This window comes from Triturus cristatus, chromosome 3_1 (assembly GCF_964204655.1).
Source record: "Triturus cristatus chromosome 3_1, aTriCri1.1, whole genome shotgun sequence".
Lineage (NCBI taxonomy): Eukaryota > Metazoa > Chordata > Amphibia > Caudata > Salamandridae > Triturus > Triturus cristatus.
In genome coordinates, this window is record NC_140583.1 from 101,938,364 (window position 1) to 102,010,452 (window position 72,089).

Consider the following 72,089-nt stretch of genomic DNA (forward strand, 5'->3'; position numbering starts at 1 on the left):
GCAGCATGTTAGGTATGGGCAGCCCCTAAACATTGCTGGAGTTGCGTCGTGCTTGCGACACAACTCCAGCAATGCGCCGCCCTTACGCCATCAGATGCGTCACGGATCTGTTTATCCTTGCGCCACGATGCGCTGCATTGTAAATGCAGCGCATCTGTGGTGGCGCAAGGGTAAACTTGCGTGACGCATCTTTCCTTGCGCATCCCTGCTGATTTGCAGGGATGTGCCAGGAAACATAAATCTGCCCCATAATCTGCTGCATAATCTGACGACTTTAACTAATAAATTGTTTATAGCTCAAATGGATCAAAAGTTACGAAAAAATGTGACTTGTGCTGCTGTGAAATGGAGGGCTCTTTACAAAGGTTGACTAGTCACCTTTCTCACTGCTGAGGCTGTATGTTCCACTGATACTAATAAGAAAAAATATTTGCAGAGACTGTTAGCATGTGTAAAAATGTCACAATAATAAAGCATCAGAAAATGTACAACACCACTAATACCAATGTAGGGTGTCACAGCACTTTACATCACACATATTACAGAGAGGCAATCAATCATACGTGTGTTAATGACAGTATAGGACATGCTACATATGACAAAGGACTACAAGGTGTAGGTGTCACATGACAACCATATTAGTAGGCAGCATAGTTTAATAGTAATTGGTCTGGAGAAACACAAACTGAAAATGTATAACATAATACCATGGTTGGGGGTTCTCTTTAAAATAATCAAAATTGATTTCTACCCAAATGAACCCTTTTTTGCAACATTAGGATAATCAAAGACTGGGGAATAACCATAACGGTCTAATCTATACCTTGCAGTTTGCATGCAGCTCTTACATGACAGTTAATAGCTCACTGTTCTATGTTAGGATTTTAACTTATTAACTGCAAATAACAATAGGGTCTCTCTGACAAAAGCAGTAATCCACTGACCTATTTACATTATGTGCACTTTGTGATCTGTATGGTACATGTTCTTAGCAGCAGACACATTAACCATTTGTGCTTCCTTTCCATGAGTCAAAATTTCCACTAGACAAAACTCCATCTCTCTCTACTAAGAACATTAATCACTGGAGTTATCATGACATTTTTATTGTTGCCAAAAATTGTTGGAGGCCAGGAAGGAGGCAGCAAGTGCTTTAAAAACCATTTTATACTTGCAAACACAATGCCCCCCACCTGAAGTCAGCGCCATGGTGGCTCAATTTCTGTTTGTGTCTTCCTCTTAAGCTATTTCTCTCAAAGAAGCAGGCGTTCCCATCTCGTGCTAATTCGCTTGATTATTCTCCTCTCTTCCTCTTCTTCGTCTTTACTTTCCTCTTTCTCTCTCTTCTTTATTTGCATTATTTATTTATCTAAGCAATACAACCACTTTCATGAAATTGTTTTTTCTTCTCACTTAATTATTTGGGTATTATATGTAACTTATTTATTACATGAATTATACATCTATTTATGAATTGCTCATATTGGTATGATTTATAAGACTTGTTGGATTATATTCTATATAATCTTAATTATCTGTATTCCTTTATTAAAACAAAGAATATTGGAACATAAAAAAAGCCATTTGCTTTGCTAATGGTATTGTATAGCAAAGCAAATGGCTTTAATCTAATGAAAGGCGAGACCTATTGTATTTTTAATGCTTGTTTGCCATGTGTTTGGTGTTATTTGTATTTATACATGTATTGTGGTTTTTTGGTGTATTAGTGTTTTTTATATATGTATTTGTGTATATTTATGTGCTGTCTTGTGTCAATTGTTTCATCCCTGAAAAAGTTATTTTGTAAAGAACAAAACGCGTTGGCTGATGTCGAACTGCATGTTTTACGATAAAGGATAAAAGAAACTTAAAGGACTTCCTTATCAGCGTTTGGACTTTTTTCCTGGTGCACCTTCCATTTCCTTAAAACCCGGCTATTATCCGTCTAACCTCTGTACCTCAGCCAATCTCTTTTTCCGAAACTAGCGCTGGTGATTCTCCGTCACTGGGGAAGCCATGTGCTTTTACAAATACTCTAACATAACATAACAATACATGTGTTCTCTTTAAAGCGGCCAGCTTCTCCTTGAACCCAGAGAGGCGCTTTATCTAATAGATGAAATCATCTGCTTTGCTGACACATTGACTGGGCAGAAGAAGGGCCGTGCAGGTTCCCATGCGCCTCCACACACGTGGTTGTCTTCAAGGCTTTAAGTGGGTCTCACCAGGTCTGAGCACCAGCGTTTTTTTTAAAGGGGCCTCGAAACGGGTCGCTATCGGGCTCTCTTTTGTGCCCTAGCACAGGCGGTTCGTTTTTTCCCGGACTGCAGTGACAGAGGCACATCGACCTGCGCTACTCACACTGCTCACTTCTCACAAGTGGAGAAGCTACGGTATGACGTCATGCCAGATGAGCATTGTAGGGAAGGGAAATCCTTTAAAGAGAGTCTTTTTATCTCTGGCGGGAATCCTAACTCTAGAAGCAGCGTAGAGAGACACTTCTCCCCCCCACACCCTCAGAAGGAGGACCGGACCCTCAGTCACGGAGAGGCAGGGACAGATGCAGGAGGCCAGAGCTCCTTTCTGGCAGGGAACAAAATGGGCGCTGTGCTTATGTTGGGGGCATTACAACATACGCAATGGTTATTGTTCGCAGGGGGTTCATTATATCAATCACTTTTGCACAGAAATGCCCTGGGTTGTGTAGTAATGCGATTCTGGGGCATGTGGAATGGTCGAGGGACACAATGTGTGTGTGTGGGGGAGGTAGACAATGGACGAACCCAGTCCCAGAGGAACAAATGCGGACCGTCCTTTGAACCCTCCGAGGATTGTGCATCATCTATTACCCCTCTATCGGGCAAGTGGGGTGGGCTGAAGCGCAGGCTGTGCTACCCATGCCAATGTGGACAGTGGCAGAAGTGTGGCTGGCAGCGCTGTGTAACTCGGCACTATTAAAGCGCCGAGAGGCACGCAGCCGGACGCACAGAGCTTGGGCCTCCCTCCATTCTACTCTGCTCAGGTGGTGGCGAGGGCGTGTCGGTGTGAATGTGAGGTACTTTCCGAGCCTGTGCACACGGCATGGGTTGGTAACAAGCTCCCAGCAGCCCTGCCCCCTCCAGTGACCAGTCTGATGCCCCCAAGGCACTCTCTCTTCCCCCTATTGAAGGACAGACTTGTAATGCGAGTGCAGTGGGTGCGCTGGAAAGTGATCTGTAAATCTTGCTTCGAGTAGAGTAAACAGAGGGGGAGAGCCGAGCCAGACTCGGCCCAGTGTTCTAGCTTGGGTCGAAGAGCCTGAACACGAGCCGAGCCCAGTCAAGCCATCAACATTTTCGGCATGTAAAAAGTGCAATAAATGCCGTGTGAAACACAGGATAACGGCTTTAAAAACAAGTTCCATGTCGCGCGTTTGTAGGTAACTCCGGCAAGCTGCATACGCGAAGCGGCGGCTTAGTTGCCATGACAATAGAAAGCTTGGCACAAGATGGCGTCGGACTGTCCACTGTCCGTATGTACGCGTGCATGTTGTTAGCTTTGAATGAATGGTGAGAGCAGCCATCTTTGTTCATCCGTACGTGTGCATGTAAAACTTTGGAAGAATCGATCGCAAAAGGCACTCACATGGCGAGGGTTACGCATGCGCTGCTATCGCCAGGCGAGAACTAAAAAGCAAACACTCATAGGGAATGCAAGATTGAGTAAAGCATGTGAAACATAAGCAGGAACAACATGGTTACCTTTTTCCTTTTACACTCATTATTCAGAAGTTAATGAGTGCTTTTGCCTGAAAAGTTAAGGCAGCGCATCGGCAGGAACAGAACCGGCGGGAGAGCTTTTTCCCACATCGCGGCCAAAACCTGAAATGAGCTCCCGGTTAACATCAGACGTCCCCGACCCTACACATGTTCAGGAAGGACCTCAAGACCTGGCTCTTCGAATGATCCGGAGCTGCCCCGCCCCCCCCCCTACAGCGCCTTGAGACCCTCACGGGTGAGTAGCGCGCTATATAAATCCCTGATTGCTTGACTGATAGAAGGCCATGACTACAGGGCCCGGAGGGGACCCGTTTCAATGCCCATTGCTTATATCCTTACAAAACGTAGGCAATATGGTTTAAAAAGACCACATTCGTGAATGCACAGCCGCTGCACACATTTTGTTTTCCAATTCACCCATCAAGCAGGTATTTTAGTACCTCCAGGAATAGTGCACTTTCCCACCCGAGGAAAACAATGTTGTTCAAAGAGAACCGAGAAAACAAAAGTAGCCCTTCACTGGCAAACATTGTAAAGTGGCGCTAATGTGTTTAGATGTGAATAAACCAATCTGGCCACCTTGCAACCACTCTGTTTTGCTTTAGTTATATTTCTCTCTTATGTTTTATTTCTTTCCATCCCGAGGCTGCACTTCGAAATTGAAAAATGTCAGAAAAAGACGATGTTTCCAGCAAAAGTGTTTTTCATTTTTGGATCCATTTCACAGGGCCAGGGCCGGCTTTAGGGCAGTGCGACCGGTGCCACCGCACCGGGTGCTGGCTTCCTGGGGGCGCCGTGTTTGAAAGTTTATTATGCTTTTGAAGCACCTGCTGCAGCGTTTCTTTCCGCCTACAATTACCAGGCCTCACATAAATGTCAAGAAAACTCGAGTGATTAATTATCTTCCTGGAGAGAGATCAGCATTTTGTATAGTTAAGGTTTTGACTTATGTGAAGTTAGTGCAGAGGGTTAATGTGCCTGCTGCAAAGAACGTGTACCAAGTAGATTACAGAGTGCGAATGATGTACACAGATCAGCAGGTTACTGCTTTCAAAAGAGACATCATTTTGTTACTTGCAATTTATATCTTAAAGTCCTAATATATGATAGTGAGCTATTAACTTTCTTCCTAGAACTGCATACACACTGCAAAGTATACATTATTAGAACATCAATTAATGTTGCAAAAAGGGTTAATTTGGCTAGAAATCGATTCTTATTATTAAAGAAAACTCCCAACTATGCTGTTTCTTTTTCTACTCTGAGTTTGTGCTTCTCCACACCAAGCACTCTTAAACTATACTGTCTACCAGTATGGATGACATGCGACTCCTACACTTTCAGTCCTTTGGCTTAAGTAACATTTCCTATACACTGATTTACACTCGTATGATTGTTTGTCTCTGTGTAATGTGTGTGTGATGAAAGTGCTCGGACACCCTATACTGGTATGAGTGGCGCTATATAACTAATTCAATGCATCTGAAAGAGTGTGGTTATGGTGACTTGGTCACTGTTAAAGGGTGCTAGTGAGAGAATCCGTGGTGGAGGTGGTCATTGGGGGGGGGCGCCAACAAACATTGTCGCACAGGGCGCCACCAGCACTAAAGCCGGCCCTGCACAGGGCAGCAAATAAAAAGAAGGAGGAAAGCGAGAAGAGAACCGTTTCTTGAAGTCTCTGTTTTCACTAAATGAGGAGGAGCGAAACAGAAAGAAAGGGAAGAGAGGGAACAACGAGAGGGAGGGGGCAACTGCCAGCTGCAGAGGAACTGGACACTGTCCTTGTCTCTTCTAGGCACAAAGGAATAGACAGAGTCCTTTTCCTTCTCTGCCCGTTCCGTCCCTCCCCAAAAGCCAAGCGTTCCTTTTTCGGCGTTTGAGATTTCTGCAGTCCGGGACACATGTTTAAAAGAAGAAAGTAGGGGAATGGAATCTATAAAATTAAAAAAGTAGGGCACGCAGTGCCCTGCAGATCCCACCCACTTCGACCACTGGGCTACTCCCCAGTATCCCTGGGTGGATGGCCTCTCCCCAATTTCCATGGGTGGAGTGTCACTCCCCAGAATCCTTGGGCGCATGGCCACTACCCAGTATCCCTGGGTGGATTGCCTCTCACCAGTATCCCTGGGGGCATGGCCACTCCCCAGTTTCCCGGGGTGCATGAAAACTCCCCTGTATCCCTGGGTGCATGAAAACTGTCCTATATCCCTAGGTGCATGGCCACTCCCCAGTATCCCTGGGGGCATGGCCACTCCCCGGTATCCCTGGGTGGATGGCCTCTCCCCAGTTTCCCAGGGGGCATGGCCACTCCCCAGTATCCCTGGGAGCATGGCCACTCCCCAGTATCCCTGGGTGGATGGCCTCTCCCCAGTATCCCTGGGTGGATGGCCTCTCCCCAGTATCTCTGGGGGCATGGCCACTCCCCAGTATCCCGGGATGCATGATAACTCCCCAGTATCCCTGGGTGCATGAAAACTGCCCGGTATCTCTGGGTGCATGGTCACTCCCCGCTACCACAGGGTGGATGACCACACCACTGCATCCCTGGGGCAATGGCCACTCCCCAGTATCCCTGGGTGGCTTGCCTCTCCCCAGTATCCCTGGGGGCATGGCCACTCCCCAGTAACCCTGGATGGATGGCCTCTCCCCAGTATCTCTGGGGGCATGGCCACTCCCCAGTATCCCTGGGTGGATTGCCTCTACCCAGTATCCCAGGGGGCATGGCCACTCCCCAGTATCCCCGGATGCATGAAAACTCCCCTGTATCCCTGGGTGCATGGTCACTCCCCTGTATCTCTGGGTGCATGGTTACTCCCCGGTACTCCAGGAAGCATGGTTACTCCCCAATACCCCAGGGTGGATGACCACACCCCTGCATCCCTGGGTGCATGGCCACTCCCCAGTATCATAGGAAACATGTCCATTCGTCTGTACCCCAGGGTGCACGGGCCACGGCCACGCCTCTGTAGCCCCAGGTGCACTGCCATTCTCAGTGACCCCAGGGCTCGTGTTCCCAGGTTGTCTCCAAACTTAGGACCCAATCTTCTGTATTATGTGAAACTCGTCTGTGCCCTTCATACTTTCTTTTTGGCACCTCTCTCTCTCGCTCTCTCTGCTGCAGGGATGTTGAAAAGAACGCTGTATCGGAGAGAACATGTTTTTATTATTTATTAAAGCGTTCTTCTCTGATGCCAGTGCTGCTGCCCTCCCCCATGCTGTGGACAGGACACGCCAGCAGCGATAAGCCTGCTGCTCGGAAAGCACTCCCCACCCCCCACCCGGCAAAGCCTCTTTCCGCTGCATCCCGCACGCGCAGGCCGGATTGCAAATAAATAAATAACTAGGACGCAAACCTAATTCCCCTGCTCGTGAATAATGCAGCAGCCCTTACAAATGGCCCGCCACGCGCTCGCTGTGTCGACAGCGGGGTGCATTTAATTCCACGGCTGACAGTCCATCTCCGTGGCGCTTCAGAACAAGAGCGCCTGTCGGAGCCAGTGAAACGGATCACACGGCGCCCTCCCAGAGTCCCTTGCGCGTGGAATAATAAGAATACAGGCCTGGTCTCCTCGTGGATGGCACCGCATGTAAATAAATACAAAAAACCCTGCTGTTATCATCGATGGTGCTCATTTTAAAAGCATCAAATCAGCGCAAGGCTGAGCGGACCTGCTGGTGGATCTAAACGTTATTACTTGAAAGTTGCACCCAAACCGCACATTCCAGCCTTGTAAAAATTCGGGGAATGTATCCATCACCATATATTGAGGGTAGGGGTAGACAGCTAAAATAAAGACGTTTATAGCTTCAGAAATCGGAAGTCTCCCTCCTGAACGGGGTCCGTTTTACATGTGCGTCTAACCCTTTGCAGCAGATCACACAAGGGCACACGTGACGATAAAAGGCTGCTGGGAGGCCGGTGCCAGCCAGGCGGCTTGGGATTGTCCGCTGGCATTATTAGGACGTGTTGACGGCTTTGTCTGCCTGGCAGAGCGAGGAAGGCAGCAGAAGACGCATGCCCTGGTCCAGTGCCAGGCCTGGTGCGGGTCCAAGGCCGGGCAGCGCATGGCCCAAGAGACCCCGCCTCCAGATGCTCCCGCCTAAAGATGGCGGCTCGCGCCAAATGGAGGGGACGTGTGGTCCCAACTCGGCTGGAGCAGATGGCGTAGAGTACATTACATCCACGGCTTGAAGGGCAACAGAAGGACGTGGCATGCACAGAATAAAAGTACCTCTTTCTAAAGGCAGTCCCTTCTTCTAGATCTAGAGACTTGTTATGGGCAATGTTGACGAAAAGAGAATGAAGCTAAATTAAGTTACAAATCAAGAGGTGTCCAGTATTTAGCTATTACTCACACGAGGAAGCTTTCAGGCAGTGGCGGCTCCGTGGCTAAGGCGGTGAAGCGTTGTCCCACTGCTCGCAGAGTAGTGTAAAAAACTGATAATAACACAAGTTTTTTCTGTTTTCATTTTTATATTTTTTTTCGGCCAAGTTAGGCAGGGCTGAGACTCCCATGACGTCCGGGAGGAGGAGTGCTTAGCCTGCCCACTTGGGCCCGACAAGCATAGTCCCATTATGGCACCAGGCCCCACCCCTACCACAACAGAGTATGCATGCATAAATAAATACACAACACAACTTTTGTTTGGGAAAAATATTGCTGCAGGTTTATTCCATACAAAAGTATGCAATATGGTGGGTTATCTTACGGGCGATCCAAGGGCAGGCAGCTGTATAAACCTATGCTGCCCTGCCCGCCTGATGAGCCACGCACTGTGGAGAAACCCATCAGCGCTACCCTTATGGGGGGTGATCCCCTTACTGGATCACGGGTGATCCCCTTACTGGATCATGTGACACATTGGTCCCTTATTACTCACGCCCCTTTCAGGGCGGAGCGTAGCAAGGCAAACCCCCGGTTGTTCAGGCCCACAACCGCCCGAAGGACTAACGGGGCGCCGACGTAGTTGTTCCAGGACCCTCCACACGAGGTTCCTGTGATTTGGCTCTGGCAACCCTATTGTGCTCTTGCAGAGGTAACTTTTCTGTACCCATATGCTTCCAGATCGCCCTGTAACTCCGCCACAGCTCTTGAGGCGGCCACCGTCGCCTAAAGAGCCCCCCCCACCAAAACAGTTCCTTTCTCACTGCCACCTGCAACTTCCCGGGCCATATTCATGTCCTGTAGTAACAGATCCAAGCCCACCTGTGCCAAGTGCACCCCAACTTTGTCAAAATAAGCTTTGGGGTTCGCCCGGCATGGCGCATGCCTGATAAAGCCAAAGCCCCTTGCCCTGCGAATTTGCGCATGGAGCGGTGCATGCTTCTCTGGGAATGGACCAGTGCCTTGCATGCCCTGCAAGGATGTGATGGCCTCACCGGACACACATAAGAACACACCTTTGGCCATAAGAACTTGGTTTGCTTTGGCAGGGAACAAATTGTTGCATCTGTCATGCTCTAAATAGTGGCAATGTCCAGTTCTGTTGCATTCTACCCGAAAGGGTGGAACTACATATCCCACGGGACCACGGAATCGTGTGTATATTACCAGTGATACTCTTAGAATCTAAGGTTTCCAGAGTCAAATGATGACCGTCCCGCCATAGACTATGAGACCTAGTCACTGGGTTTGCCACTTGACACCCCTCAGGGGGTGATAAGGACCCTCCACCCAGCATAAGCTGAAAGTCTTGGGTTGCTATCATACCACCTGTGTCCCTTGAGTCACCCCCATTACCTCCCTGCAATAGTTATACTGGTAAGTGGGCAATCAATTCACCATCCCTCCTTTCCTGCCAGACTGGTGCCTGTTCAGTTGTATCTGTGGTGGCTGCACCCAGACTTCCCAAGCAGCCTTACTGCTAAAATTGTGAGCGGTTGCTAACATTGAGGGAAACTCACGCTCGCAACTACAGTGAGTATTCAAATTATCATGATAACTGAGTGTCTGGTCGAACTATGCGCAGGTAATTCACACTCTCCCACTGCTGCGAAACGTTTGAACTAGTCCATCAAATTCAGCCAGCCACCCCCTTAGGTGGAGAATTGCCCTCCCAAATTCTGCTAGTGTAACCCCCGGTCACACTTCCTGCTCAGTAGAATTTAGTAATTCACGACACTGACAACCCCAGGGATCTGACGCTGGGCTGTGTATATGCGGCCCCAGATGACCTTAAACAATTGGCTTTGAGTGGATGGGTGTTAACATGGACTGGCTGAAGTGCAATACGTTTTGACAATCACTCCTGCCAGAAGTGCCAATGCAGGTAGAAGTAAGAGTTATCAGGCCCGCCTTACACCCTTTCCCAGATGTCTGTGTATAGTGCTTGTTGTAGCCTGACGCTTGTGTATTTTTGCAGTGTGCAAGTGTTCCCGTAGGTATTTTGCCATTGCAAGGGGTGTCAAATTATTTTGTCAACAGGTCGCATAAGATGCCCCGTCCAGTCTTCTGGTTTAAACCCATGTAAGGATGACCCGTGGGGCCGACTAGTCTGTTGGAACCGTCGGTGACCAATATGCGCAAGTCCCCGCCCCTGTCTGGATATTGGGAATGCCAAATGGTCTATACCATCTTGCCATTATTTGTTCTCTAACGCCGCACAAGCACGACAATATTGTGAGCCCAATTCCCACACAACAAATATTAAAACATAGTCCATCAGGGGCCGAAGCCTTGACTTTGCCCTCTTGTCAAGAATTCCTGTCATACAAGGGAAACACGCCCTTATGTAAACAGGAGAGCTGTTACATAACTCAAGGGAAACACGCCCTTATGTAAACAGGAGAGCTGTTACATAACTCAAGGGAAACACGCCCTTATGTAAACAGGAGAGCTGTTACATAACTCAAGGGAAACACGCCCTTATGTAAACAGGAGAGCTGTTACATAACTCAAGGAAAACACGCCCTATAAAGGGAGGAACCGGGAGGTACAAGGCTGTCGGATATTGTGTTTACACCGACGTACCTGCTTCGTGAAGAGCAGTGTTCCGGAGTGGTGCTCCAGTAAGGCAAGAACGGAGGTAGGTCGAGTCGTTACTCCCTGGGCCGTGTCTTGCCCCATCGTCACCTGTGAAGGACCCGGAAGCTCTACCGGTCAACCATTGAGCTTCGCTTTTTGACTCGGCTGAGTCCAAGCGCAGTGGCGCTTTTGCTGGTTGGAGTCGTAACTCCCAGCCCGACCAGAGACACAGGGACTGCCAGCTGTAACGCACACCAGGAGGTGTTTGCCGCGTTACAGACTCGGAAGTCCACAGGATCGATCGAGCGGCTGCTCTCGGTTCAGTCTTCTTGCTTGTGATTGGGGTATCGGTGACGCATCACCAGGAGGTGACTCCGCGTCCCGGTGCAGTCTGAGGAAGAGGTTGAGCGGCTGCTCCCTTCAGGTAGAGACCCCGGCTGGGTGTTTCCCTGACTCCTCGATTCTCCCCAACACTCTTCGTGCCCCTCACAGCCTACCGATTGGCATTGTCGGCCATTTCATTTCTGCCCTCTGTTGGCATACGCCGGGATCGGCGTATATGCAGAGGACGGTTAGGACCATCCGTGCTGTGGGCTGGTAACGTACTTAGCCTGGAGGATTCCCGTGACTATAACTTTTGTTTGTTCTTTGTATTTTATTTGCCTTCATTAAAAAAACTAACCCTTCACAAGTGGTTGCGTCCTCATTGTCGTGTCTGTTAAACGATCCTGAGACGTTCAGGGCGTTACACCTCTGTGGTGTGACCTGGATTGCTCAGACCGGGCGACATGAGGGCACACAATCATGTGTACCCGTTCTTCTTGTGCCACACTTGCTGGGGGATTGGTATGCTCCTCGCCTGTTTGCTCGGAATTAGTGATGGTCCCTCGCGGGGTGGAAGCTCCGGGCCTTATCCCTGGAGCTTGTCCATCTATAATTCCCCAGGAAATCTACGTCATAGGTTTGTAAATGTTTTCCTGGTTCCCCCATTGATTATGGACGCTAGGCTCTCCCCCAGCTTGAACAAACATCTTAGCTAATCGTACGCCTGCCTAATACCCAGGGCTGACTGGTTTAATGCTTTCTAAATGAAATTGTCCAACCAAATGAGGCCATGCACTGAAACTTTACTGGGTTGTCTCAGGTTTCTTTTAGCGCTAGAAACGCCCCCAAGTGTACATGACACCGGATTCTATATGGTGCCAGCAGATGTTGTTCCTAAAGGCCCTTGTAGCCAATTACCCTATGCCGTCTCAATAACATTTCGCGGCACCTCTTGTGTGTTGTAATCGCCCAGAGTGAGTGTAAAATTATATTTCCTGACCAATGGGCTGGTTACCGGTGGCAAAGAAAGACAGAACCTGGGCATAACCTCCCTGTTTCCTACAGTAAAACAATGATTCTCTTGCACCAGTATCAACTGTGCCACATACATCCATGCCCTATCATCAGTTGCTATGCAGTGCAGCTGGCATCCAATTCAATGACATAGACGACATGTCAACCAGTTCTTGCATATTTGAGGGCAACAAATTACATATTCTGGGAATTCAGCACTAGTACCTATGCTGCTGAACCTGGACTTGCAAGGCACACATGATTCGACGATCGTCCCAATGCTAATCGCCATATTTCCAACTCTTCAATAACGTCCGACTTACTGGGGGCACGACGAGGACTCGTGGGAGGGAATAACGGTCTGAAGCATTGGCGCCAATTAAGAAAACGCCAGAAAATATCGATATCATGCCAAAGGTGGCCTTCCCTGAAGACCGGCCCCAATCCAGTACACCCCATAATACTACAACCCAGACGTAAACCCGGGGAGCCGACATGCGACTCTGGTAAAGGTGAAAGAACGTGCAACTTACATCCCTGCCCCAGGCATAATACAAAGTTAGTACCGCAGATCAATATAGGCGAACAAAAGGACCGCCGAACACAGCTGTGCCACATCCAAGAACCCTCTACAGTTTGAAGCCCACTGAGGGGAGAAGTACAGTTCCCGCGTTCTTCGCAAACCATAACACTACGAGGAAGTAGACCTCTCTGGCGTGCCCCACCTAGACCTCCAAACATGCACGGGTGCTAGGGGGTGGTGAGGGCAGAAAACAATGACCAACTGATGCCCCGGGTGGGCTTGCATCCCCAGTCTTGATACCTGGGAAAAGCTGGCTCTACATAACCATAACAAAACGTGCCCGTCGCGCCTTGCTGATGCGCGCACGCCACAAGTGCGATTGATAACAAGTAAACGCACTCCTGACCTCAAACTTCAGGATCCCGTGTTTTAAACGCCTCAGAGCCCCCCACGCGTGCTGAATAAGGCCGTGCCTTTGCCTGGTATTTTGCCGCTATGTCAATGCATCCCTGTATTTCCTACAAAGGAGCACTAACCTACAACAAGCCTAAACATTGTCATAGTCCATACTTCTATTTGCATAAGGTTACTAGGCCACAATTATAGCTCAGTTGCATAGCCAAATGAGAGCTAGCTGCCTCCATCCATAGCTGCCAAGGTTTCAGATTGCTATGTGCGACATTTTCATAATTTCCGCGCCACTGTGGGTGACATTCAAAGACTATAAATGACACTTCCTTGGGAGCAAAAGCAATCAATGATACGGCGCATAACCAACCTACCCAAGCACCTTTCAGAAACATATCAGGGCAGCGGGGCCTGTGATGCGATCTGCCGGTATAGTTCTAATTCTTTCGATGGCTCCATAAGTCAACCCCATCATGGGAAAGAACTCCCACTCTGTCTGTACCCCTAACTGTATTCGCATTGAGTGGCCCTATAACGAACTTAAACAAATTGTGTGCTTGTGTGAAGGTGTCTGCGAAGCATGGTTCATGTCGAGTCTGCTCAAACATGTGAAAGATACTGTGCTGACATCGACACTGTGGGACCGTTGTTAAATGGACATGCTCATCTATGGCCTAATATTAGTCAAACAGTGCAGCACACGACAACGGAAATGAATTCCACCATATCTCCTCCATACTTCCACTTCTTTCAGACTTAGTGCTGTTACCAACAGCCACAGTGCCAACCGGTGGCGTACCATATGCAACATGGGCAAACATAGAGCGAGTGACTGTCTTATAATGTACTAGAAGCAACAGGTTCTATATTAGACCCTCAGTCGGCAAGGCATCCTTACTGTGCAGCCCAAACTCCCTGTATAAAGTATTGAATCAAGCCGCAGGTGGCGCGCAAGCTCAGGCACCGCTGCAAATCACGTGGCAAAATGAGTACTGCATTTACATTACATATTCAGGCACGGGGAGATTACGTGATTTGCCCAGGATCACAGGACGCTCCACAATGCTCGCATTTATGTTACCTGCACCAAAGTGAGCAGCTGCACATGAGCACCGTATTTACATTACATACTCAGGCCAGGGAGATAAAGTGATTTGCCCATGATCATAGGACGCAGCCTCGAGGCTAGAAACCTGGTTTCTTGCCCCAGAGTCGGCGGCTGCCCATGAGGACAGTATCTATATTACCTATTCAGGCACGGGGAGATTAAGGATTTCACAATATCACAGGACGCGACTCGAGGCTCTGACCCTGGTTTCCTGCACCAAAGTCGCGCTTGCTAGGCAAAGATGTGGCTTCGGCGCTAGATCTTCCACAATTCCAGCCTAGGATGACATAACCCCCGCTTAAGTCCCCCAGGCACAATAGTCCCCTAGATTCGAGTGAACGGGGAGAGCAACGTAATACAAAATTGTCGTCACTTGTGGTTGGCACTCCTTTCCAGCATGGTGAAGCCAGTGAGGGCAACCTGCCGTGCCCGAACATCGCAACACGACCTGTGCGGCAACAAACTAACGCACGCATCAGCAGGGCCCAAGGCCCGACTGACTTTGTGCAAAGGGAACCCGCATTTGTATGCCCCAGTTAAAAGTGGCTAACCGGCGTTGGGACTCAAACCTGATCCCCACTCATCATGACAGTTCAAACCGTGGGCGACTGACGAACTTCCTGTGAGGTTCTCTCCACGTTCGCAAGCACACAGCCGTTCCTCTTCAATGCAGGGAGAGACCGGTTCGCCGAGCAACATCAGATGTCCAACCGATGCCGGGACTGGCGCCGCAGGGACCCCCAAGCCGCATCCTCTCCCTCGCAACCCACAGTCAAGCATGCCTGGCACAAAACATGGAGGTCCCATTCGTGACGATGGCACACCATCAATCCCTACGGAGCAGCCAACTTGATGGACTGTACATTCAATCAAACCATAGCCAGTCTAGAATAAGTTTTCCTCCCCAAGAATGCACCACTTTTAAAATACTCACTCGCCATATCAGCGAGGGCTCCTAGAATGGGAAGTAAGACAACGGGGGGGGGGGGGGGGGGGGGCCTCGCAGGGAAACATGCAAATTCCCAAAGGCACGAAGGTCACCGCATGTGCCCCCTAGGGCCCAGAGTCTGCGCCGTCTACCTCTCAATTAAAATACACAGAGAACTGCATCCTGGCTAACTCACCCTGTACTCCTACTCAGGTTTCTGATTATCGGTCTGATAAATCAACCATACGAGTAATTAGTGATCTCCCTTTCGGTGCTGACCGAAACATAAATCACACCCACCCATCTCAGAACCAGCTAACCAGATCTGAAAAGATGCAAACACCGTGAGTGCAGAAACCGAGTTTGCAGGGCAAAGGCAAAACCGTGCCAGGTACCTGTCAAAGTAAACAATAAACAGAGATCAGTAAATTAGAGTTGGGCAAGTTAGTGCGAAAGAGGGGAAAAAAGTTAACATACTGTATTTCGTTAATTGGCTTCGCCTTTTTGTCATTGTAACACACCGGCCCCACATGGCATGGAGGGCAGAGGGGGTGCGGGAGGGGGGAGTAGTCGTCGTTTCTCATAAGGGGCGCCATTCCCAGCGTCATTCCTTTCATTAAATGACCATCGCTCCACCCTTTCCCACCGATAAGCCTATCATGAGTTACAGGTTGGGAACCACGATGTATAAACACTTTCACAAATCAACAACGATGTATAGATTTCTTCTTGTACTCGACCGTGCAAGCTTTAATCATAATGGTTACCGAGAAAACCGACACAGCACCGTGGTTACTACCTCGGTGCCCGACCTTGCCAAAACCATGAGTCACCACCCTAGCATGACCCCTTGATGGCTGGCTGCGCGAGAGTGAGGACTACTTCCTCGCTACTGCTGCCGCTGTTGCCCGGGCAGCATACTCCACCATACCGCAAGAAATAACCACCCTTGTTTTCCTGAAACGCGCTCAGCGCCCCAAAGCAGCGACATCGGAGAGCCCCCCTCCCGCTCGACCATGACGAATACTTGGCTGCGCTGCATCCTGCCTGACGCACGGCCAGCGTGAGGCCTCCCCCGGGGCAAATCACCATATACACGTGGTAGAAACTAGTGAAACTGCGACAACATCCGCGAAAATGTGAACATAACGAGGCGCGAATCGCCTCTGGCAACGGAACTCAAACACTACACCGCGTGACCAAAGGCATGACAAACAGCGTGGAATCCCGGGCAAACTTTACAAGAAAATATCAGGTATCAGAGCGCTCATGAGCACCATTACAGATGAACACATTCAGTTTTGTCGGGCACGGGGAGATTACGCGATCTGCCCAAAATCGCAGGATGCTGAGCGCCGTTGCCCAGGCTCGAACCTGGTTCCCCAGCGTGGATGTCCACCGCTCTATCCGCAACGCTACCTCCTTACACCTCAGGCGGCCAATATTCTCTCGTAGCCCGCTATCGCTGCCTGCACCCAGAGTGGGGCGTGGAACCGAAGGACATTGTAACATTCCCAGCCCCCAAACAACAAAGTAGCATAACCGTAGTAGGACATGAGCTGAGGCTCCCGTAGATCCAACCCCTAGATCTAACCTTTTCAGCACCGCGAAACAGAGGGAGCCAGACAGTACTAGGGGAGCTCAATTCCCCCCCCCCCCCACCGGCATCACAAGTCAGCCATGGCTGGGCAGCACCTCCCCGCAGAGGCTTGGGGGGGGGGGCACCCGACTCACCCCTCACTTGGTGGGAGACTAATGCCAGTGCTCCCGCCCATGACCACGCTGCACACCCGGTCACAGGCACTCTGACCCATAAGGGCCCCAGGCGGACCGAAACCAGCAGTCCAGGGGCCAGTCTGTGACGGGGCGACTCGCTTCGCGATAAAACAAACGATGGCTGAATAATTTACGCTCCTGGAGCAACCGTATAGACAAATCTCGTCACACATGCATGCTGGCAGGGGCACAAGGACCCCTGCCACAGCCTCTGAGCCACGGCTTCCTGTAAGCCCGACACAACAGCCCGTCGCACGTGAGCGCAGGGAACACACACCACCTGCCTGCAGCGACCCCGTCACCGCTCCAGGCCGCGCCGCTTACGCTGTTCCCCAATGCCGAGCCGGTCCAGGCATGCCCCAAACCGACCGGGCAGAACCATAAGCCCAAATGGCCGCACAATCACCACGCCTAGGAGCTGCATCTCCTGGCCCGTGCTGCTCACCGTGTCCTCAAACAATTATCACTGGGTTAAACAACACTTTTCCAGCCAAGAGTGCCCCCAAAACGCTCGGAGCAGGACAATTTGTAAAAAATAGCGCTACCGAAGCACAGCCGCTCCGAACCTCCCACATCGTTGTCTACCACCGGAATTGAGATTGCCGCGGTATGCCCCGGACTCACCATCGAGAAATCCCTGACAAACGGCGCGACGCGCCCCAGCGAAATCCAACACCATGGACACTCGTGACCAGCGAGGGCACAGCGACCAACAAGACGGCGTGTCCGGCGCAAAGAGGACGCCAAGATGGCCGGGGGAGGCATAAATACCTCCCCCTCCTCTTCGTGCCGGAAGTGACGTGTCTGGCCAGGGGACTCCTCCTATAGTCCCCCGTGTTAGTGGGGGTGGGGAAGTGCCCAAATGGGACTAAGGGTGGCCGCCCGCTTAGGGTGGCCCCCTGCGGGGGCCATGGGCAGCCGCAGTCCTGCGCATTTTTCATGTACCCCACCAGGCTGCATTACACAGCCTGGTGGGGAAACATGCCCACCCTCCCATTCCCCGTCTGAACGCCGAACCGAGCCGCAGCACTCATGCCAATCACAACGCTGCATTGCAGCACTGCAATTGGCTTAGAGGAGGAAGCCTGTGTGCTTCCTGGTTCCGGTGGCGAGAGGACGAGGGACGACCATTGAGGAGACGCGGCGAGGAGATAAGGGTTTTGTTTTTTATTTTGTAATCCCCTCGTGACCCCCACCTGCCCCTCTACTCCAGTTCACCGCCAGCAGCTACTGCTTTCAGGGAGCGCTTAAATACTCTAAACAAGGTCAGCAGTCTCAGTATCAGGCAGAATCTGCAAATAGGGATAGGACATCAATAACACCCCCACACCCTCCAAACTCTGAGCCAAAGTACTGGCCAGAAGAAAAGTCATCTTAGCCAATAACCAAATCAAGTCTGCCCTAAAGGAAAGGTTCAAAGGGGGCAATTGTAGACCCTGAAGAACAGCAGGCAAGGCCCATCAAGGAACAATCACTGGTGACACTGGGGACCAAAGCCAGACATTTTTCAACAGCCGGACCACCAAATGAACAATACATTCCAGATTCTCCCCAGACTCCCGACAGGCACTGCAGCCCACTGAGCAGCCACAGTAGAGGGGGCAGGAGCAGCTTTTCCGCTATCGTGGAGGAGCGCCGCCCCACGGCTCTATGAGCAGTGCAAAAAGGAAAATGAAAATTATAATACCACAATATTATTATCATTTTATTTTCCCGTACTGGCTCAATTTGTTTTCATTTAGGTGCAGGCCTGGGTTGTCCAGAGCAGGGGGAGGAGTGGTCGGCACTATCAAAGTGCGCATGACAGTTTTGCCGGCCAAACAGACACGCACACTTAGCATTTCTCCACCTGGCTGTGTTCTGCAGTACTATATGTCCCTCTACCATGGTTCCACTGTAGGCACTAAATGTGTGTTTCCATTAATAGCTATGCGTCTTTTCCCCAACACCACTCCCAGTGCAGCAACATAAACAGCATTTTCGATTTCCCAGGATTTGGGAGGAGCCCCAAGAGACACTGTTTTGTGTCGCAGACAAGTGCCATCCTAGTTACTCTGCACAACATTTCTACAATCGTTCTCCACTAACTCTGTATAGCTTTGCATTCCCAGAGCATGTGCAGGAGAGTGGAAAAGCGCGTATGTCATTTAGGGCAGACCAGAGGACGCTGCAGTAGGATTTTGTGAAGCGTCGCAGGATTCAGATATGAACGATGCAAGACATGGAACTGTGTCAATTTAATCTGTGAACGTCTCCAACGTTTGGGAGATCGGAGGAGGGTTCTGTCATACTGCTCAGTTCACAAATTGTAGAAACTGGTCTCGGTCAACTCCAAACGCCTCACATGCCATATCAAATGTTATAAATGCTTCAGAGGGATACAGGTCACCTAGCGTGGTAAAGCTCCCTTCTTGCCATCGGGCCAGGGACATGGTACGCTCTATATCTGGGATGGCTTGAGCCAACCCAACCTCAGCACTCTCGAGAATGGTGCCCTCCACGGCACTCCAGTAACTGCCGTGTCCCATGCTGCAGCAGCACCAGCTACTATTGTCCCTAGGCATACATTCAGGTTTTCCCCTGCATCGAGTACTTAGGCAGCAAATTTATCCTCACCGAGCCGTCCAGTAACTTCTTTTCTCAATTCCCACCCTCATGCCACCCTGCCATGTGCTGGAGCTGTGACACCAAGTAATAAAGCTCCAAGTCTGGTAGGCCCAAGCCACCCTCCAGCCTGTCTTACTTTATATGTCGACGGTGCACCCTACTGCATCTCTCAATGCAAACCAGGGCAACCAGTATCGTATCAATCTTATTAAAAGTCGGGCATGGGATACGGTACGTCGAATTCTGTAGGGTATATACACAGCCAGGGAGGAAAACCAGGTTTGCCGATCCCACTTGTGATGAAGATTGGTAGTTTCTTCCAAAATTTAAAGGATGCCTCTAATCCCTATAGTACCGTGCCCATGTTGTAGGCGTACTGCCTAGGTATAAACATGTGTCTCTTTTCCCACCGCAGAGCCTCATTCGGCAACTCCTCCCAGATGGTATAGTACTGTCTTACACTCATGGAGTTGCAGCCAGGACAGACTTCTAAAACAACGCAGTGCAGTCACGAATACGGGTAACGCTTCCACAGGGTGGGTGGGATAAATACAGTAAAGTGTCATTCACAAATATTGACATGTTTGTAGGACCCCACCTAAATCCCCCATTCGTTCATAGTAGCTTGGAGCCTACTGGCCACTGGATCCACTGCTAGGGCAAACAGCAGTGGGGAAAAGGGTCAATCCTGCTGTGTACCCATCTCTATTTCTCCTTTTTTTCCCCTCATGTTTATGCTATGCTTTCGTACCCATGTAATTCCTGTAACTACTCTCCAGTAACTGATGTAACTTTGTACCCATGTTCTGAAACAATGCTTCTACCTCATGTAAAGCGCTCTGATACCTCCGGGTCTAGCCAGCGCGATCTAAAACTCAATAAATAAATAAATATGACCCATTGGTCTGAAATTTGTCTACCTGATCGCACTTTTGCCACCGGGTTTATGTAAAGCAATCTATTCCACCCTCTAAAACGAGGGTCAAATCCCACATGCTGTAACACCGCATGTATAAAATTCCAGTGTAGGGCGTCAAAAGCTTTTTCGATATCTAATGCCACCAGTGGAGAAGTGTGGCTCCATGGTTAGAGCGGCAGACCCTGATGCAGAGGTCTGGCCTAGGACCAGGGTTCAATTCCCCGCATCGGTGGGTCTTGGGCTCAAAATTCCACAGACCTGATAATTCTCGCCTTGGTGCCTATTCCAATCATGGAGTCCCACTCTGCAACTCCGGGCAATAGCTTGCTTAATCTCCACAACGACCCCCACAACGCTAAGGATGCCTGGCCTCCACCTTGGGGGTGCCCAGGAGTGGAAAGCCAGGATGGGTTCCACAGTGATATTCGTACAAGCGCCTTGAGACCCTTGCGGGTGAGTAGTGGCCTATACAAGTATCAATTTACATTTTTACATTTTACCAAGGCCTCCTCTAGATCTGTGGCTGCTACCATGTCGATGACATGGTGTAGCCTACGGATGGACAGCTGCAGGCTGCGAGGGGGTATGAAGCCGCATTGGTCCAGGTAGACTAGCGAAGTCATCACCCAGGTCCATCTAGTGCCCATAGGATAGGATAGGATAGGATAGCCACTTGTAAAGCGCGAACGAATGCCGAAGCGTCTTGGCGCTGGTGGGTAGAGAGAAAACAGCTCCGTCCTAACACCTGCTCACATCAAGAAGCCGTGTTTTTAAAATTTTTCTGAAGACTTGATGACTGCCTGTTAGTTTCAGAGAACCAGGGAGTTTGTTCCAGAGACTGGCAGCATGAAGAGAAAAGGCTCTGCCGCCCCATCTGGCTTTCCTGACACAGTTTAGCTTAAGGAGGGATTTAGAGGAGGACCTAAGAGCCCGACCTGGGGTGTAGGGAATAAAAAGCTTCTGAACCTCCTTAGCTCCCCCCCAGACACAGCCTTGTGTACTAGGCATAGAGCCTTAAAATCTATACGCTGCTGGACTGGGAGCCAATGAAGTGCCCGGATTCCCTCAGCGATAGACTGACCTCTGGGAACGTCTAGCAAGAGTCTGGCTGCCGCATTCTGCAGTACCTGCAGCCTCCTCATCAAGGTCTAGTTTATTCCTAATAACAATGCATTACAGTAATCCATTCTGGACAGCACTAAAGCTACCACCACATTCCTGCGAAGATCAACTTTAATAAAAGGAAAAATCTTCCGCAATGTCCTTATTAGATAAGACCAGGACGAGGCCAGATTACTGACATGCGCAGAAAAATTGAGCTGATTATCGAACACCACTCCCAAGTTTCTGACCTTAAGCGCGGGACAGGGGCATTCTCCAGCCTCTGCTGGCCACCAGGAACCACTCCACACGGAATTTCCCGGGCCAAACTCTATTATCTCCGTTTTCTCCGTATTAATTTTGGGAAAATTCTCTCGCATCCAGCTCATGATTTCTGACAAGCACCTATGAAACTTAATAGCCGTGTCATTGGCTTGTTCACCCGCGGACACAATGATCTGGGAATCATCAGCATAGGAGATAATCGTGAAGCCATGTGTCCTAATGAGCTTGGCCAAGGGGGCTACATAGATGTTAAAGAGCGTGGGAGATAAGGCAGAGCCCTGTGGCACTCCGCACGGTAGGTGATAGGGGTCGGACTGCAGACCATCCCACGACAAGCTCTGCTCCCTGCCCTCCAGAAAAGAGGCTAGTAGGGCCAATGCAGAACCCTGTACACCAAACTCCTGGAGCCTCCGAATCAGCACCGTATGATTCACGGTATCGAAGGCCGCCGAGAGGTCCAACATCACCAGGACTGCCCGACCTCCCCCGCCAACTATAGTACGCACATTTTCTGCTGCCATCAGAAATGCTGACTCTGTAGAGTGCTGGGCGCGGAAACCATGCTGAGAAGAGTCAAGCAGATCGTGGGCCACCAGATATGCCTTCAGGGAGCGATTAAGCTCCCTCTCCAGGATCTTAGCCGCCATAGGCAATGCGGCAATTGGACGATAGTTTTTTAAGACTTGGGGGTCTAGTGTAGGTTTTTTTAGCAGAGGCTTGATTATTGCTCTCTTCCAGCTTGTGGGGTAGCGACCGGATTGCATTGCTATATTCATTAACTGGGATAGCTCCTCCGCAATCACCTCGGCAGCAAGATGAAAGACTGATGGCGGGCATGGATCCAGGGGTGATCCTGAATTGATTGAAATGATCAACCTACGAGTTTCCTCCACCGTGATGGGGGCAAACTCCCTGAGACCCGTATTCGCCCTAAGGCCGGGTTCCTGTCTCAGATCGCTCCCCTCTGAGCTGGAAGACATACTACTAAACTCATTGTAGATGGCCTGTACCTTCTCCTGGAAATATACCGCCAACTTTTGGCAGGTTTCCAGGTCAGGTCGGTAGGTGTTATCCTGCGGAGGTTTGGCAAGAGCTGTTATGGTCTTAAAAAGCTCCTTGGCTGAATTGCCAGCCTCTGCCAGCATCTTGCCATCCAAATTTAGCATCGAGAGGGATCTGTATGAGCCAATCTTCCCTAGGTCCCTATCCGGTTTGGGGATCACCAGGACCTTCCTCATAGAGTGCGAGAGTTTACCTTTGGCGTACGCCTCCTCTAATACTACTAGCAATCAGGTCAACCCGAAAGCAATAGTAAAACTCCATCAGGAAACCATCCAGACTCAGTGTCTTACCCGATGAGAGATCCTCCAGGGCCGCCTGTAGCTCTTCCCTAGTGAGCTGCTGATCTAGCTCATCAGCCACATCTCTGGTGAGGACGGGAAGTTCTATTGTTTTGGAGGAGCTCAGAACTAAGAAATCTGAATGCAAAAAACTAGAGCGCAGCTGGAGACTTAATTATTCAACGGCTAGTAAAGCAGATTATGTGCGGCGCTTAAAGATTATCGTGAACTCCTTATCGGACATAAAAGAGATTTTCTCGCCAATTGAATTAACAGTGCTAAAAACTCTGAGAGACATTTTTAAAATAGTGAAAACATTCACTGATCCTTTAGCTCTCTCCCCATACTCATCCCCCATCACAGAAGCTTTGCAATAGCCTCTCTGAGTTTTTCGAGGAAAAAATAGCACTGATCTATGCCTCCTTTCCTGAGCCTCGGGAGCCGCCCCAGCCGCCTGGGGATGACTATCCGAGGTCGACTTCCAACATTGTGCTATTAGAATTTGCTGATGTTTCCACTGAAGTCTCTCTTCTTGGACTGCAGAAGTGCAAATCTGTCTCGGCAAGTGATCCCTGTCCAGCTAAACAATATAGTGCTCTGGCATAACTCCTTTACCCCTATTTGAATGATATCTGGAATTCTTCACTTAGACAGGGTATTTACCCTGCAGTTTGGAAACATGCACTTCTCCTACCCATTCTAAAAAAAGTGAATGCGGATCCTGAAATCACCAGTAACTATAGACCTATCTCGTTACTACCTGCTCCTGCAAAAGTCTTGGAGAAATTGGTCTATCAGAATCTGGCTGGCTTTATTGAGACTAATGATCTTCTTCATGACTCTCAATCTTAGTCGTGTGAGTCCTTCATCGGAACCCTCTATTGAGAAGTCCGTCCTGATGACGCTTAATTCGTCACCCTTTCGTATTCCGTTTCCTCAATGATTGACTCTTAATTCAACTGAGATGCGCCAATTTCTAACGTGCTCTTGATAACCACGGACCTAGTTCCATTCGAAGCCCTGCATTGTCCAGCGGTTCCCGTCCCCAGACCTGTGGGTTCACACGACTAAGATTCAGATATAAAATTCTATAGTCCCCAGATAAGCTGTCCTGAAGAGACCCCGTATCAAGAGTGGGTCGAAACGCCGTCAACAATTATAAAGGGAGGGCGAGAAAGATTCATCATATTGTTGAAAGCTCCTCTTTGATGTTTTTTAACAACCTTCCCTTGTTTATTTTTCACTTATTTTTCACTATGTTCGGTTAAGATCCCTTCACTGGGGCTCACTTTTCACCATGTCGTGCGTGTAGTGCAATATTGAGATGCAATTGTATTAAGATCTATAATTGTGGTATAAATGATGAATAAGGAATAAACTATATTTACTTCTGCTGAAGTAAATAATCCTTTTTGACGTATTACATTTTCTTGGGCTTTTTTGTGTATCAACTACAGATATTATACATTGTGATAATTTTGCCGTGACCAAATAGATTTAAGGTCTTACTTTAAAATTGTTTAAATGTGTTTTGACTAAGCCGGATGCAAGTATCTTTAGCTTGCCGAATTGACAATGTGGTATGAAATGAGTTCCTCGTGAACATTGGGGCAGATTTATGAGCCCCTTGTGCCTCATTTATGCCGCCGTTGCGTCACTTTTGTGATGCAGCGGCGGCGCAAATCCTGCGCCATGCTGCGGGGTATTTACAACGTGACTCCTCCAGCCGGGCCTCCAGCCGCTGCTCACATAAGTCAGCTACTGCACTCTCGAATGTATTTCAATCATGTCTGTTTTCAGGGTTGCCACTGTAGTCTCCAATGCCGTATTCTTCTCACTAGTTTTGCGGAGATCTGCCCATAGCAAGTTGACCTCCACTAAGATCGTATCGATTTTAGATCCAGCGCCTGGTGCATTTGGCTAATGGCCTACAGAATCTATGCTCCAGTAAACTCCGGACCAGGCTCCTTTTCCAACTGCTCACCTGTCCTTTTGCCTGCCCTGGCTGCGTTTCTCCACAAATTGGTCAATGTTTGTCTGCTGAGAGTCCAGGCCACTCTGTCCTTCCTCATGGTCTGCTTATAAGTCACTGCCCGCCCTTCTGTCCGCACCTAGCCCAGCTCACTTTAGTGACTAGCTCACATCCACTCTCTCAGGACAGTCTCCGTCTGGTTATGCACCCAAGTTCTTGTAAGCGCTATTTTTTTCCATTCTCAGCCTTCTCGTCAGGGCGAGGGTAGCCTGAGCACCACCCCAGGACAATCCAGGCTGCAGGCGTCTCCTAGGTATCCCGGGGAGGGGGACCTCCCTCCTCACTCTCAGTGTGCCTCATTAGGCGCCTCCCCATGCCGGTACCAGAGGCTCTCTCAGTCCCATTCACTCCTGGCAGCACCCGACCCAGGTCCAGAATTCCCCCCGGTCCAACCCAGTATGCAGGGCGACCGGCCGGGAACCAGCAACATTCTCGTCCAGGCCACTTCAGTCCAACGGCCCAGGCGTCAGCAGGCACACAGCTCCCTGCTACCTCCCGACTCCACAAGATCACTAATCGCTAGCAGCCGGAACCTCCGAGTCCTCCCTCCATCGCTTCCCGGCAAGGTGAGGGCGCTCTCTGGCTCTCCGTTCCTTCATTGCAGTGCCTCCACTCACAGGGCTGCCTCGTGCACCACTGCCTCCACGTGTCTCAGGCCCTCTGCCGCGGTACACACAGCGCTCTCCGATTGGTGCGCTCTGTGCCCTTCAAATGGAGCCAGCCAGTCCTGAAGGCTCACCAGGGTCTGTAGCAGCACAGCTGCGGCACCACACATCCCTGATCGCCTAGGATAATGCAAGATTTTGTGGCAGTGGCCTGGAGCCGAGAACTAACACGGCCTGTCAGCCATGTTACCCTGCCATGCTCTCCTAATTGCCTAAACAATTAGCATTTTTATATAAAAAATAATAATTTGTCTCAATTGAGAGCAGTGCAGGAAATGAGGGCAATCCACCAGCTGGTTCTGGAATTCAGCCCAATGAAATATGCAGCATTTGTCCTGGTGTCATTATCTGATGCTGAGGCACATTTCAGCAGCGCCCACATATTGTCAAACAAATGGCTTGATTTAAAGGGCCATCAGCCCTCCTTTTGTTTGAGTATCAGACTATTTAGGAGCCATCTGGAGTCAAACACCTAGACAACAATGGAATGGAAGAAAACAAAGGCACACAGCTCCTCACTTCACAAGTACTTAAGAGAAACTATAATTTGGAGACAGGCTTTGAAGTTTGTTCAACCTCCAAATAAGAGATATGCTTGCACTGTACAAATGCCAGATGTATCTGTGAATATGAGTAATTACACAAATGGCATTTATTAATAGGTTCAGAATTTTTTTATAGAGCTACTCACCCCAGTGCAGATTGTCAGAGCATTTTACATCAAATACAGCGTGGCAATAAATCATACAAGTGTGTAAATCAAAGTACAGGAAATGTTACATAAGACAATGAGGGTTAAAAGGTGTTATTGTCATATATTGTACATACATATAGACATTATGGGGCAGATTTATGAGGTCTTGCCGTAGGGAAGCGCAGCAGGCCTTCCTGCTGCGCTTCCCTGTGGCAAAAGAAAAGGGCAGGGATGCGCCGTATCTATAAAATGCGGCGCATTCCTGTCCTTTTCCCCTGCGCCGGTGCACAATGGGCTGCCTGCGCCAACGCAGGCACCTCTGCACCATGGTGCAAGGGTGCCTGCGTTGCGGAGATGAATATTTTTGTACAGGAAGGGAAACCTTTCTGTACAAAAATAATCACAAGAGGTTTTTCCCCTTCGTATGGGTGCTGCAGAATGCAGCACACATAGAAAAAGGAAAAACGAGGAGAAATAAAGATATTTCTCCCCGTTGCGCCTCCCTTACGCCTCCCCTGGGGAGGCGGAAGCTTTTGGCGCTGCCTCAGATTTACGATTTCTCGTAAATCTGGGGCAGTGTCAAAAGGCCATGGATGTTGCTTGGAACGCCCCCAGCAACACCCATTGCACGCCCCTTTAACGCAGAACACTGCGTTAAAGGGACTGATATTTATGAGGCAGCATTAAGCCAAAAAAAGTGGCTCAGTGCTGCCTGATAAATATCACACAGGCTTCTGCGCCACGGAATGTCACAAAAAGTGACGTTCCGATGGCGCAACGGGCCTCATAAATCTGCCCCTATATGTTGAGTGTGTGGCCGGGAGAAACATGATTTAAAACATATGCGGTGTTTGGGGTTGTCCATACTAACACCGTTATAAGTCCCCAAAAGAACCATTACATACACACCTAGAATAACAGCAGATTGAGAAAAAACAATAAGGATTTAAGCCAATGACTTGCGGTCACTATTTTACATGGTCTCTTTGTGACAAATGTAGTATGCCAAAACAGAATTACTGTCCCATTGATCCATGGGGGGCATTAAGTGTTTGTTTTTATTAGTGATGCCTATTTTACTCTTTCTTTTTCCATTTTGTCTCTTTCTAGGGAAGGAAAGGGATTTGTTATAAGGAAGTTATATTCTTATATTTGCACATGTACTGTTGCATAGTTCTGCCTCAGATTGTAAGGCGGAGGGGATCCATGGGAGTCAATTGCTGCTGACACCATGGTGAGGACTGACACCATGTTGTGTCTGTAATGAAGCTCATTTGGAAACCCTCCCAATACGGTATGTATCGGCCACAACAATGCCCACGGGAAACACTTTCTGTCTGCACTAACCTGTGGTGAGGTGACCTCTGGCCCCCACCCTGGCCAGTAGGGAAAACATACCTACGAATAATGGCTTCCCACTTTTGTAGCTGTTCCTGTGTGCTCTACTACAACAATCCCACAGTGCCTCTTCCTACCTAAAATCAAGATAGTAGAACCTTTCTTCTCTTCTGCAGAGCTCCTCTGCCCACCCTAGAGGTGTTGCCAGGGAAATGAGTAAACGCTCCCCTGTGGTCACTCAAAACCGGTTCTGGAGGCAGCGCCTCTCCCACTGGATTGGTGTCTGGCTGGCTAAGAGGAAAACAGAGGGATCTGACCCAGGAATGAGCTACATCTGCCTGTGAAAGAACAGGCTCGGTTGCAGATAATTAAGGGGCATATCAACAACAACCGGCGATAATTATCGCTAAGCGCACTTAGCGCTAGGATAATTATCGCCGGCTAGCATTGATTTTTATCGCTGAGATAGCGTGCTATTAGCAACGCTTATCTCAATAGCGATAAAAATCCTCACGCTCATTGGCTAACGTGAGATTATCGCTGGAAACCCAGCGATAATCTCACGTTAGCTTGTTGATAGGGACAGACATACTTAGCCGTGATATCCTCCTTCCATAGGATATCATGTCTAAGTCAGAAAAATACCAGACGTAAAAAAGCAGTGTTAACCGCGGTTAGCGCTGCTTTTTTTGTCTCTAACAGGGTTAGTGACATTCTTGATAATAGGAGAAATGTCGCTTAGCGACATTTCTCCTATTATTTTACTCTGGAACGCCCCCTTTGCATCTCATTAGAGATGCAAGGGGAAGCGTAGAGTAAAAGGGTGCTAACGTGCAAATTTGCATGTTAGCACCCTGTTGTTGATAGGGCGCTAGTTTTATCTCTGCTTTTTTGGCTTTTAAAGCCAAAAAAGCAGAGATAAAGCCCTTGTTGATATGCTCCGAAATGCCCTGATTTCTGTCAGACTCTTTCAGGGTCTGGGTACACTTTGTATCATAGTGTCAGTCGTTGAGATGATGAGCCACCCAAGGAAAACTCTAGAAGGGCTGATATAGTCTTTTTGTCTCCTTATTTCATTAAAAAAACATATATTTATACATCCTTTCTTTCGCAATTAGAAGGGATTGACAAAAGAAGGCAGTCCCCAAAAGGTTTTTTTCAGGGCTTCCTAGGTTCCTGTCCGTCAACACCCTCGACAGAAACAGAAATGCAGGTGAGGACTTGTTCTTATAACAACTCAAGCTTTTTTCCCCGGGTGGTTTAGTTTAGGGATTTGGGGTTGTGTGGATTTCCTTCCTCTATTGCAGAAAAGAGTGTATGTGATGGTTAGTAGTAATGCGTGAAACAAAAAGGTGTTTGGGGAGTTAGAGGAGTGAAGTAGACGGGGTTTCTGCCCATTTCTTTCCTTCAAAACAAATGAGAGTTTCCCAAAACAGGGATTTATATTTTTGACTCTCCTTCCATGTACTGTATGGTCAGTATTTACAACAGGGTATTTCACTATCTTGTTTGCTCATTAACTTGTTTGCTCTACGGTCCTTTCTCACCCCTTCCTTCACTAGTCACTGCCCTCCAGCCCTTTCTAGAGAACTTTACACGCACCTGGTGCAGCCACATCCCTCCAGGGGCGTGGCGTGGTTGATGTAGCTCCAAGCGGACAGGAAGGTCCTCTTCTCCTCTGTATTCTCGGACCGCTGCCTCCAGTATCATTGCTGCGCGGGTCATTCTCTTGGATGGCTCCGCTTCCTTTGCACAGGATTTGTCTGGGGCTTCTTTTGAGTTCATCTCTCCCGCTGCTATTTCCGCATCGCACGTCTCCTCTCTTTCTCGTTCTAGTTCCATCCAGTGTTGCCAGATTTTTAGACCCGTCCCAAGCCCAAAGCCGCTCAGATACAAGCCCAAAATAAGCCCAATCAGACCAGTTCCAGCCCCAAAACCAGCCCAAATTAGCAAGTCTCCAATTATGCACAAATTGTCATCAGAAACAATTTTAACGACAAATATACATTCTATTCAATATACAGATGGTGGGAGGGTGTTAACTGGGCACCTGCCTTAATGCTATTAATTTTTATGACCAGTTCTCACTGCGACTTCTAAGAGCCCCAACAAACAAATGATGGACGGAACGCTGACAATGCAGACATTCTCCCCCAGTCAAGAGATCTGGGTTAAATCCATCGTTCTTTTGCCCACTACACCACCCCAGTTTAGACATGGCCATATGCAAATCAGTCTCGACCCTGTGCCTCATGGGAACAGTCCAGCCCGAACTGCCAAGCCATGTCTTCCCTGGACCAGAATCAATCATCCTAGGACCGGTTTCTGGCTATCAGCCGTCATCAGCCAGGATAGCTTGACTCCAGTGGCGTAGTGAGCACGGGTCCCACGTCTGGGAATACCCATCCCACTTAGGGCGAAAAGCGTTACAACAAACAAATGATGGACGGAACGCTGACAATGCAGACATTCTCCCCCAGTCAAGAGATCTGGGTTAAATCCATCGTTCTTTTGCCCACTACACCACCCCAGTGGCAGTTCGGGCTGGACTGTTCCCATGAGGCACAGGGTCAAGACTGATTTGCATATGGCTGGGTTCAAACTGGAATGGCATGGTGAGCAAAAAAACGATGGATTTAGGCCCAGATCTCTGTACTGGGGTGAATGTATGACATTGTTCTGCATTCTGTCCATCAATTGTTGTTTTTGCATTTGTCACCCCGAGTGGTACGGGTATGCTCAGACGTGAGTCCCGTGCTCTCCATGCCACTGGAGTCAAGCTATCCTGGCTGAAGAGGGGTGAAACCCCGAAACCGGTCCTAGGATGCTTGGTTCCAGTCCAGGGAGGACCTGGCTTGGCAGTTCGGGCTGGACTGTTCCCATGAGGCACAGGGTCAAGACTGATTTGCATATGGCTGGGTTCAAACTGGAATGGCATGGTGAGCAAAAAAACGATGGATTTAGGCCCAGATCTCTGTACTGGGGTGAATGTATGACATTGTTCTGCATTCTGTCCATCAATTGTTGTTTTTGCATTTGTCACCCCGAGTGGTACGGGTATGCTCAGACGTGAGTCCCGTGCTCTCCATGCCACTGGAGTCAAGCTATCCTGGCTGAAGAGGGGTGAAACCCCGAAACCGGTCCTAGGATGCTTGGTTCCAGTCCAGGGAGGACCTGGCTTGGCAGTTCGGGCTGGACTGTTCCCATGAGGCACAGGGTCAAGACTGATTTGCATATGGCTGGGTTCAAACTGGAATGGCGTGGTGAGCAAAAAAACGATGGATTTAGGACCAGATCTCTGTACTGGGGTGAATGTATGACATTGTTCTGCATTCTGTCCATCAATTGTTGTTTTTGCATTTGTCACCCCGAGTGGTACGGGTATGCTCAGACGTGAGTCCCGTGCTCTCCATGCCACTGGAGTCAAGCTATCCTGGCTGAAGAGGGGTGAAACCCCGAAACCGGTCCTAGGATGCTTGGTTCCAGTCCAGGGAGGACCTGGCTTGGCAGTTCGGGCTGGACTGTTCCCATGAGGCACAGGGTCAAGACTGATTTGCATATGGCTGGGTTCAAACTGGATTGGCATGGTGAGCAAAAAAACGATGGATTTAGGCCCAGATCTCTGTACTGGGGTGAATGTATGACATTGTTCTGCATTCTGTCCATCAATTGTTGTTTTTGCATTTGTCACCCCGAGTGGTACGGGGATGCTCAGACGTGAGTCCCGTGCTCTCCATGCCACTGGAGTCAAGCTATCCTGGCTGAAGAGGGGTGAAACCCCGAAACCGGTCCTAGGATGCTTGGTTCCAGTCCAGGGAGGACCTGGCTTGGCAGTTCGGGCTGGACTGTTCCCATGAGGCACAGGGTCAAGACTGATTTGCATATGGCTGGGTTCAAACTGGAATGGCATGGTGAGCAAAAAAACGATGGATTTAGGCCCAGATCTCTGTACTGGGGTGAATGTATGACATTGTTCTGCATTCTGTCCATCAATTGTTGTTTTTGCATTTGTCACCCCGAGTGGTACGGGTATGCTCAGACGTGAGTCCCGTGCTCTCCATGCCACTGGAGTCAAGCTATCCTGGCTGAAGAGGGGTGAAACCCCGAAACCGGTCCTAGGATGCTTGGTTCCAGTCCAGGGAGGACCTGGCTTGGCAGTTCGGGCTGGACTGTTCCCATGAGGCACAGGGTCAAGACTGATTTGCATATGGCCGGGTTCAAACTGGAATGGCATGGTGAGCAAAAAAACGATGGATTTAGGCCCAGATCTCTGTACTGGGGTGAATGTATGACATTGTTCTGCATTCTGTCCATCAATTGTTGTTTTTGCATTTGTCACCCCGAGTGGTACGGGTATGCTCAGACGTGAGTCCCGTGCTCTCCATGCCACTGGAGTCAAGCTATCCTGGCTGAAGAGGGGTGAAACCCCGAAACCGGTCCTAGGATGCTTGGTTCCAGTCCAGGGAGGACCTGGCTTGGCAGTTCGGGCTGGACTGTTCCCATGAGGCACAGGGTCAAGACTGATTTGCATATGGCTGGGTTCAAACTGGAATGGCGTGGTGAGCAAAAAAACGATGGATTTAGGCCCAGATCTCTGTACTGGGGTGAATGTATGACATTGTTCTGCATTCTGTCCATCAATTGTTGTTTTTGCATTTGTCACCCCGAGTGGTACGGGTATGCTCAGACGTGAGTCCCGTGCTCTCCATGCCACTGGAGTCAAGCTATCCTGGCTGAAGAGGGGTGAAACCCCGAAACCGGTCCTAGGATGCTTGGTTCCAGTCCAGGGAGGACCTGGCTTGGCAGTTCGGGCTGGACTGTTCCCATGAGGCACAGGGTCAAGACTGATTTGCATATGGCTGGGTTCAAACTGGAATGGCATGGTGAGCAAAAAAACAATGGATTTAGGCCCAGATCTCTGTACTGGGGTGAATGTATGACATTGTTCTGCATTCTGTCCATCAATTGTTGTTTTTGCATTTGTCACCCCGAGTGGTACGGGTATGCTCAGACGTGAGTCCCGTGCTCTCCATGCCACTGGAGTCAAGCTATCCTGGCTGAAGAGGGGTGAAACCCCGAAACCGGTCCTAGGATGCTTGGTTCCAGTCCAGGGAGGACCTGGCTTGGCAGTTCGGGCTGGACTGTTCCCATGAGGCACAGGGTCAAGACTGATTTGCATATGGCTGGGTTTAAACTGGAATGGCATGGTGAGCAAAAAAACGATGGATTTAGGCCCAGATCTCTGTACTGGGGTGAATGTATGACATTGTTCTGCATTCTGTCCATCAATTGTTGTTTTTGCATTTGTCACCCCGAGTGGTACGGGTATGCTCAGACGTGAGTCCCGTGCTCTCCATGCCACTGGAGTCAAGCTATCCTGGCTGAAGAGGGGTGAAACCCCGAAACCGGTCCTAGGATGCTTGGTTCCAGTCCAGGGAGGACCTGGCTTGGCAGTTCGGGCTGGACTGTTCCCATGAGGCACAGGGTCAAGACTGATTTGCATATGGCTGGGTTCAAACTGGAATGGCATGGTGAGCAAAAAAACGATGGATTTAGGCCCAGATCTCTGTACTGGGGTGAATGTATGACATTGTTCTGCATTCTGTCCATCAATTGTTGTTTTTGCATTTGTCACCCCGAGTGGTACGGGTATGCTCAGACGTGAGTCCCGTGCTCTCCATGCCACTGGAGTCAAGCTATCCTGGCTGAAGAGGGGTGAAACCCCGAAACCGGTCCTAGGATGCTTGGTTCCAGTCCAGGGAGGACCTGGCTTGGCAGTTCGGGCTGGACTGTTCCCATGAGGCACAGGGTAAAGACTGATTTGCATATGGCTGGGTTCAAACTGGAATGGCATGGTGAGCAAAAAAACGATGGGGCAGATTTATGAGCCCCTTGCGCCACTTTTGCGTCACTTTTAACATGGGAAAAGTGACGCAAAAGTGGCGCAAGGGGCTCATAAATCTGCCCAGATGGATTTAGGCCCAGATCTCTGTACTGGGGTGAATGTATGACATTGTTCTGCATTCTGTCCATCAATTGTTGTTTTTGCACTTCTAAGAGCCCCTGCAGCTCCACTCTGCCTATTGCTTAAAGATTCAGCCCCCCTCCCCCCCCCCGAAATCAGCTCCAGTTCGAGCGGCAAAAAGTGTGCGCCTTGGCATCAGCAACGTGGTGAAGCACGGAGTGTCAGATCCATGCCAGGACAGTGGTAAACAGATGTACGCGGTGCTTCCAGCAGGTGCGTGCGAGGTTGGGTGGCCCCTGCACCACCGTTTTAGAAGCTGGGCTGGCCTACGAACAACCGATGTGTCAGTTTTGGTTTGGGTGTTAAAACACTCTCTTTACCTACGTCAACTTCCTGGCATCTATCAATATTCATCACTTCCTGCAAATAGGGTGACCAACTGGCATGGGTGCAAATTTAGGACTGTGAGTGTAAAAATTCAAGACAAAGGGTCAAAATTCAGGACAAAAATTAAGGACGGGAGGTCAAAATTCAGGACAAAACTTCGGGACAAAAGGTACGTTTTACAGACACATCAAAGGTGGTCGCGTAATAGTGTATAAGTAATTCCATCTATATCCAAACATTCATCCACTTGAAAACGTACGTATCTTTCCATCCATCATTTCACTCATCCATCCCTCCATCCACACTTTGACTCATCCATCCTTTCACCCTATCCATCTGTACACTCATCCATCCACTCTTCCACCCAACCATCTACTCATCCATCCAGCCATTTATCCACTCACCCATCCAGCCATCCTTTCACTTACTCATCCATCCACCCAGTTACTCATCCTACCACCCAGTCCCCTTTTCAGTCATCCATTCATCCTCCCTTTCTCTCTTCTTTGACCCTTTCACTTAGCCATCCTTCCTTTCTTCGATCCACCCATACTTCAACTCATCCACTCATGAATCCATCCATTGACCCTATCACTCATCCATCCACCCATTCACTCACCGATCAGCCACCCTTTCACTCATCCATCCATCCTTTCGCTCATTATCCATCTATTCACCCTTTCATTCATCCATTGACCCTTTCACTAATCCATCCAGCCATCCACCCATCCCTTCACTTACTCACTTGCCCACCTTTTCCTCTTAATTATGAGCTGAGCCTTTGTCTGCAGAGTTGCAGACAGAAGAGGCCCATCAAGAATTTCGCCCTTGCTGTCTTCCTAAAGCAAGGGGTGGGGTGGGGAAGGGTTCACTATGCACCTGCACATAGGCAATCTGAAAAAGTGGAAGTCATGAGTAATGCTTGATGCACAGTGCCAGGCCATGGGGTGATTGTGACATGGTGTTTCCAGGGCTTTAAGAGGGATGGAAAAACTGGGGGTCTCTCCAAGGGGCGCGTCTGATGTAATTAATGGTGTTGCTTAAAACAACTAAGCTAAAAATCTGTGCTTAGCATTGTGTGTCACCGGACTGGTATTTTGCCTCTTCTGTCATTGCATCCAGATATATATCACAACAAGTAACGTTACACCTACAACAAGCCAGAACCATTGGCTTTGTTAATGGTTGTTAGTTTCATAAAATAAAAATGCAGCAACCATGGCTTAATTGAATATAATATTGAAACTGCACTTTTCTAAAATGATGAGACGGAAAGAATTCCCTGCCCCAATCTCCACTCTGTCTATTGCTTAAAGACTCAGCACCCCCTCCCAAAAAAAATTCTTACACCCCCCCCCCCCGCCCGAAATTTGGCTTTAGTTGCGCCTCTGACTCACTCACCTGAGGTCGGGGCGGGCGTCGAAATCCGGACTCAGCAACTGGCCTGGGTGACCACCAGTGGACCACAGTGGGCAGCAGCAGCAGGGACACCACGTGCGTCCGACTCCAGTCCGACTCCTCATGTGATGACATTGATGATTGATGAGATGATGCGTCCTGGCGACTCTGCGGTGCTTTCGAGGCGCACTCCTACCACACGCCTCATCCCGTTTGGCTGGGCGGATTAGCTTGTGTACATGATTCACCAGTGTCAGGATAATGCAGTTCTACCTGTTGGAAGCGGCGTTGGAGCCGGTTTCACTGCTGCTTCCGAGTAACGTGTTTGGCTGCCAAGGACACTGTGCGTGAGCACCGCGGGGTGGACAAGTATATGTCGACACAAGAGGCTCCCTAGTCACTCCACCGTATGGTGAACGTACGATTTTAATGCTCACAACCCTGTCGTGACACCAGAGGGGGATTACTGTTCCCAAATACTATTGAGATTCGAGGTTCACATTGTACAGTGATAGGACATGAGCAATAGTTTTACAGTTGTTGCGTTACAGCAAATAGGTGCGCAGATAACAGCACGGGGTTGGGCGGGTTCACGACTATATCGTGAACACCAGGTTAGTAACAGTCAACTATTGTGCAAAGTTTGTGCTCGATCTCCATATCGCATATTGAAGCTGCTGCCTCCAGGCGGGGAGCGCTCAGCCCCCAGCATTTAAAGAGACAGGGCCTCTAGATCAGCATCCACGCTCACTCCATGCGTGCCTGCTGCTGTGGGCTGGGACCGGTAACTTGCAGCCGCGGCTGGCGACGGCGTCCACCGTTGAGCCAAAAGTAAGAGCTCCCCTCCGTCAGGCTGAGGTCACACACCGTGACGCACGCACGCAGGGGCTGGCCAAAAAATGATTCCCAGGGCCGTCATTGGTAGCGTTTTCACGCGCTACTGGATTGACGGCCCTGGGGAACCCCACATTGGCCCGCGCACTCACGCGACGGACTCCTCGTGGTCGGCGCCCGCCCAGGCCACAAAATTGCGCACAACCATCCAAAAGTAGCCCAAAAAGTAGCCCCCCGCCAGGCATGGTTTTTTCCCACACAACTGGGAAAAAAGTCGCTCAATTGTGCGGGAAATAGCACAATCTGGCAACATTGGTTCCATCCCATCGGGCTTCTCCTTTCGCTTTTATGGCCTCATGTCGGGCATATAGGCTCCTCCCTTCAGCCTGACTTCCGGGGTGTGCGAGGAGGATCGAGTCTACGCCTGTCTCTGGACCGCTGGATATCTCTGGTAGGTGACACATTTACTTGAGACTTACGTTAAAAGTGGCAATCATGAGTATAGCTAAATTCAACGGGGCAGATTTATGTTCCCTGGCGCATCCCTGCAAATCAGTATGGATGCGCCAGGGAAGATGCGTCACGCAAGTTTACCCTTGCGCCACAATAGATGCGCCGCATTTACAATGCAGCGCATCGTGGCGCAAGGATATACAGATGCGTGACGCATCTGATGGCGGAAGGGTGGCGCATTGCTGGAGTTGCGTCGCAAGCGCGACGCAGCTCCAGCAAGGCTCGGGGGTGCCCTATCGCTACAATGCTGCGTCAATCCTTACGCCTGCTTCAAGCAGGCGCAGGCGCAGGGATTTGACGCAGCATGGCCGGAAAAGTGACTGAGTGATATCTTGTAGATTTCACTCAGCCACTTTTCGGAGGCGTTCCTGCGCAGGAACGCCCCCCCCCCCCCCGTGAAGGTACGCCCACATGTGGCGCAAGCTTTACAACGTGACGCATCTCCCTAGATGCGTCACGTTGTAAATCTGCCGCAGCATGGCGCTGGCTTTGCGCCGCCGCTGCATCACAAAAGTGACGCAACGGCGGCGCAAAAGTGACGCACAGAGCTTATAAATCTGCCCCAACATGTTTTTAGGGGTCAGAGCACATGCACAGGGGCCTTGTTAGTCACACAAACCAGCAGCATCAGTCCTCCTAAAAAATGGCTGTAATAACGCCAAAAAGAAGCATTTTCTTGACACCTCAATCAGAATTCTTGTGCAGAAATGCCAACAAAATATCAGGAGCTGAAGAAGAAGTGGAAACTGCACCACCTGAAGTACAGCGGTAACAGTATTTTGCAACATGCTGTAAAACAATTTATGCAGGTTGTGGCTTCTGGCAAGACATCCAAAAATACATTTGCAGAAGTTATGAAGGACCATATGAAACACCAACATAAAGATTTGTACAAAAACATCTATAAAACATATATCACTGTAATAAAATAACAAGAAAAATAAGCAGAATGGTAAAAAAAAATAACAGTTCTTCATAGGTAAACAATATATATAACAAGTTTAAAACTAAAAATAAGGTTCATTTAATATAAAAATCTTCGAAAAACAACCCAAAAAAATTAAATATGTTGGCGCGAGGCAAAGTACTATACATTGAATCATCTCTGTACGTAACTGCAGGATGGTTGGATGCTTGCAGAAGATTGGGTACAAAGATTGGCCATAGGATAGTGGGGCAGCCCTGCTGAAGGCTTTACAGATGCTAAATTTAGAATATGATCAAAAAACACAAGATTATGTAATCGGTGATGTCATCAACACCATTTGAAATGTCATCAGTGATCAGCCACGGCCGCTGCAGGGAATAGCAGTGGGACTGGGTGGGGGATTTCAAGAGATGACCACAAGGGAAAATTAATTAAATAATTAATTTTCCCTCTTACCTGCAGCAGTCGCCGCTGTCAGTAATGTTATTTAACCTGTCAAGTGTGATGCAATATGTGACGTCATAGATACTGAATTATTGGGCCATTAGTTATAGTGAATTGACTAAATTATAACTGAAAAACATCAGTGTTTTTTCTTTAAACATAGTATAACATAACGTGTATTTGCAAAGCGCACATTCACCCAGAAGGGAATCTTGGCACTGAGTAACAGATGTTTTTTTTTAAAAATTTTTTTTAGTTTTCAAAAACCTTTATTGACAAATGGTAAACAGACAGGTCAGAGCGCCATAAAGTCACGTAGCCATGCGTTACCCCCCCTGATCAGCAGGGGGGGGGGAGGGGGGGGGTGCAGATGTCGCTTACACGGCCATTTAGCCGACATCCCGGAGGACCGGCGGCGTTTCAGGAGAATCTACACACATGGTAATCCCATCTCCGTTACTGCTGACACCAGTGGCTGCACCAGCCCCCAGACCCCGCTACAGTCCAACATGTATGTGAGGCAATCCCACCAGTTTCCGCCTTCCCCTGCTATCCTGAACCAGTCCCTGAGTTTCTTTAAACCGTATCCCAACGCCCCCCCATCCCACCCACCACACGCACGTCGTCTCCTCCCTATCGCATCTGCATACAGCCTTATCCGCCGTCCCTGCATCTAGCAGTGAGCGGGTGTTGCATCACTCCACTCTCAGATCGCTGGCAACCCTGCAGCATTCTTCCGTCTTCCGCACGACCCCACCTAAAGCATGCCAAACTCCTCCGGGTGATGCCCCGCTACCCCCTCAACCCACATGCGCACCTCTAGACAGTCACGCCAATCTTCCATCCTGTCATGCGTCCGCAAGAGTGCGATCCTGTATCACACCTCCCTCCGACTCACTGTGTGCATTGGATACATCGCCCTGCGTCTCTCCCTGACCCGCCCTCTCGGCGGCCCCAGCGGCCAGGTATGTTCTATACAGCTCCTAAAAGTTCTTGGGGCGGCTTTTCGGGGGTAACAATTCACTATATGTCTCCGCCTGTGTGCAGCAGTACAGCATGTCCCTGGCCCAGCGTTTCTTAGTGGGAAGCGGCCCCCTCATCCAGCATGCCGCTACAACGCGCCGAGCCATTAACAGCGCCATGTCCGTCAGGCGTCTCAGCGCCAGCGGGAGAGGCCTGGAATATCCCAGCAACGCCAGCGCTGGGTTAGGTTGTATGTCTGTTTCAAGTATCTGGCTCAGTTCCAGGAACACCGCCGTCCAGAACCGGGCTATACCCGGGCAGTGCCAGGCCATATGTATGAAATCTGCTACCGGGAAATGGCAGCGTTCGCACTCTGCTGCTGGGCGAAGCCCGTACCTATGCAGTCTCTCTGGGGTGTAATAGACCCGCTGCAGGTACTTAAAGTGTATCAGTCTGTGCCTACCGTTTAAAGACACCTTCTTGGTGCTAGAGCAGCAGTAGGTCCACATCTCGTCAGTTATTTCCATTTGGAGGTCGGCCTGCCACCCTCGTCGCGCCGCTGAGCACTTGGGCGCCCGGTGTTTATCCCCAAGTTTTTTGAGAGTCGAAACCAGTTTGGCCAGCGCCTCCGTTTTGATGACATAGGTAAGTTCCGGGACTTCAGGCGGTTCTTCCATGCCCGGCCCCAACAGGGCAGACAGTGCACTACGGATCCTGTGAAATTGGAAGCGCTGGAGCGGAGTAGCCTCAGGTCGGGTCGAGCCAATCTGCTCCCACGTCCTAGCCACCCCGTCCTGGAACAAGTCCGCCAGTTTGACGATGCCCAAGGCGCCTAACGCCTGTCTCACCCCTGCTTCCCGCAGTGGGGGGAGCCAGATCGCCCACTCCACTCGCGTCAGTGGGGAATACAGTAAGTCGCAATCCTGCGCCCTCCGTAGCGCGTGCCACACGTGGTTCGTGGCCTTAAGAGAATCCAACGTTCCCACCCTGCGATCCACCGGCTGGAAGACAGTCGCCGGGAGGGGAAGCGGGTCCGCGAACAGCCGCTCCATCAGCACGTGTGGTATATCTGAGGTGGCGTGCACCCACGTATGCAGGTGGGCCGCCTGCGCTATCCTGTAATACCTTTCTAGGTCTGGGGCCCCAAGCCCTCCCAGCTCGTAGGGGAGCGTCAACACCTTCCACTGCACCCTAGGTTGCTTACCGTCCCAGGCCAGCCGAACTAGGGTCTGAGTCAACTGCGCAAAGAAGGCCTTAGAGAGCACGATAGGGATGTTATTGAAGAGGAACAAAAATCTCGGCAGGACCACCATTTTCATGATGGCCACTCTGCCCATCAGCGACAGGGGGAGTTTAATCCACACCTCCACATCGTCGACAAGGTTGGAGTAGGCCACCCCGTAGTTTTCCCGGAGCAGGACCTCCGGATCCTTGTGTAGCCGGATCCCCAAGTATCGGACGGAGTCAGTCGTCCACTGTAGGGGTTATTCCATAGGGAACGGTACCGTGACCGGAGTCAGCGGGAATGCCAGCGACTTGGTCCAGTTCACCTTGAGGCCCGAGAGAGCCCCAAACCGGACCACCTCTCTCAATACGGAAGTGAGATTCTCCTCCGGGTTGCGGACGTATAGCAACGTATCGTCTGCATAGGTGGAAATGCAGATCCTGTAGGAGGGAAAGTTAATACCCTCAAATTGGTGATACTCTCTTTTTGCGCACGCCAGCGGTTCCGCCACCAAAGCATATAGGAGGGGGGAAAGGGGGCATCCCTGCCGGGTACCCCTGGATACCTCGAAGGCGTCTGTGACTCGGTCACCTGGCAGTAGGTCGAAAATATAGTGCACCCACCATCTGCAGGAAAGGCTCTCCCAGCCCGAGTTTCCTCAAGACTCTCACCATGAAGGGCCATTCCACGGAGTCGAACGCCTTCTCCATGTCGAGGAAGATTGCCAAGGCCTTACCCCCCGGATGCACATGCTGCATGGCCCCAAGGACTGTACGAATGTTATATGTAAGGTTCCTGGACGGAATGAACCCCGCCTGTTCCGGGGCCACGAGCTCCGGCACCAGCAGCGCCAGGCGCGTAGCAAGGACCTTCGCATACAGCTTGGCGTCCACATTTATCAGGGAAAGCGGCCTGTAGGAGCCGCACAGGTTCGAGGGTCTCCCAGGCTTCAAAATGGTGACTAGCAGCGCCTCTCGCATCGAGTCAGGCATGCTACCCTCCTGGCAGATATCATCGAAAAGGGCCATAAGGTGCGCGAGAAGTTTATCCTGGAAGGCCTTGTAAAAAGCCACCGTCAGCCCATCCGAACCCGGGGCAGTGCCCGCCCTCATGCCCCCCAGAGCCTCCAAGATCTCATCCTTTTGTACTGGCAGCGCCAGGAATTCCCTCTGAGAATTAGACAGGAAGGGCATTTTTATATAACTGAGATAGTCGTCTATTTCCTCTTCCATTTGGGAGGACTTTGATGTATAAAGTCCAGCATAATAGTCCCGGAATTCTTCTAATATCCCTGTCTCGTCAGTAATTGCCTTCCCGGATGCAGTCACCAGTTCGTCGATGACCAGGGGCCGCCTAGTGTTACGGAGTATCCCCACGAGTAGGGAGCCCGGGCGTTCGCTCTCCCCGTAGGTGCGAGCCGTGGCGTACTTGCCCATGTGCTGCACTTCCCTGTCCGCTTCGCTGTTGTATTCTGATACCAGTGTCTGAATCTGGGCCGCCACTTCGGGGTCCATGGACCTCCCATGGCGCTCCTCCAACTGCGCTAGTTGCGTCTCCAGGGCCCCCAGGCGCTGCCGTATGGATTTAAGAACACCGGAGTGCTTAGCCATGGCCACGCCGCGAATATAGGCCTTAAACGAGTCCCATACCGTTTGGAAACTCTGAACAGACCCCAGATTAGTCGCGAAGAAAGCGTCTATCTCATCCGCCAATTCCCCCCGATACGCCTCGTCCAACAGGGAGTAGGGCGGCATCCGCCACGTGAACGGCGGTATTCGTTTGACCGGGGCAGCCAGTACCATGAGAAGGGGGGAGTGGTCCGATAGAGTACGAGGTAAGACCTCGCACCCCCTGACAACCGCCAAAAGCGTCCGGGATGCCAGCCAATAGTCAATTCTGGTATGCACATCGTGATATGCAGAGTAATGCGTATAGCCCGCCCTTCCAGGGCTTCTGTGTCGCCAGATATCGACCATGTCAAGTCTGGTCAATTCCGCCTGCATGTACAAGGCGGCCGCCGCCGGACGGCGGACCCGCCCCGAGGAGCGATCCAAGGTCGGGTTGAATGTGAAATTAAAGTCGCCGCCCCACACCATGCGGGCGCGCGTGTAGGGCCTGCACTGTGCGGCAAGCGCAGCGTAGAACTCTGGGGTATCATAGTTGGGACCATAAAAATTGACCACAATGAGGTCGTGACCTTTGCCGGCACACCGAGCGATCAAGTAGCGTCTGTCCGGGTCGGCGGCCAGCTTCTTTAACGTCAATTTGGATCGTGGGTTTACCCATGTGACCACCCCTCTAGAGTGCGAGGTAAAGCCTGCCGCCAAACTGTTACCCGTCAGTCCCTTATAGGATAACAGTTTACTGGTAAGTGGGAGGTGAGACTCTTGTATTAGCGCCAAGTCGATGTGGTGCCTATGGAGATAATTCAGTACTTTCCGCAATTTGCGAAAGTCATTCAATCCTCTCACATTCCATGTAAGCGCTCTAAGGGTCACCTCACCGCTGTCACCGTTCATCACTCTATGCTCAGGCATCACTGCAGTCACACATCATAGTTTCCGCAGGGGGAGACCCAGCGGGGGGCCCCACCCACCAGACATCGCCGGACAGCATACTTCGAGTGCGCAAGAACAAGGCAGAAGACTCTTTTCTCAACATACCGTGCGTTTCCCAGTCCCCAACCCCAAAACAACCCCCTAACTGCCCAACCCCCCTCCCACAGCCGACCGCCCCCAACCTGGCCAGATAGGACCCCGTCCCAACCCCCCTCCCCTGATCACAACAAACATATAATATCTTCCCCAAACCTGCCCCCAAGGGGGCTACCTGAGCTAAACAGCGCTGGGGCAGCAGCCACCGGGGATCGAACGCCCCAACCTTTCGGCAAACCACTGTATAGGCGTGCCCCCCGCACCGTTACCCTCACTTTTCAGTACAGCTCGAGCTGGTGGTGTCCCTCATCCAATAGTTCTAGGGGACTCCTCCACAATCCTCTCAGGGGCATAGTGCTCCATCTAGCGAGGCAAACTAGGCCAGCCAAGGGAGCCCATGAATAAACATCTAGTTCAGCATCCGGCGGGTTCGGAAACAGACTAACACAGCAAAGGCATGGGATCACCCCTGTGGGAACCCCGCAACTATTAAGCCCCTGAGGGTAGCGCTGACAGCGGTCGACAATTGCAAGTTAACCCCCCTCCCCGAGCTCCCCCAGGTCCAGTGTCATAATGTTTAGGCACCCTCCGCAAATCAGAAAGATCTCACCCAGCATCGGCCGCGGTGTCCTCAAGGGCAGTCGCCTCTTCCTCCACCACTACACAGGTCCAGGAGACGAGCCACTCTCAGGGCATCGAATGCCCCTGGGTAGAGACCGCAGGCCTGCGCCGAGCAGCAGCCCACAGAAGAAGGTCGCCGCATGGCGTCTAGTCCTGCTCCTCCAGGCTGGAGGCCTCAGTGCAATTGTCCGCGCGGTCCCGCGGGCCACTCCGTTGACCCTTAGACCATTCCTTCAAGGATCGTTGCAGTTCTCTCGGGTCCGTGAAGAAGCACAAATGACCCTGCCTGTTGATCCGAAGCCTCGCCGGGTACAGCATAGCATAGTCCAACCCCAGTTCGCGTAGTTGTTTCTTATAGGGGGCGAACTGCCTCCGTTCCTCCTGGACCTTCGCCGTGAAGTCTGGGTAGATGGAGATATCCATGCCTTCGAATTGCAACTTCCCTTTTTCTCTTGCTACCCGCAGGGCGGTGTCTCTGTCCCTGTAGTTCAGCAGCTTTGCTATGATGGGTCTCGCAGGGGCGCCCGGCCTGGGGCGAGGGCCCAGCGAACGATGGGCCCTCTCCACGACGAACATGGGAGAGAACACGTCCTCTCCCAGCAGGGTGTGGAGCAGTTTTTCCACGAAGGGTTCCATCCGCCCTGTGTGCGTCGACTCAGCCACTCCCGTGATGCAGATATTAGACCTCCTCGAGCGGGCCTCTAAATCCTCCGACTTGTCCTGGATGACTTGGAGCAGCTTACTGAATTGCTTGCGGTCCGAGTCCCATTCCGTCTGCGCCTCCTCCACCTGCATTATTCTTTTCTCGGACTCGTCCAGTCGCTCCGCGTTCTTGTCCACCCGCTCCGACATGCGGTCCATGCGATAGTGCAACCCCTTTTCCATTGTCGCCAACATTTCTTTAATGTCTGCGCACATAGTGTTCTCCGGGGCAGCTCCACTGGGCGGCGTCGCCTGAGCCGCGATATCGGGCCCTTTCGTCCTGCGAGGGTCGAAGGACAGCTTAGGCTGGGTCTTGTCGCCTTTGCCCATGTTGCTTCCGGGGGTCCGCGCCCCCGAGCGTCCCACCGCTCCGCGGCCGATCCCGATGTCCGTCCGGGAGCCCCTATGACGGGCGACCCCCACGAGGCCGGCCGGGGGGGGACACCGTGCTCCCCACCGAGGTGCAAACCGCAGGGTCTTCCAATGCGGCCGGACTGCAAGAGGACCAGGACACCCGGTTCCAATTCACGTGGCCGGTCCCAGCTCTCTGCCCCAGCCCTATGTCGAGGGGGTGCCTCCCAGCCGTCTCCCTCGAGGGGCAGCAATTTTTGCCACAGCAAGGCTCCCCCCGCTCCTCCACGCCGCCTGCTGCTGTCCGGCTCCAGGCAGGCGCCCCAAAGGCGACAACTGTTCACGGCCAGCGATAGGCCCCCCACATGCAGGACGGGCGTCAGGAGCGCACACCGGGTAACACCAACGCCCCACCGGGCCCCCCGGGGCTCACAGCAGGGCCACAGCTAGGGCGCCGGGCCGGCCCGCCAATTGTCCGCCACAGCACACAGCCCCGCCTCCTGGTAGCCGGAGCCGGCTTCACCCCGATGCAGGTGCAGCGTGAGGTGGTGCGCCAGCCAAGTCTTCCTCCCAAAGGGGCAGGGGGGGTGGGGGCCCGCAGCGGGGTCGAAGGGCAGGGATCCGGGCCCGTGCCGAGTATGGGTTTATGGATGGGTAGTGTAGAAAGAAAGTAAGGAGTTTATAGGGTTCAGGGACCAGAGGATAGGGGTAGTCATGTGTTTTTAAAGTTCACAAATGGGTAATGTATAAGGGTAGTACGGGTTTTTTAAAGCTCGTGGTAGGTGTGAAATAGAGATAATAAGGAGGTTTTAGGCTACAAGGACAAGAAGTGTATAGACATAGTAGGGAACTTTTTGTGTTCATCTCTGTGTAGTGCATTGGGGAAGTAAGAACCTTCTTGGACTCAGGGATGGGTAGCGTGTAGTAATAGTAAGGTAATTTGTATAACTATTGGTATTTTTAAATTAATATAAAATGTAAAATTCAATATTTTAAAATGTTAAAATTAAATTACTGATTTCACTATGCATTTAAAAATAAACTTAAATGTAATATAGTAAATCAATTAAAATAATTTAAAATGTTGTTTGTGAAGAATCTTTCATACGTGTACAAATATATTATTATAAAATTGTAATTGTTTTATGAAATTGATTATCACTCTCAGATGGGGCATCATGATGTTTATGACATTTTTGCAATTAAAATTAAATTATCTGTCATATTTTGAATTACTGCCAAATGGATTCTTGCAATAAAAACACTATCTAGATGTACTTCACAGTAACATTTGAAAATAGAGAGATGTAGAATGGCAGATACATTTGACAGCATTACACAAGTTGCATGCACGTTCTAGTTGTTCTTTTATGGTGAAAAATTATGATGGACTATTGTGGCATGAGCACTTTAAACCGGCAATCTAGACGGTTGGACTCAATGGTCCTGTCGAAGGCAAACGCCGAAACGCGGAGACCGTCCTTTTGTGATGCACTGTCGGTGATAGAAAAATAAAAATACACTAATAAAACTCACCGTGACTGTGGTGCAGCTTATTCCCTGACCAAAAAGAGAGAACGGTAAGCTGTTTACACACATTAATATATATATATATACACACATATATTACCTTGTGGCAGTCGCCATTGGGTAGTTATAGTTAGGACCGCTGTTGCATAGGAAAAACGTTTTTTGTGTTGCTATTAGCTATGGCCCCGCTTGATGAAACTCCATGAAACTTTTCCAAAAAGGTTCCCAAAATGCAAAATCCCCATTCATTTTCCATAGGCATCTTTAGGCAGAGCTCCAGCAAAACCGGCTGAACGAAATAACAGCACATTTTTCAGGAAGCTAGATCTTGGTACACAGATTGTACCTCTTGTGATTTGGTGTAAATCCATTCAGTAGCTTTAGAGAATTTAAGGTTAAAATAAATTTATATACCTAGATGGTTGGGTTCGAGGGACTCTCGCAAGTGTCCCATGAACCCAAAGAGAAAAAAATTCAGAGCTCTGATTGGCCCAGTAAGCGTTTTTGCCCCTGGGCATCAGACTAGCAGAGGAGTGAGCTATCTGATCGGCTGCTAGCAACATTTTTCTCATAGTCCCCTGTCCTGAAGTTATCAAATAAAATAATATAAGGGGACAGGTCAGGGATACCCTGCCCCTGCACCATAAGACCATTGGGGGGCACCTAGAGGCACAAATTGACAAAAAAAGGCAGCAATCATTTCCGCGATGCCACTAAATCGAGAAAAGAATGGTGGAAAGGGCTGCCAACAGTGTTTAATTAAGGTGACGAAAACATGCAGCCTGCCTCTCAGGCCGTTATTGGCTCCTGGACTCCATCCCGTAGGGCCCAATTTATTTAAAAGTGAAGAGGGGCTGCGTGGTCCCCCTACCAAAGCTGTTTTTGGTCCCGTGGACCCCATCCCCCGGGGCCTGAAACATATCAGGGGGAGGGGGTCCATGCGCGCCCCCCCCCAGGTGTATTCGGTCCAGGGTCTACATACCCCGGGACCCGATTTAAATAATTAAGGGAGGTGGGAGTGAGGTGCCCTACTTGAGTTGCATTCCACCCCAGGAACCACATTCCCATGGGCCCGAAGCATTAAATACGGCCAACCCCATGCTGCACGTATGCTGAAAGGCCGAACGCAGAGTCGGTTTGGCTGACTGCAGGGGGTGTGCTGTCTCCAGATTGGTTGGCCACAGGACCTAGCCGCAGACCGGGCCCAATTGCCATCCTACTGCTGTGGCATGTGCGGTGGGGGTTGGCTTTACGTATGGTAATAAAATATTACATTAGGTTAAAAAAACTAGCAAGTCACTAAAAAAGCCAAATGTTAAAGTGACGTATAATTAGGTGAATATGTCAGAGACAACATTAACGTTTTGAACAAAAAAAAACCTCAAACATTCCCCATTTATAGTTAGCATAGCATTTATAGTTAGCATAGCTAACTATAACTTTTGCCCCTACTATGCACTGCTTATGACCTCTCATATTACATCACTCATGACATGTTCAGAATAATGTGAAGCATCATTAATCGCATCACAGACACAACCCTTAGGTGTAGTTAGCATTTGTTATGTGTATTGACCCTATACCATATAATTCACAGTGAGCATAGTTCACACACTACAGTCAACCACAGATAAATGAACCCTCAATGCACACGGTTTCAATCTGTATAACATATTTCAGAGAAAGCCAAGTTTCGCAAGATACTCCACTTCTGTGCCAAAATTGATGTCCTACTACGGATAGCTTTTATCTGTATCAAACCCCTTACAGTCACCAAACCTACATTGAGAAATAAAGTTAATATGAGTAGAAAAGTAGGTACTGTAAACAGTGTTCCCTCTATTGGGAGAAAGTCTACTCTGTACCACACTGTTAGCAGACAGTGAAACTCTCATGGGAAATACTCCACAGAGTATTAAATAGTATCTACTAAGAATAGTCTACACTCTTTGCAACACTTGTAAAATAAATTAATTTAAAAAACGATTTGCTTAAAATATTGAAAGTCTGAAGGTGTTAAATATTATACTAACTGAAGCCTGCCCCCCATACAGATAGCCCATCTTCTGAAGAAAAACATATACATAGGTTAGTTTATTATGTAGAAATTTTCATACGGAGACGATTCTGTCAACTAATTCAGGGCTGCTTACAATACTTAGTATCTACTACGTAGAATCTTTGCCCTGTTGGAAACTTTTTTTGCACAAAATGAAAAAACTTGTATGAAACATGCTAAACACAAGTCTTCAACTGTCACCATCACGCAGACTTACTCTTCCAATACAAAGATTTATGACGTGTTCAATACCTCTAGACACTGATGATTTGCAAATACCCATTAGCTGGATACAGGCTATACAAATTTACATACAGAAGTAAGATGGTAGTTACCCGCCACTATGTAAACTATAAAATAAACTACCATACTTGCTGGATGATGTGATGAGTGATTTCATCAATTATGTCATGAGTGATGTCATAGAACATGTCATGAGTGATGTAATATGTAAAGTTATAAACAGTGCATGCCGGGCACAAGTTATAATTAGCTCAGCTAACTGTAATTGGTGAATTTCTGTGGTGTTTTCAGTTCAAAACGTTAATGTTGTCACTGATATATGCACCTGATTAGAACATCATTCCAACCTCTGGTTTTTTCAGTGAAAACAAATAATAATATAGATACATACATTTTGTTATATATACATTAAAAGTGTAATACTATAATATATAAGTGAAATAATAAGTTGCTACATCAGAGGATTCAGAAAGAAGTTATTCCTAAACTTCTCCACACAATAACATCAGTAAAATGATGTGCCATTTACCTGCATCAGTGGTTGGATAATTCCACTTGTTTACAGAAGCAAACTTTAAAATAATGATTTTTTTGCAAGATGGACGCTTTATTATACGCCCCCAGTTTTTTAATAAATGGTTCGTGATGTTTTTAATAAGGCGAGAAGATTGGGCACACATTTTTTTTACCTGTCCAGTTTTGCAACCGTTCTGGGACCCGATATTTCATTTTATAATTTAACAATTATCACAAAGGGTGGCACTAGACTTACTAGTAGTTCCTTTTGGGCTGCTGGACAATTGTAAGGCCTGAACAAAAGTTAACTTTGTTAGGTGTCTCAATTGCAATATCACTTATTTTAGAATTTAGGAAAACGTCTAGGTGTCCATTATTTGCTCAATGGCAAGCTAAACCTACCAGGGTATGACAGTTGGAATATGTTTATTCCGCAAAATAATCAACTTCAAAAATGTAAACAGTTGTGGCATTTTCCCCCTGCTTTTTAAGGGGGTGGGTAATTGTTTACAAGAGATGTGTGGTTATGCATTTGCACCTTTAGACCTTCCTCTGTATTTTAAGTACTGCCTATTTGCACAGTGATTCCTGCACTTTATAGATGCCTTTGCACTATTTATGGTTGCACTTTATGCTAATAATTGCATATTTGCACAGGGTTAGATTTAGTTGAATTTTTGGGGCGAACAGAGGATTGGGATTGTAGTATTATTCTTGTATGACTGCTTGACTACAGGAAATGTTATTGTAAGATTGCTAACGAGCCTATTTATAGTTTTCATATTTTGTATTAGTTTATTACTATAGCTAGGCCAGATAGTAACAGTAATACCTTTGTCGCTTGGGGCTAGATTATTGGGAGATTAGAAGGGTTATACTTTTTTGGCTGTATGAAAAATCTGTGTTTAAAATACTTTCTACATTGTCTACTTATTGGTCATTTGTGCTAAAAGTGACAGTATGAATATTGTACCACCAAATAAAAAGAATAAATAAAATAAAGCGCAAAACCCTAAAATAAATGTCTTTTTTTTATCATAAGGGTTACACAAAGTGTTGGAAAATAGAGGGATCACGCAGGATACCAGTTCGGGCAGTTATTTCTGGGCTCAGGGAAATATGCAGAATATGTCCTGTTGTCATTTTCCGACAGGAAACAATTCTGCAGTGCCCCCATGTTGTCCACATACTGTTTGGTGCAGCAACTTACAAGCGGTGAGGGGGCTTTCTTATCTTCACTTCCAGCTGGGCACAAAGAAAGGCCTGATTTGAAGAACCGTCAGCCTTTCTTTTGTTCAAGTATCATCCTGCCTGGGAGCCATCTAGAGCCTACCGCCTCCAGATGCCTCCAAAGCAATGGAGGGAAACAAAGGCACATAGCTTATCAGTTCACAAGTAATTTGGACAAAATATGATTTGGAGGAATGTTTTTGAGTTTGTTCAACCCCCCTAAGAAAGAAATGTGCATGTTCTGTAAGAATGCAAGATTTATCTGTGTATAAGTAATTATAACAGTAATGATTTGAGTGGCACCTACTACTTCATTTTTTATTTAGTTTTTGATATCAGAGCGCTTTACATCACAATACATTAGAGGGCCTCATTTATGAGAAGTGACGCATCCTGCGTGAAAGCAGCGATGCGTCACATCTCAGTGCGCCCTCCTTGCGACATAATGGATGCATCATATTTACTGTATGACGCATCATGTCGCTAGGAGTTACAGATACGTCAGTATTTCTGACGTATCTGTAGGCGCAAAGGTGACGCTTTGCTGGAGTGTGTCACAAAAGTGACGCAACTCCAGCAATGTGTCCTTTCACATGGGGCAAGCCCCATGTGAAAGGACCTGCGTCAGTCTTATGCCTGCTGTGAGGCAGGCGTAAGATATTGACGCATTTGCACCCGAGAAGTGGCGCAGTGAAATCTCGTAGATTTCACTGCGTCACTTCTAGGAGGCTTACTTACGTGGGAACGCCCAACCTGCATACATTATACCTGACGCAGGTATAATGTAACGCAGGGGTTTGCAAAGCGACACATCTGCTTAGATGCATCACTTTGTAACTAGGGCGCAACAGGAGGCATGTTTTACGCTGCCGATGCATCACGAAAAGTGACGCAACGGAAGCGCAAGACTGTGGCAAGGGCTCATAAATAAGGCCCTAGAGACGTGTGTAAATTACAGTATAAGAAATGCTACTCAAGTCAATGAGGTTTATTGGGTGGAGGAGTTACATATCGTCAATCTTTGCAGGTCTATGTTAAGAGTGAACGGTCAGGTGAAACTCAAAGTCAGGATATAAAATGTAATGCAATGATTAGGGTTATCTGTGCTAACAAAACAGTAACAATTCCCAGAAGAACCCTGCAATCTCAGAATAACAACATATGGAGAAAAAACAAAAGGAACTAAACAGAGCCGGACTGGCTGTAGCAGGCATCGGGCGTTTCCCCAGGAGGCTGGAAGGGTGGGTGCTAGTTTTGCAACAGTGCTGCAATATGTGCCCTCAATAACAAGCACTGCTTCACACCTGCAAAACCCCCTTCCCCGGGAGGTGGGGGGGGGGCGGTGGGACTGGTCTGACAAAATTGGCAGAGGTTCATTGGTTTCCCAGTCCGGCCTTGGATCTGAACCTCTGATTTATAGTTTGCATTTAGCTCCTTGATGCCGGCAAACAGTTCACAGTGCTGTATTCGAAGGATTGGACTTATGAACTGGAAGTAACAAAATGAACTCAGTGATCTGCATTTTACATGATCTGCTTTTCAGCAGACAAATTAACCCTCTAAAATACTTTGAGTCAATACTGTGATTGAACTGAACACAGAAGTCTCCCAGAACTGGAGACCACTAATATAATATCTGATAACTGTTAACTGTTGGCCACACGAAGATGTCTGCAGCAGGTGTCTTAACCCTGTTAGATATTTTAAAATGCAGCTCCTTTGTGGCCAATTAAGTAAGCTAGAACACATTTGCGGTCACATTTTCCCTTGTTGTCAAATACTTCGCATCAGGATTTTTTTTTCTAACAAATGTCTGAGTTGACTGTCAGGCTCTGCTTTTCAAGCTCCACCCCTCGTGACTCCACCCCCTTTCCTTTGCCACACCCTGACCCCCAGTTTATGGGTTCCCAGGGTAAATGTTTTACAGTTCCACCGCTGGTTACCAGTAATGTGAAGTAAAGAATTACAGATGTAAAATCATGTGATGTAAAGCTACTCCAGATGAAATTCTGTAATATATTGCCCCTGATGTAAATACCTGTGAAACTGACATTAATATGCTAGCAGCTTCATGGTTATTGTATAGGCTGTGCTATTAATAATCTTTGGAACTGTTTAACACCAAGCCATTTAACTGTCCCCTCAGAAAGCGGTCAGATAACGGCACGCCAGAATGTCCCGTCCAGCAATCTGCCTTCATGTTTCTTTATACTTTTCTCCCCAGTGCTTCTCATGGGCAGGGAGGGAAAGCTTTGGTGAAGTTTCTTGTATCTGCATTCTGAAGCACAACCTCTGTCAGAGTTCTTTTTACAAAGACCAGCAACGGCAACCAGTTCTGCTTCCTTCTTTCTTCCAAGCTTGTTCTATGTGAGGCCAGGTGGGGTCTCTGGACAGCAGAATAGAAAATGCACCTCTGTTGTTTCTTTTATTTTTGCGAGCACGACTAATATTAACCTGCTGATAAAATGATCTTGCACCTCGCAAACTTTGTAGTTAGCATCACCATTCAGAATATTAGGGGCATATCAGCAACACCTGGCGATAATTATCGCTCAGCGCTCTTAGCGTGAGGATAATTGTCAGCGGGTAAAGAGGATTTTTATCGCTGAGATAGCGTGCTATTAGCAACGCTTATCTCCTCGGCGATATAAAAACTTACGCTAACTGCCTAACGTGAGATTATCGCTGGAAACCCAGCAATAATCTCACGCAATATGGCGTTAGCTTGTTGATAGGGACTCACAAACTTAGCCATGATATCCACCCTCTATAGGATATCATTGCTAAGTCAGTCCTGAGCGGTACAGAAGGGGGTGGTGACGGACGGAGCATCAGAACCAATTAAACACTCACACCCAGTCAACAGATCTGGGTTTGATCCATCACCGTTCTTTAGCCCACTCTGCCACCCCAGTTCAGACATGGCCATATGCAAATCAGTCTGACCCTGTGCCTCATGGGAACAGTCCAGCCCGAACTGCCAAGCCATGCCTTCCCTGGACCGGAAACAAGCTTCCTAGGACCGGTTTCTGGCATTTCAGTCGTCTTCAGCCAGGCTTGCTTGAATCCAGTGGCAAAGTGAGCAAGGGACTCACGTCTGAGCATACCCTGCCAACTTATGGTGAACAAAGCGGTACAAAAGGGGGTGGTGATGAACGGAGCATCAGAACCAATCAAACACTCACACCCAGTCAACAGATGCGGGTTTGATACATCACCGTTCTTACATCACTACTTAGACAGTGTGAGAAGTTGGCCTGGTATATGATGTTCACTAGTTAAAGTGACCACCTTGTACCATGCCAAGCAACCCTTATGGTGTGGTTGTAAGTCAACCTTTTCGGACTAGCTGCCCTAGTGGTAGCGTAGGCTAAGCAGTCTTTGAGGCTAAACTCGTGAAGCGTGTTAAGCAGGCTGTTTTACCAAATGTAACCCCTTTTATACCAATGAAAGGACACCACACAGATATATATTGAAAATATATATGTATTTATTTCCCAAAGTATCCCCTAGACTCTTTATGAGCACAGGAGCACAAATCATTAAACAAGAATACGTTAGAATACACAGAAGTTGCACTTTATATGGATAGGCCCTGGTGGCCGCTCAAACCATATACTAAAATAGTGGTATAAGTACCACGAACAGAAAAGGGAAAAGGCCCAGGGCCTCTAGAATCGCTGGGCCTACAAGGAGCTAACTTTAGTTAGTGACCAGGAGGTCCACGGGTTGCGTGTGCAGAGCAAATAGTCACACGCGAGCTCCCATAGGTTTTCAATGGGTGCGTAAAAGTTACAAAGTTACTGCAAAAAGGATCTTCCGGATGGACTATGAACTCAAGATTGGAAACACAGACACTAGAGATGATACTCTACACTAGGGCACCGGAGTGCCAGCTTTACCTCACCCACAGGAAGCGGGTGCATAGGTCTCGAAGTGCGTCGGGTTTCTTCTATCTGTTCAATGGAGCCTGAAGACAAAGATGCTGCAGGCGATCGGTCCGGAAGAGATGCGGTGGATCCCAGAGTGGATCGGAGTTGTAGAAGACCTGTAAGCAGAGGGGACAGTGTTCACAGTCACTAGCCAGTGACCAGCGTGGCACCAGGTGGGTACCAGGCGATGTCGGGTGCAAACAGGAAGAAAGGTGCAGCTTGTCTCTGCAGCCACGTGGTCCCTGAAGGTCGACGACGTCCAGGAGTCGGTTCACGAGCTGTCCCACGCAGGCTCTCGCTGTCGGCGGTGTCGGCGACTTGATCGAAGGAAACAAGCCTTGGCAAAAGCAATTGTTGTGGAAAACGAAATAAGCTGATGGTTCTGACCAGCAAGGTCAGAGGGGCTGCTCCTTTGGAGGGGAGCAAGGGCCAATCTGGAGCAACCAGACCAGCGGTGTAGTTCTTGAAGTTCGTCGCCAAGATGGCCACTAGCCAGCGGGCCAGCAACCGGTTAGGCGCGTCGAGTGGCAAAATGCAGAAGGGCCCCACGCAGATCGTGGAGATGCTGGAGGGCTCACCTTTGGTGCAGATGCTGCTCGAGGGTTGGGCTTCTCAGATCCCAAAGCACAACTTGGAGGGAGCCTCGGTTGTTGCGCTTGCAGCTTGTCGTGGTCTTTTCAAGATGGCTGGCTCCACGTGTCTCGGTGCCTCCACGGGTTCCTCTTTTTCAGGGACTGTGGATCGGGCGGTGAGAGGTCTGGAGGTCCAGGTCTTGTCGGTCTCTGGGCTCGGGCTCCGGCGGGAGGCAGCGGCAAAGCAGACGTTGATTCCCTGGATGGTGCTTGCGTTAGCAAGGTGGTCACTCCCTGACCACAGGGGAGATTGGCTTCAGTCCTCTGTGCGGCAGAGCGTCGAAGTTCCCGTCTTCTTCTTGTAGTTAAGTTGATTCCAGGATGTCTGAAGTCTTAGGACACAGCTCCTACCTTTAAGCGGATTCTAGGGGCCGGACTACCTGCTAGGTCCCTCCCTAAGGGTGGGACCAGGAAGGGGGGTGGTTACACCCCCAATCCTTTGTCCAGCTCTCCCCAGGCCTGGGACTGGTGTGCCCCAGGACCGGATTGAACTGGCATATGCATCGAGGCTCCTTGTGAGCCTCAGGCATGTCTGGTTTCTTTCAAGCCCTACCTGACCAATACACAAAATCCTGTCTGGGGTGGTGCACGCACCTCCCCTGGCAGGAAACCCTTTGTCCACACCTCCCAAGCTGGAAGGACTCCCAGCAGCAGGAGGGCAGACTTGTGTCTGTGGTGGCAGCATCCATTTTGTGGAGCTGAGGCTATGTCTGATTTTACCCGGGTTTCAGGTACTGTACATGTCGTGTCCCTCTAGAAGGGTGGAATGCTAACCCCGTCGCCAGAATTGGCGAGGGGTTAGTATTCCAATTCGTATGACACCTTACTCGACATGTTTTGATAAAGCCAAACCAAAGTTAGCATTTAACTGCGAGGTTCATAATGCACTTAAGAGTATATGGTATGACGATATCTGGAAACAGTAGAAGGAAGTGGTTCCGACCACTGCAGACAGGCTCAGCTCATGCCAGAGCACCATCTCACATGGAACCAAGCACTCTGCCTTCAGGATTGTTAAGGCCTGCTATAGCAGTGACTTATAGGTTAACATGTGTCCCATCTAAGGTTAGGTATAGGTATACTACACCTAAGTAAGAGGTGGTTACACCAACTTACCCCAGCTGAGTGATCAGCCAGTTGTGTCAAATTTGTTAGGCCAAGCCTGGGGTGGCATAATACATGCTTCAGCCCCTGGCAGGCCTTAGATACACAATGCCCTGGGTACCTAGTGTACACTGGTACAGGGGCTCACAGGGTGATCCACTTCCAATTGGTTATGCACCTAGGGTGCATAGTGTAAATTTAGTAGAGAGAACAGCAGGCTGGGGGTCTGATTGGCAGGCCCACAGCCTCAATATGTCAAAAACCAGTGAAGCAAAAAAGCAAAAATTTGGGGTGACCATAGGATAGCAGACCCTACTCTCCTACACCCCCCCCCCCCAAACGCAGGGACATTAAACTAGCCTTGACCAGTCTCGTTTTCATGTCCTAAGTGGAAGTACCTGGAGAGACCATCTGCATTCCCATGGTCAGTACCTGGCCGGTGCTCCACTGTAAAGTCCATACCCTGTAGGGAAATGGACCACCTAAGCAGTTTGGGGTTTTCACCCTTCATCTGATTTAGCCACAAGAGGGGCTTATGGTCGGTCTGAATCTTGAAGTGAGTGCCAAACAAGTATGGCCTCAGCTTCTTCAGGGCCCACACCACAGCAAAGGCCTCCCTCTCAATAGCTGACCAATTCTTCTCTCTGGGGGTCAACCTTCTGCTAATAAAAGCAATGGGTTGGTCTTGACCATCTACATTAAGTTGTGACAGCACAGCTCCCACACCCAACTCAGAAGCATCTGTTTGGACAATAAACTCTTTGGAGTAGTCAGGACTTTTCAGGATAGGTGCAGAGGGTCATCAAATGCCTTTTGACAGCTTACTGTCCACTGAACCTTTTTGGGCATCTTCTTGGATGTCAGATCATTAAGAGGAGTCACAATGGACCCATAGTTGTTAACAAACTTCCTGTAGTACCCAGTCAAGCCCAAGGAAGCTCGAACTTGAGTCTGGGTGGTTGGAGGGGACCAGTCCTTGATGGATTGTATCTTACTCTCCAGTGGTTGAACTTGGCCTCCACCTACAAGGTGGCCCAAATACACAACCTTACTCTGCCCTATCTGGCACTTAGTAGCCTTGATAGTGAGGCCTGCCTTTTGCAGAGCCTCAAGAGCCTTCTTCAGGTGGATCAGGTGATCCTCCCAGGTGGAGCTAAAGACAGCAATGTCATCAAGATATGCTGCACAAAAGTCATCCAACCCAGTAAGGACTTGGTTCACCAGCCTTTGGAAGGTGGCAGGTGCATTCTTCAGACCAAAGGGCATCACCACAAATTGGTAGTGCCCACCTGGGGTTGAGAATGCTGTTGTGGCCTTAGACTCCTCAGCCAATAGCCAGCTGTCAAGTCAAATGTGCTCAAAAACTTAGCAGAAGCTAGTTTGTCTATGAGCTCATCTGCACTTGGAATAGGGTGTGCATCTGTCCTGGTGACAGCATTGAGACCCCTGTAATCCACACAGAACCTCATCTCTCTCTTACCATCTTGGGTGTGAGGTTTGGGGACCAGAACCACTGGGCTAGCCCAGGGGCTCTCTGGGGGTTCAATGACACCTAATTCCAGCATTTTGTGTACCTCAGCCTTTATACAGTCCCTGACGTGGTCAGGTTGTCTGTAAAGTTTGTTCTTTACAGGCAGACTGTCACCAGTGTACACCACATGGGTACACCAGTCAGTTTGGTTAGGTATCAAGGAAAACATGTGTTGAAATGATTGTAGAACTTGCCTACATTCAGTCTGCTGATGGTCAGTGAGGTTGCCTCCAAGGGTCACTCCTTCAACTGAGCCATCTTCAGGGTTCTGAGACAACAGGTCTGGGAGAGGGTCACTCTCTTCCTCCTGTCCCTCATCTGTAGCCATGAGCAAGCCCATGTCTGCCCTGTCAACATATGCTTTTAACCTGTTAACATGGAGTACCCTGTGGGGACTCCTGGGAGTTCCTAGGTCCACCAAGTAGGTGACCTCTCCCTTCTTTTCCAGGATTGTATGGGGTCCAGACCATTTGTCTTGGAGTGCTGCTGGGGCCACTGGCTCCAACACCCATACCTTCTGTCCTGGCTGAAACTCCACCAAGACAGCCTTTTGGTCATGCCAAGCTTTCTGTAAGGCCTGGCTTGCCTCAAGGTTTTTGGATGCCTTCTCCATATACTCAGCCATCCTGGAGCGGAGACCAAGTACATAGTCCACTATGTCTTGTTTAGGCTTTTTGAGAGGTAACTCCCATCCTTCCTTCACTAAACACAGTGGGCCTCTTACAGGGTGCCCAAACAACAATTCAAAGGGGCTGTAGCCAACTCCTTTTTGTGGGACCTCTCTGTAAGCAAACAGAAGGCAGGGTAGAAGGATGTCCCATCTTCGCCTGAGCTTTTCAGGTAATCCTTTGATCATACCCTTTAGGGTCTTGTTGAATCTCTCAACAAGCCCATTGCATTGTGGGTGATAAGGGGTGGTGAACTTGTAGTTGACACCACATTCCTTCCACATAGCTGTCAAGTATCCTGACATGAAGTTGGTACCTCTGTCAGAAACTACCTCCTTAGGAAACCCCACTCTGGAGAACACTCCAAGCAGGGCCCTGGCCACAACAGGTGCTGTAGTGGTCCTAAGGGGAATTGCCTCTGGATACCTGGTGGCATGATCCACTACCACCAGTATAAATCTGTGCCCAGATGCAGTGGGAGGATCCATGGGACCCACTATATCTATTCCCACTCTTTCAAAGGGGACCCCCACCACAGGTAGTGGTATTAGGGGGGCCTTTGTTGTGCCACCTGATTTGCCACTGGCTTGGCAGGTCACACAGGAGCGACAAAACTCCTTTGTATCTTCATTCATGTGAGGCCAGTGAAAGTGAGGGACAAGCCTGTCCCAAGTCTTGTTCTGGCCTAAGTGTCCTGCTAAAGGAATATCATGGGCCAAGGTAAGAAGGAAGCCCCTAAATTGCAGAGGTATAACCAACCTCCTGGTTGCACCAGGCTTGGGGTCTCTAGCCTCTGAATAAAGGAGCCCATCATCCCAATACACTTTATGGGTACCTTGAGCATTCCCAGCAGCCTCAGCAGCAGCCAGCTGTCTGAGGGGTTCAAGAGAGGGACAGGATAACTGAGCCTGCCTCAAGTCAGCCCTTGAAGGTCCCCCTGTCCCCAGAAACTCAACCTGATCAGGTTCAAGCTCTTCAGGGACAGTTCCTTCAGGGTTCTCTAGATCAGCTTCCTGGGAAGTTTGATCATCACTCTGAGGCAGGGGGGAAGGCACAGCCTTGACCCTCCTGTTCTTCTTCTTGGTAGGTGTTTGGTCCATTGTTCCAGGATCCAAGACCTGTGGTTCAGTAAGGCACTTTTTGGCCTGTGACCTGGTCACAGCAAGGACATGTGGTGATATACCTAACATCTCTGCATGTGTCCTGTACTCCACTTCAGACCATAGAGAACTCTCTAGGTCATTGCCCAACAAACATTCTACTGGGAGGTCTGCACTAACCACAACCCTTTTGAGGCCAGTTACCCCTCCCCATGAGAAGTTAACAACTGCCACACCATGTGAAGTAGTGGCATTGCTGGCATTGGTCACCAGGTAGTTCTCACCTGGTATGTACTGTCCAGGGTCCACAAAGCCTGGTGTCACCATAGTGACACTGGCACATGTGTCCCTGTAGGCTTGAGCCACTTTTTCATTAATTAAAGGAGTCTGTCTGTACTTGCCCAGGTTACTGGGGCTCACAGTCAGGGACAAATCAATGTCCCCATCACAGATCAAGACTGCCTGTGTCAGGGTTCTGTCTAAGTCAGAATCTCCTTCAGTTCCCATAGTGATTCCCACTACACCCTTTGTCTGGGGACCAACACTGCTAACAGTAGTACCGGGAGCAGGTGCCTTAGGGGCAACAGTGTTGGGGGCTCCACCCTTTTTACAATCACTAGTCCAGTGAGTTGTATTTTTGCAAGAGTTGCACCAGGGTTTCTTTTGACCTTCTTTCTTCTTCCCTTTAGGCTGGGACCCACCCTCTTTAGCGTTAGTTTGGGGCCCTGTTGAAGACTTCTGGTCTTTAGATTTCTGATCTCCACCCTTTTGGTCTGTTTTCTTCTGATCACCCCCTTGGCCCTGGTTCTGGTTCTTTTGCTTAACCCTGGTTCTGACCCATTTGTCTGCCTTCTTTCCCAATTCTTGGGGAGAGGTCAGATCAGAGTCAACCAAGTGTTGATGCAGTTGCTGGTTTTGACAGTTATTTAAAATCTGTTCTCTCATCATCAAATTGTACAATCCTGTATAATCAGATACCTTACTTCCCAGCAACCAACCCTCCAAAGCCTTAGTGGCACATTCAATGTATTCAGACCAGTCCTGAGTCTGTGTCTTCTGGGTGTCTCTGAACATTAACCTGTACTGTTCAGTGGTTAAGCCTAACCCATCAACTAGGACACTCTTCAGGACTCTGTAATTTCTGACATCCTCTTCTCTAACAGTGAGGAGTCTATCTCTGCCTCTCCCCTCAAAGGAGAGCCATAAGATTGCTGCCCACTGGTCTTCAGGAACCTGCTGCACTTTGCAGGCTATCTCAAGAGCAGTCATCCATTTGTGGATGTCATCCCCACTTTTGTAGGGGGGCACAACCTTGGACAGGTTCCTATTATCAAAGACCCTATCTTTGTCCTTAGGGACAATGCTGCCACCAGTGGGTATAGACCCACTCTCTTTATGCTGCCTAGCCTTGCTCAGTTTCTCTTCCATGAGAGCTACTTCTAGCTCCTGCTTCCTGATCCTCAGCTGGGCTTCTTGCATTCTGGCCTCATGCTCCCTCCTCTGAGGGGTGGTCATCCTTCTCCTGGAGTGACCTTGAGAGCCTCTAGAGGCATGAGAAGCATTAGATTCACCTGAGTGATTCCTTTGCCTCCCAGACCCCTGGTTAAGTCCACTGGGGAGATCCAATGGGGTGATCCCATTGTCAGTCCCCAATAGCCTTAAGTTAGCTGGGCCACGTATAACACTTGGCACTGGGCTAGGTCTCCCTTCATCCTCACTACCTTCTGTATCCCCACCACTTTCCTCCTCTGTAGTATGATTCTCATCTAAGGGATGACTATTGGAAAGGGGTACTTCAGTAGCATCTTCAGAAGGGGAGCCTCCTGTTCCTGTCCCTAAGGGGCCTAACTGGGAGGCTTTCCTGAGAGCTTTCTGATCTTCATCAGCCTGTAAAAGCTCTCTGAGTTCAGCAGAAGTAGGATTCTTGGGCTGTTTAAGGCCCCTGATATTTGCCAACTACCTGAGCTCATTTTGATTTAGGGTAGCAAAGATGGATGGTGCCCTCTGGGGGTCACTCTCAACAGAGATGGGTACATTGGACCCCTCTGCCCCAGCCATTGCTCTTAAGTGTGGGTGGATGTATTGCAATCTACCTACACTTGGGTTTACCTACTAAACCTATCTAGTAGTTGTAGTCAGGGTGTGCTACTCCCTTTGCTCTACAACACTAAGTTCAGTAGAACTTAAGTATATCTAATCTTGTTTTATATGTACCTACAGGTACCTATGTGATCTTTCAATTGGTAACCAAGAGATTACAATGGTAAAACACAGCAAGCTCAAATCCAACCGCTGCTCACCAATGTGAGAAGTTGGCCTGGTATATGATGTTCACTAGTTAAAGTGACCACCTTGTACCATGCCAAGCAACCCTTATGGTGTGGTTGTAAGTCAACCTTTTCGGACTAGCTGCCCTAGTGGTAGCGTAGGCTAAGCAGTCTTTGAGGCTAAACTCGTGTAGCGTGTTAAGCAGGCTGTTTTACCAAATGTAACCCCCTTTTATACCAATGAAAGGACACCACACAGATATATATTGAAAATATATATGTATTTATTTCCCAAAGTATCCCCTAGACTCTTTATGAGCACAGGAGCACAAATCGTTAAACAAGAATACGTTAGAATACACAGAAGTTGCACTTTATATGGATAGGCCCTGGTGGCCGCTCAAACCATATACTAAAATAGTGGTATAAGTACCACGAACAGAAAAGGGAAAAGGCCTAGGGCCTCTAGAATCGCTGGACCTACAAGGAGCTAACTTTAGTTAGTGACCAGGAGGTCCACGGGTTGCGTGTGCAGAGCAAATAGTCACACGCGAGCTCCCATAGGTTTTCAATGGGTGCGTAAAAGTTACAAAGTTACTGCAAAAAGGATCTTCCGGATGGACTATGAACTCAAGATTGGAAACATGAGGAAATATGAATTTTGTGATCAGTTATGTCCCCTATCGTAGACCCCAACGGCTCCATGTACATGCTATAAGTACATGTATGTTCCCTCCTGCTCCAGTTCTGAAGACGCAAATATATGTGCGTCCACCGTCAACATGTCCTCTTTCAGATCCACCATGAATGGGTCAGATATTCCATTCCTAAGTATGAAAGGCCACCGACTTTATGTGGTTCACTTTCCACATTTTTACAGATTCAGGCGAGTAGGCCCGAATTCTGTCATCAAGCCTTTTCTGCCTTCTGCCTCTGAAAGCTCCAGTCTGAGCCTGCATCTGTGTCCATGAACTTTGTCCTACTCCCTGCGCGGCTAACGGTGCCTGATCCAGCCCGTCGCCTGCCAAAAACTGTATTTCACCTTCAAGATTATCTCCTCCGCTCCTCATCCGATGCATTCCTGTCTAGCAGTTTAGGTAAACATTCCTCCAGCTACCGTGCAAAGGGCCAGGCCTCGCTGTCCTCATGCAAGTAATTCATAGCCCTGTTACCATGGAATATTCCTACCCCCTCGCATCTAGTGTAGACACTTAGACGCTTGTACACGCACTAACAGTCAGTATAGTCAGTATAGAATAAGATTCTATCCTAAGAGACCTCTCTTTTTGGATAACACAGTTCTTTAAACATAGGATATTAGATATGATTTGGGATTAGGTTGACATAACCCCAGACTTCTGTCTCCACATGTAGAGCTAAATGTCAAGTCCCCTTCACCCTCTAGTTGCACGTCAATCACACGTCATGCGGCTGCGCGCGCATCTCTGCCAAATATTTCTGCTGACATTGCAGGATTCTCTTATGGATCCACCCACTTGTGACATCATGTATGATGACGTTTATTAAATTACGCCCATGTATACGCCTCTATTAGCTACGTATGCACAGTTTATCTGTATTATCAGCTGTTACGCCTCTTGCATCTGTTTCATTGTAATGTACTTTCTATAAAACTGCCTATCTGTTAATAATATATGCCCTTCCTTCCTGAACTTTCGTGGTGATGGAATAGAATGCCTACAATTCGAATTGTATTCCTTTGTATAGGAATAAAGCCTTTTAAAACCTCTAATACCACGGATTCTGCCTCTTATATTTACTGAGTTATTCTTAATAGACTTTACCGCATAAAAAATAGTACCGGTAACGAAATATTTACCACATAAATTGGCGCCCGAACAGGGACACTTTCTCATCTCACGCGCCGGCGGTGCGTTGCAGGCCCGGTCTCCTGCCACAGCTGAACGGACAAAAACGCGTACCTGCAGGATTTCCTGTATCTCCCTCCGGCCAAGCGGGGACGACTGAGGCTGCGATCAACACCCAGACGAGGCGGTGAGAAGTGCGAAGTATCCCGACCAGAGCCTAGCTGAGAGAGCAAGATCCGAGGTATACAGAGTCCCACCAGGTTCCGAAGTTCCGAGTCCAGTCGAGTCGAGTCCAGTCCGGTCCAGTTTCAGTTCCGTTCCGAGGCCTTCCGTTCCGAGCTACCCGGTGAGTACCATTACCGGGGAGGCATTTAACGTGCACATAGTCTGTGCCGGTCAAGACGGGTTTGGGTACACAAATCCGGTCTGCACTGTTTTAGCAGTGTATCTGTACTGTTTAGCAGTATATATAGTATGTCTTGCATATAAATAAGTACTATCGAGTGTCAGTATTATGTCAGTAACTAGTTTTCTATTAGTTATCATTGTTCGTAAAACTGTTAAGTGTTAAATGTTTTAAATACGTTCTATATACTGTGGTGTGAATGACTGTTCATTATTGTGTTTTTTTGTATAAAGTGTGTTCTAGTAATAAGGTCTAAAAATGCCGCTCTTTTCGAAACTAAGACAGATCAAAACTAGAAAAGGTGTACTCGAAGAAGCTGTTCCCATCCCACCTAGGGACACTCCAGGGTACTTTATGTATCATAAGCATGGCCTAGATGCCGTATTATTTCTTGATTTATGGGTGGACTACACCAAAGAATTACCAGAGAGTCAGAGATGGCCCGCAGCGGGGACCTGGGATGCAGATTGCATCATGAGAGTAGAAGAAGAATTATGGAAAAAGAAAGCCAGACAGTCACAGAAAGATGCCATTGAATTATGGCGTAAAGAATCATATAGACGTACGGAAAAAGCACTCAGACAGGAAGAGAAAGGTAGAGAGAATTCAAATAAAACCCGAGAAAATCTATTACTTGAGGAAGGTACCCGAGTAAAATCAGAACAAGTAGATAGACAAAGAAACGCTCTTATGAATGGTATGTATCCACTTCTGGCCGAAGGGTTACCTAAGGCTACCCCGGAAATACCAAAAGATTTAACTCCTCCATTGCTCCCGATAAAAGCACATCCCAAAACACATCCCAAAACAGCAAAAGACGTTTTCCTTTCCTCCTATTTAGATGACGCAGCTCCCGAGTATGCTAATGCCATACCACCCATACCGCTTGCCGATGGTGTTCAACACCAAGAGCATCCCTCTGTGCCCCCGCAGCAACAGACTCCTATGCAAGTCCCGTCCGTTTCTACAGTTTTTCCCGCATCTACAATCTCTATCCTACGCCCAACGAATCCTTTTGTGCCTAGCACTTCAGAAGGTGCTACAGGAGGTACGACAGACATGTTTGCCACACCGCCGCGAAATAAACAGACCCTTAGAGATTTAGCACTCCAGCGTACACCCCAGCTAGCGACATCCGACATGTTTAAAGAACAGCTTGTGGATTGTAGATACGACCCAGTACCAGGTAGACAGGATAAATTGCTCATATCATCACTACGTATAAGACGAGCTACATTATATTTAATGACAATACCAGGAATGGGTGAACACCTAGACGAAATATATCGCTTTGTCCAAACAGGGCAAGGTCCAGAAAGTATTAACGAAGCTATGGAATACCAGAAAGTGGATGTCCAAAGACAACTACTACGTTTTTTCATAAATTGTGTAATTAGGAATCAAGACAGACCTGGGGCAGATCACGATACCATGCAAAGACTTGCCAAATGGGGTCAGAACATATCAGAAGAGAAACATGATAGACAGGCGTGTATAATCGCCATGTGTCGAAAGATCCGCAAGGAAGTAGAACGAATACATAAAGAAAGACGAGAAACAGACAGAGTAGAATCAGCAGAGGAGGAGGAGCAAGAATCAGAGCAATTAGAAACGATAGCTTATGTAGGTAGAGGAAGATCCCATAATAATACCAGAGGTTTTAACGACCCAATACGTCCAATACGTCCAGAATATAATAGACATTTTCCAAACCCTATGCTAAATACAAAATCCCCTGAACACTTATTCCAAGCTGCTGATAAATTACTCCGAGATCGAAGGGGGTACCACATGCTCGATTCCATGGACGAACAAGAATTAGCCAGGTCAGCAGTACAATGGGCTGACAGTCCCGGCGAATACAATGATGATGTACTTGCACACACGTTTCTGAATCTTGACCCATACGAACAGCGTTTAGCTAGTATATACATGATTCAACACCTCCTTATATTATATAAAAGCCAACATTCCGATCCAGGACCCTTACCTGACATATTGACAGAACTACTCACGAATATATGGAGAGGGTCAGGTACTGATTTGATTAAGGAAATTCTAGAATCCCGAAACCAATATTTAAATTTCGTATGCCCAGAACACGTTCCAGTTCCCATCATGGGAAGAAAAATGTATCACATAGATAGACAGAACCCGTTACGCGAAGTGCACCCAATCAGAGGTGCCGGTGATAATTTTACACGCGTGTTTGTGTACACGCCTATAACTAAATTGGAATTATTAGAAATGAAGAAAGTAGTACCCAGCCATGACAAGGACCCAGCAGGTTTCCACCGTGAGATAAAAGACATGTTACTCATGGGAGAGTATACCTACCCCGACATTATGAAAATATTAAAGGTCCTATTACCCGCCGGTGTTTATGAGAAACTCAAAGAAAAGGAATGGGAGGTGGGAGACCAAAAGATAGATTGGACAGCATTAGAAAACGAAGAAAAGGCCCGAGCTGCAGGAGCAGGGCTTGGGGAAAAGACTACAGCACTAGCAGGATTACTAATACAGGTACTGCCACGTTTATTAACTACGAAAAAGGAAGACTGGGGTGCAATCTCAGCCTGTAAACAAAAACCAGATGAAGACACTAGTGATTTCTATTCCCGATTTGAAAAATATTTTAGTATAAACAGTGGCATAAAAGCCAGTAGTGAGTCATACCCACATCTGTTTGTGACAAAATTAGTTGAAAATTCTCTGCTGCAAGTCAAGAATAGAGTATTGAAATTCGAAAGTACCTGGCAAGGTAATACCCCATCACAGATGTTACAGATGTTACAATATCACCACAATAGAATTAGAGAAGAACAAGAACACGAACAAAGACGTATGAAAGATACAAAAATGAAAATGCTTGTTGCACAGTCAGTTCCAGCCGATAGTCATCAAAAGGGTGATTCCGCAGGTCCTGCGAAAGGGACATGCAACTATTGTAAACAACCAGGTCATTATATACACGATTGTCCAGTCCTGAAACATAATATTGCCACAGGTAGAACGCATGAGAGACCACGTCCACCTAGACAGGATCAGAATCAACAACAAATCCCTCAGAATGCACAACCTAGGTTAGCTCCGCAACAACTAGCTCCGCAACAACTAGCTCCGCAACAGGCAGCTCCACAACAGATCGTAGCACCACCACAAGCGCAGCCTATTGCTGCAACCCAAGCAACAACACAACAGATGTATCAGTATGCACAAACAGATTATCCCGATTATCAGCGATACTCATGAGATAGCCTAGAGAGGGAAGTTGGCTTACCCCTTATTGAGGTTCCTGTAGACCAAGAGGGACCTTATGTACATAGTGAACTATTAGGGGAAGACAGAAAGTTTTTACTTGATACAGGGGCAAGCAGAACAACTATAAGACGCAGTGAAGTTCCAGGGGCACCCCTCTCAGGCTCACAGAATATTTCCCTTGGATTCTCAGGAAAACCTATAATAAATGACGTAACACAACCTCTTCCACTTACGGTCGGTCCATTGACACGTACTACAGATTTATTGCTTACTAAATCATGTCCAGAAAACTTGTTAGGCATAAAAACATTGAAAGCTCTAGGAGCCATAATATGTTGTTCTCCGGAAGGAGTACGACTATTTTTACGTGACTTTAAAGGTCACTACGTATCCAGAGACATGGATCACCGACTGCAGAATTTACCTACACATTTATGGGCACAAGGCCCCACTGATGTTGGTTGCATGAACATTACCCCATATCGAGTTACACTGAAAACAGGAATAGTACTACCACGAATGCGACAATACAAGTTACCACCAGATGCTGTAGTGGCTTTGCTGCAAATCATTGACGAGCTCATTGCACAAGGAGTGGTTGTCGAAACGGACTCCAATGTATGTAATTCCCCGATAATTCCGATTCTTAAAAGAACGGATCCAAAAGCACCACCAGTATATCGATTAGTTATTGATCTGCGCGAATTAAATAAATGTATTGTACCACAATACCCTGTGGTCCCAGATATCTCTTCATTACTCACAGCTATTGACTCAGAAGCAACGTTCTTCACTGTAATTGATCTCAAGAATGCTTTCTTTAGTGTCCCAATCGATCCGGAAAGTCAATATTTGTTTGGTTTTAGTTTAAATGGACGAAGTTTTAAATTCACACGCGCACCTCAAGGATTTACAGAAAGCCCCAGCATCTATAGCCAAGCACTGAAACGAGAACTTGACAGTATCCACATGCCAGTTAACACTGCCTTGCTTCAATATGTCGATGATCTGCTGATCACCGCTCGAAGCGAACCTGAATGTGAGACAGCGTCACTGACGGTTTTGAAATTTCTGGCTGACAAGGGGCACAAGGTGTCCCCTTCTAAGCTGCAATTCTGTGTCCAGCGAGTTGTTTACCTTGGGCACTCGCTGTCCAAGGAGGGAAGGCAGCTTACACCCGACCGCATCCAGTTAATTGCTAACATGCCACCACCCAAGACACAAAAGGAGGTGCGGGCTTTTATAGGCCTCACTTCATACTGTAGGCAGTGGATCCCTCAATATGCATTTCTAGCAAAACCACTCATCCAGTTGACAACACAGGAGGCAGCCACATCGACTGTCCTCCCTTGGACTCAAGAACATACACATGCCTTTGAAAGCTTAAAGAAAGCTTTATGCCAAGCACCTGTCCTAGCAACACCATGTTACAGTAAACAGTTTACACTCTTTGTTACAGAACGCGAAGGTACTGCTTTGTCAGTACTCACTCAGGAACAAGCAGGATCACACAAACCATGTGCTTATTTCTCTAGTACATTAGATCCAGTAGCTCAGGCTCTTCCAGCGTGCCTGAAATCAGTGGCAGCAACAGCTTTAGCAATCAGACAAAGCGATGCCATAGTGTTAGGACACCAATTAACAGTACAAGTACCACACGCAGTAGAGGTTCTTTTGAACCGCACACAGACACAACACTTGACTATAGCGAGACTCACCGGTTACGAATTGACATTGTTTCAGCCACACATAGAAATCAGACGTTGTAATACGTTAAATCCTGCCACACTGTTACCAGTAGGCGGAACAGATCCATTGGCACATGATTGTGTCGAAGTCATTACTATCACGACGAAACCCAGACAAGACTTGACAGATATCCCTTTGTCAGATCCAGACTTGACATTGTATGTAGATGGGTCATGTATGAGAACAAGTACAGGAGAGTTAGTGGCCGCTTACGCAGTCACAACAGACACTGAAGTCATTGAAACGAATTGTATTAATACTTTGTCAGCTCAAGCAGCAGAGCTCACCGCTCTGACACAAGCCTGTATTCAAGCCACAAATAAAAAAGTCAATATATACACAGATTCACGTTATGCATTCGGAGTCGTCCATGACTTCGGCGTACTGTGGCGAGAGAGAGGTTATTTAACTTCTCACGGTGCCCACATCCAACACGGACCCCTCATTCAAGCCCTATTAGACGCGATTCATCTACCTACTGCAATATCGATTATGAAATGCAAAGCCCATACAAAAGTTACCGCTATTATTTCTCAGGGTAATGACCTAGCTGACAGAACAGCTAAACAGACTGCTCAGAATCAGACTCACACAACTGACACGACAAAGACAATAGTTCCGACACCAACACATTGCATGACAGTTAAGGATCCCGCCCTTGATGTAATTGACATACAGACACACGCTACACCAGAAGAAATAAAGAAATGGACTGAATTAGGAGGGATCCAAACGGATCAAGGATGGATGACGAAGGAAAAATCTATATGGTTTCTTCCCGACTCAATGGTCCAAGTCATCATTAACACAATACATAGTCCAGCGCACCTAGGAGAAAAAGCTATGCTAGACAGCATTCAACACATTTGGTTCAACAAACACTTGCGAGCCGCAGCTAAACAAAAAGTTCGTACCTGTATGATATGTTGTCAGTTTAATCCAGGTAAAAGCATCCCCGTAGAGCAGGGTGGATTTCAAACTCCCGATCATGCTTTTGAAGTCATCCAGATGGAACGATGTCGAGGATTCAAATATGTTCTCGTAGTTGTCTGTGCTCTGTCCCGTTGGACAGAAGCATACCCGGTTTCAGATTACACTGCCCCAACTACTGCCAAACAGTTAGTTCGAGAATTCTTCCCACGATACGGTTTACCACGTGTTGTCTACTCAGATAACGGTCAGCCGTTCTCATCCGAACTAATGAAACACGTTTCCCTTTTATTAGGCTACCAATGGAAATTCCACTGTGTCCGACATCCCGAGGCGGCAGGTCTCGTGGAACGTCATAATCAAACTCTGAAAATTAGATTGTCCAAAATATGTAGGGAAAAAGGAGTCGATTGGATAGTAGCCTTACCAGTTGCGCTCTTTTACATGAGAATGGTAGCACATTCTCGAACAGGGCTATCCCCATACGAGGTGATCTTCGGTAGACCACCAAATATGTGGGGGACGCCTATACCTCGCAAAATCACTGATGTTGACTGTAATATGCTGACAGATTACCTGGCTTCCTTGATGTCTGCACTACAATCTTGTCATTCACAGGTATCCGCAGCTTTTCCCGACAATACTGAGGTGAAGCCCCATGACGTGGTTCCTGGGGACCTGGTGCTGGTCAGGAATTTTGACCGGAAGACCCAACTGGATCCTAGGTGGAAGTCACCGAAGTTGGTTCTACTCACCACAAGGACAGCCGTGAAAATCGAGGGACGGAAAGGGTGGTTGCACTCGAGTCATATCAAGAAATTTTATGGACTACCATCCAGTGTAGATACTCAACCCTGTATTCCCTCACAGACAGACTCAAAGCTCCCCTTGGCTGAATTAACAAAACCAGAACTTTACAAACTAAAATTGAGGTCTAGTAAGTCAGACAATTTGATTGTTTAAGTCCTCTCCAAGGTGAATCGGTTGAATTTGTCTCTGACATGTATCCTCTAGACCGGAATAGAGAAAGAAATCATCAGACGCAGCTTAAAAAGCATGCGTATTGTAAATCATTTCGTAGTCACTGCACAGTAACATTATTAATTTTGTTTTTTCTAAGTCTTCTGATCATCATTGTCAGCATACTATTACACATGTATTGCCCTATTCCTAAGCGTGCTTACAATATAACTGCAGAACATTCTTTTAGTGAATTACCTCCGCATGAGTTGTCCTATAGATTTGCGCTGCGCAACAACACATTCATTAGTATGTTACATCATTCCCATCAAACCAGCAATGCTACAAATTGTTGGATATGTGGCCGACTCCCTCCCTATCAGAACTATAAGGGAGTTTTGCCCCTCTTTCCCTATCCGTTCACACACAATGGCTCCTGTGGAGCATGGTTTAGTTTGATTAATTCCCTAGATTCAAATTCCGCAGTTTATCAAGACAACTGGGTATGGGGAAACCTGAACTTAGTTTTGCTTAAAGTCTGCTACCCTAACAAGGAGGGACTTCCCAAAAGAACAGGAACTGATCTAGAAAATGAAGTATATGGATTAGGTAATTTTACACTTAACCTTATGATCCTGAACGTTGAATCTGAAGCTACACCAATCTTGCCCGCCATGTCAGTATTCCCAGTAAAAGGGGAATTATGTATAAGAAAGAATGGCTCCATACACATGGGCCATAGTAAATGCACCACTGTAATAAAATTCAGTGATCAAGGCAAGTCTACATTCAGAGCTTCTCGCCATTCCTACTTTATATGTGGCCAGACCGCATATATACGTCTACCTTTGGATTGGGATGGTACCTGTTACATAGCATTCCTTCTACCACCTGTTTTCCTAGCCCCTCCTGATTATCATAGAAATACTCATTTAGTACACAATAGACAGCAGAGAGATCTCCCAATTGTCGATTACACTGAAACAGCATGGGAAAAATACACAGATTTCAATAAAGGTTTCTTTCCCTATATAGGTACAGTCACTAATAGTAAGCTGATACGTAGATTAACCAGAACCCTTGAAGCAGTAGTGAACGAAACTATTTCCGCCTTAGGCAATTTAACAGAAGAGCAGTCTGCTATGCGGATTGTTGTGCTTCAAAATCGTCTTGTCCTTGACGTCATCCTGGCCGATAGGGGCGGAGCTTGTAGGATCATCGGATCAAGTTGCTGCATTTTCATACCAGAAAATTCGCCGTCAGTATATAAAGCCATAACTCGCCTTCATAAGATTGTAAGCCAGATACACCAGAGTCCAGGCACCTGGACTTGGTCCGGTTGGTTCTGGGGCGTGTTGTCAGCCTGGGGATG